We start from the raw sequence: 72,089 nt of genomic DNA, 5'->3' as shown, positions 1-72,089 counted from the left end.
AAGGGAGATAAAGGACCCAAAACTGCTCGCATCACAGATTGGGCAAGATGACACACTCGTCCCCTCCGGTACACAGCAATTTGAAAATCTGAAACAACTCCTCTCAGTTTAAAATGACATCTGTCAGAGTGACACCAGAGTAGGATATGTCTTGTGGTAAGTTTGGCTTCTGTTGGCACTGACTTTAGGATGTGTGACTTGGATGAAATACAGCAATGATGAAAGAACACATTAGAACAATTCCTGGGGAGAATCCAGCCTTTATCTTTATTCTTTAATCTTTAGTGTACAAGTGCAAACAGGGCATAAGAGTCCTTGACTTCAAGATGCATGAAGCATTTCTTTAGACTATGTAAATAACTGCGGAAAACACTCTCAAGGTTGCTGTACGTCAACATGGACATTTACAACTGTATCATAAATAATGAAAAAAGGATTCTGAGGGACATTTTGTAAAGCTCCCAGGGCCAAATTCAGATTCATCCTCAGAGAATTTAAAGGGGTTGTCAGCTCACAGATAGCCATGAAAAATCACAGATGAAAATGCATCCAACAGCTCCACGCAGCTTTAAACTCAAAGCAGCACATGCAAATACTCAATCACATGCCAGGTTCTGAGGGGGAATTTGAGATCAAATTCCTGCAATTATTATAACACTATAAAGATAGAAGCAGGCTACAACATAGTTAACTACCTACTCTATACTGGGAGCGGAGTTCAATGATCTGAAACTGTTTGAAGCACTTTGGGTCAGTTTCAAATAGCTGCTTTAAACATACAATTCTCATCCCTCCCTCTGACCAAACTTTCATGACTGATTGAGTGATGTTACGACAACATGTAAATGGCTCTGTAATACAATCATTGCACCAATGCTTCATCTGACAGGGAAAGTGAACTTGAGAAACTGGTTCATTCACAGAACTCGCCAGCAGCTCTCCCTGTACAGAATTGAAGCAAGCTGCAGAGAGTTGTAAAATTAGTCAGCTCCATCATGGGCACTAGCCTCCGTAGTATCCAGGACATCTTCAAGGGGCGGCCCCTCAGAAAAGCGGCGTCCATCGTTAAGGATGCCTACCACCCAGGACATGCCCCCTTCTCATCGCTGCCTTCAGGAAGGAGGTACAGAAGCCTGAAGTCACACACTCAATGATTCAGGAACAGCTTCTTTACATAACCATATAACCATATAACAATTACAGCATGGAAACAGGCCATCTCGGCCCTTCTAGTCCGTGCCGAACTCTTACTCTATCCTATTCCCACTGACCTGCACTCAGCCCATAACCGTCCATTCCTTTCCTGTCCATATATCTATCCAATTTAACTTTAAACGACAACATCGAACCTGCCTCAACCACTTCTGCTGGAAGCTCATTCCACACAGCTACCACTCTCTGAGTGAAAAAGTTCCCCCTCATGTTACCCCTAAACTTTTGTCCTCTTACTCTCAACCCATGTCCTCTCGGTTGAATCTTCCCCACTCTCAATGGAAAAGGTCTAACCACGTCAACTCTATCAATCCCCCTCATAATTTTAAACACCTCTATCAAGGCTCCCCTCAACCTTCTACGCTCCAAAGAATAAAGACCCAACTTGTTCAACCTTTCTCTGTAACTTAGGAGATGAAACCCGGGCAACATTTTAGTACACCTCCTCTGTACTCTCTCAATTTTATTCACATCCTTCCTATAATTCGGTGAGCAGAACTGTACATAATACTCCAGATATTAAGATATATTTCCCTCCGCCGTCCGATTTCTGAACGGACATTGAACCCATGAATACTACCAACCTACTTTTTAATTTCATATTTTTGCATTATTTATTTAACTGTAATGTTACAGTTATAATAATATAATTTTAGCAAGTGATATTAAACCTGATTTTGATTCTGATTCTGATTCTGTCTCTGTTGATAGCTCCGGCAGAATCCAGAGCCTGTCTGAATGGTGCCAACTATTGCTCCCGAACAGAGCGCAGTCAGAAATTGATGTGATTGTCCCCCCCCCCCCCCGCCCCGGGAGAACTGAACACAAAATATATCAAGGATTGAGGGAGTATAACTGTACTGGGAAAAAAGCAAGATGTCCCAGCCCACAGGTTATCATTGCCTCTTCACGTCTGTATCACGCAATCGGTGATTGGTTTGCCTCAGATAAAAGCAGAAAATGCCATGATAATCTGCATCCGTGGGAAGAGAAACTGAGTTAATAATTCAAGCTGAAGAGTGGCTTCAGGGATTGCCTATAATTAGGCTGTATCCAAATGAACTTCATGGACGAGGAAGTATGGAGTGAAGTATGACATGAACGCAGGTACTTTTCCCTTCTGGAGGTAGTGCGGTAACTCCCAGATGCTGACAGTAAGGTGCCACTGTTCTACCTGTGCTGTGTCGTGAATTATCAGGCATTGCTCCTCCAACAGTGTGTCATCGCCTAAACTACCTCGAATCATCATTCCAACATGAAAAGCACAACATAAATGCAAATATTATTAATTATAAATATAACGTGAGTGTTTTATTTCAACAAGTAATAACAGGGATTACAGGATTATTAGGAAAGGGAGCCAATCAGTTATAAATGCTCTAATAGCAACGTGATCTCATTTCTTCTCTCAAAGGAATACGCGTAACCACTGTCAGGCCTCACTGCACTAATAATGTCACGTAATGTCATCTTGTGAATGTGACTGAATCCGATTTTCATCAGCAGCAAAGGAATCAGGTGGTGGTGCAGTCTGAATAGTAATTATTTCAGGTAGTGTGTAAATGACAGCTTGACTTTTTCCCTCCATGTACTACAGAACACGCAATCGTGCGGCATAGTGTTAACATCACTCTTACATGACTAATGAGATATCTTACCAATGACTAAAACAGAATGCTTGTAACTTTACCCTGTACACTGTCTATTAATGCAGAGTAAATAGAAGCGATAAAGCTGGCATGAAAGCACTGTCATTAATGTGTCTGTAAAATAATATAGGATTTCATTAACAGAGAGGTGTAAATCTAAGCTGGTCCCACTTGCCTGTGGTTCACTCATATCACCCTAAACCTTTTCTATCCATGTACCTGTCCAAGTGCATTTTAAATATCGTTATTGTGCCTGCCTCAGCTATCTTCTCCAGCGGCTCATGCCATCTGTTTATCCCCCCCCCGCCCCCCCAAGTTCATTGTTAAACCTCTCACACTAAACCCATGCCTTCAGTTCTTGATTCCCCAGCACTGGGAAAAGGACTGTGTACACTCGCCCGATCTTTGCCTTATCTAAGTGTCTAGGTTTACGGGGATGTACAATGACCAAACCGTCATGTGATACCGTGGGCCACTGACAATGGGGTTGGAAAAAAATCACAAGCAGGAGAAAATCTGCCGACGCTGGAAATCCGAGCAACACACACAAAATGCTGGAGGAACTCAGCAGGCCAGTGGAAAAAAGTACAGTCGACGTTTTGGGCCAACACCCTTCATTAGAAGCCTTCAGGTTTTTGTGTGTGTTGAAAAACTCAGGTGTGATTGAATGATGGAGCAGATCCAATGGGCTGATTAGCCTAATTCCACTCCAAGATCTTATGATTTGCACAGTTATTCAGTGGGCAGCAACTCTTCTGTAAAAATGAGATGTTAGACAATTTGATTAGCTTTATTTGTCACAGGTACATTGAAACATACAGTGAAAGATGTCGCCTTTGCATCAGATCAGATCAATGAGATTTGTGCTGAGCAGCCCAGAACTGTGACCGAACTTCCAGTGTCATCTTTGCATGCCCACAACTCAATGACCCTAACCGTACATCTCAGGAATTTGGGAGGAAACTGGAGCTCACAGGGGATACCCACGTGATTACAGGAAGAACATACAAACGTCTTACAGGCAGCAACGGGAATCGAACCCCTGATCTCACAGCTTTTCAGGTAAAGCATTATACTGCTGTGTCAAGCCAAAATACAACACCTGAACTGGGACTTGAACCCTTGACCCTCAGATTAAAAGTGTGATTCACTGCCAAATGAGCTATCCAGTTTCTGACACATGTACAGCATCCCCATCAGTGGTTTAATTATTCTGTTTCAATTATTATTTTGTGAAACGTATACTAAGCTGAAAAATTGGCAAGACGGACCAACGATGACAGATATTAGTTACACCTGTTAGATTTGGATAGATCACAGCAAAGCAAACCTCTGCAATTCTCCTCTTGCTTTCCATTTGATGACTGGGAGTTACCCTGTTTCTTACACAAGCTGCACATGTGCTCTGCATTCTCTCTGCTGGTGTAAACTGAGGCACTCTCCAGGCATGTACTGAGCAACTCTGACGTGTGACACTCAGCCGACTGCACCTGCAACTGACTGAGAAGTCAGTTAAACCAGTTCTCCTGTTTCAAGTGTAAAAAATACTCTCCAGACCAAAGTGATTGCAGCTTGCATTTGCTGGTTTGTGGAGTGGGGATGACTTTTCAAGTGGGGTAGATGTCAAGGCTGTGGAGAATAAACCCCTTGGGACGGGAGTCCTGAGGAGGGATGGGTTTTCATGTTTCAACAAACCTGATTGTACGAGCAACCTAACACCGTGCTAAAATAGGAAAAAGGAAATGTTCCTTTTGCTTAGTGAGTTAGGCATCATATGTGGAGAAGCAGAGTTAAATTTTCAGATGATACTGTTACATCAAAACTTACAACTGGGTGGATATTAATATTCTACTGATTAACTTTCACTATACTTTGGCGGTACAAGCTGAGGAAATATTTTATTCTCAACCAGACCAGAAAAGCTCTCTGTATTAGACAAGCTCCTTCATAGCATTGACCAAACATTGGAAAAATACACAAGTTACAAGCAAAATGCTTTGCACAGTAAGTACCCATAATATGCTTCCTGTGATAAGCTTTGAAATCACAACTGCGATTGGACCTATATGCCTGTGATAATTAAATATATTTTCGATGCCGGATCCCATGTTTCCAGCTGGCAACTCTTCCTCCTTGTAAATCAGATCTACTCAGACTAGAAAGGTTATACAGTATCTTTGGCCAAGGGTCTGTACTCTCAGCTCAAAGATTATAATAACATAATACATTTTTTTGCATGGTTGGATTGGGAAGGGTGGAAAAACATTAAATAGAATCTCTCGTATAACACACAAATGCTGGATGACTCAGTGGGTCAGGCAGCTTCTCTGGAGAGGAAGAGACCCTTCATCAGGACTGGAAAGGAAGGGGATTATTCTAGCTTCTTCCTCTTTCCTTTCCCGTCCTGAAGGGTCTCGGCCCAGAACATCGACTCTTTGTTCCTCTCCATAGCTGCTGCCCGACCCACTGAGTTCCTACAGCATTTTGTGTGTGCATTCTGGATTTCCACCAAACACAAAATATTTTGTGTTTGTGAAAAAGAATCTTTACTTTCAACCACAATCCAGCAAGAAAGAGCACTGACATTCAGTGGCCACTTTATTAGGTACCTCTTCTACCCAAGTAAGAGGCCACTGAGTATATGTTTGTGGTCTTCTGACCTAGTAATCCATCCACTTCAAGGTTTGACATGTTGTGCATACAGAGATGTTCTTCTGCACACCATTTTTGTAATACATGGTTATTTGAGTTACTGTCGCCTTCCTGTCATCTTGAATCAGTCTGGACATTCTCCTCTGACCTCTCTCATTAACAGTGTGTTTTTCCCCACAGAACTACTGCTCACTAGATGCTTTTTTTTTTGTTTTTTTCACCACTTTCTGTAAACCCTTGAGACTGTTATGCGTGAAAATCCCAGGAGATCAGCAGTTTCTGAGATACTCAAACGACTCCATCTGGCACCAACAATCATTCCATGGTCAAAGTCACTTAGATCACATTTCTTCCACATTCTGATGTTTGGCCTGAACAACAACTGGACCTCCTGACCATGTCTGCGTGCTTTTGTGCCTTGAATTGCTGCCATGTGATTGGCTGATTAGATATTTGCATTAACGAGCAGGTGTACTGAGTGTACATAGAGACCGAGGAACAGTCAGATTGGATTGAACTGAACTGGATGAATTTCTCCATCAGTGATCATACCACTTACTATCTAATGCACAAGCGAAGAGCAATCGCTTAAAAGGTTAATTTTTAAATTTTTCTTGTATTTTATTTTATGTTGACTTGTACAACTTTTGAGGCAATGGATTGGCAATGTTTGCTGCATTAGCATCATTGAGTAATTTCTTGGCAGGACTGTTTTGCTGCATGCTGTTTAAATGATATGCAGTATAGAAGAACGCATGGGTAGAATGATCTGATAAGCTGTAAGGGGTTCTACATTGGCTTTGATCCAACATATTCCTGAGCAGGGATGCCACAATTATCCGGGGGGGGGGGCACTTTTGTGATTCATCCACTGACTGCTCATTCCAATAGCAAAGTCGTCACTGCCAGTTCTTAGCCTCTGATTTCATTCATTTTATTCATTACTGTTGAGTGAGGTGATTAGATGGATGGCTGTTGGCACTTGAGAAGAGCTGTTCTGTCTTGTGGAAAAAGTGCATAAAAGCACTCTGTGTCCATGGATATGTAAAGGCGCAGTTCACATGAATATCCACACAGGTCATCGTCATAATATGTCACTTTTTTTCTTGTTTAGTTTATCCCTTCCGGCTTTGGTTTGTCTTGTCATTGCTGTTCTGCTCCACTGTTTGTGGAATGAGTGAGGGAATTTGGACATCATGGTCCTCAGTATTACTTGGTGAGACTGGAGGAAAACACACAGAGGATGCAGAGGGGGATCACAAAGGCGAGGAAAGAGGACCGGGTGGAGACAACAGAGACTTATGGAGAAGAGTTGTTCGGTGGGTAATAAAATGGACGAGTTCATGGCGCTAGCCAGGCGTCGGAGAATATTTCGGGAGTGCAGTGTTATGTGCTTTACTGGAACGGGGCTGCACGAGGACATACCCGATCAAATCTTTTCCATGGACGTCTTCCAGACCGTTTGGGCTGACCGGAAGTGCACTGAGAGCAGTAAGCGTAAAGGAGTTGGGTGCTTACTGTTCTGGTTAACAACGGATGGTGCAATCCGGGTCATATTACGATCGAGGAACGTGTTTGTAGACCGGATATTGAACTTTTTGCTGATGGACCCCGGCCATATTCCATTGAGATGCAACACTGGGCGTCACGGGAGGTTGTTCCTGCCTGTGGCCTTCGAACTTTGCAGCTCCTCCCGTGGAGGGTCAGACACCCTGAGCCAAAAGACTGGTCCCGGACTTATTTCCATCTGGCATAGTTTGCATATTGTTGTTTGATTGTTTGTGGTTTTTTGTATTGCTACGTTTATGCTCTATTCTTGGTTGGTGCGGCTGTAATGAAACCCAATTTCCCTCGGGATCAATAAAATATATCTATCTATCTATCTGAGACACAAGCCCTTGATGGATATGATTGTTCTGGCAACTTTTTCTCTCCTGCTTCGCTCCCCCACTGCGACAAGTTGCCCCACTCCACAATGCCACCCACCACCCAGACCGGTAGCGTAATGGTTAGTGCACAATGCTTCACAGTACCAGCAGCCCAGGTTCAATACCTACCACTGCCAGGAGGGAGCTTGCCCATTCTCCTCGTGTCTTCCTTGTTTCCCTCCAGGTACCCCGGTTTCCTCATGCAGACCAAAGACGAATGAGTTGGTAAGCTGGTAAGTCATTGTAAATTGCCCCGTGATTAGGCTAGGGTTAAACCAGGGGTGGCACGGCTCAAAAGGCCAAAAAGGCCTTCTCCAGGGTGTATCTCAATAAAATAAAAAAACTAAATCTACTGCCAGGACCCAGTTGTGGAAGCTGATCGAAGTTGCCCAGAGACTATGGCCAAAGTAGGCTGAAAATAAAATAGCCCTCTGTTAGAGTACTGAACATCATTAACATGTAAAGTAATCTTCAAAAGGCTATGCCTCAAACAGGCACCATCCATCATTAAGGACTCCCACTATCCAAGACATGCCCTCTTCTCATTACATCCATCAGGGAGGAGGTATCGGAGCAGATTGCTCTTTGGAAATTTGTTATTACATGTTTATTTTGAAGTGATTTAGTGATTCATCAATAAATTAGACAGACCAATTTAAAAGATCAACAAATGGTGATGTATATAACACTGCTATAAATTATTGAAAGATTCTCCACAAATGATGCGATCTTTTAAAATATTTGTAGATGCCAGCATTTCTAGAGGAGCGGGTGATCAAAGCAAGTGAATAGGATTTTGATGGTGTCTCCAACTTTGTGTATTTTTCTGTATAGGATGTGCCTGCGTAATATGAAAATTCACCGGAAATACAATCACTTTGAACCGCGAGCATTCAAGCATTCCCAGAGCTACAGTGTGTATATTTGACGGCATTTCCTCTGGGATCATTTGCTGCAGCTGGAATCTATGTGGACCCCAATAACAGAACGTAGAATATTAAAGCACAGAACAGGCCATTTGGTTCACAATGTTGTGCCGATCTTACAACCCACTCTGTGATCAAATTCTCCCTTCCTTCCCACATAACCCTCCATTTTTCTTTCATCCATTTGTCTGCCTAAGAGTCACATAAATGTCTCGAGTGTACCTGCCTCTGCCACCACCTGTGGCAGTGCCTTCCACATGCCCATCACTTTAAACCTGCTGCCGATATCCCACCCTATACTTCCCCCCAATCACCTGAAAGTCATGTCCCCTCATATTAGTTACCCGAGCTTGGTTTACAGCTATGTCTCACTCATGTCCAACAACAGTTGGATTGTCGTATCATTCATAACTCAATAATAACAGATTGGTCTGGTTTTTACTCTCGGCAGTCAGCACTTTGACCTGAAATTGTTAAGAATCTGAAAAGAGAAACAAACCTTTCGACAGAGGTTCAGCAAGTTTCGTGGGTACAGCAAGTTACAGTGTGCTGAACCTGGAAATGTCTATCAGAATGTTTAAGTGATTATAATTCATTTGGAAAAAAATGAAATGAAGAGAGAAAAAGGAGGTTCAAATCAAAAGAGAAATGCAAGAGTTGTGGAGAATGTTTGTAAAGAACATCTTTAAATATTGCTAATAATTATTAAAAGCCAGAAGGAAAGCCAGGTCAATCTTTTCATTACTGTATTTATGGTTCATGTGCATGAAGCTTCTTGAGTTTATTTCCATTTAATAAGGAGAGGATAGCTCCCTTTTAGTCATGAAGAGTATATTTTGCTTCCTGTTTTATTTGTTACAAGCACTCATTATCTTTTCAGGAATGTTCCTTTCTGAAATCGTACATTTGGGGACAATTTTGCTGAGCACCTTCACTCTGTCGGCCACAAGATGCGGGGATCCCCTTCCTGGTGGCCACCGTTTTCAATTTCCCTTTCCAATCCCATTCCGATATGTCGGCCCATGACCTCCTCCCCTGCCACGACAAGGCTATCCCCCGGTTGGGGGAGCAAAATCTCATTTTCCATCTGGGTAGCCTCTAATCTGACGGCATGAACATTGATTTCTCTAACTTCTGGTAATTTCGTCTTCCGTCTGTCACTCCTGCCCTTCTCTCTGTTTCCATTTCCCGTTCTGGCTTCCTTCTCTTCTCTTCACCCACCCCTCTGGAGCCCCTCCTCCGTCCCTTTCTCCCACGCTCCACTGTTGGCTCCTGTCGGATTCCTTCTTCTTCAGCCCTTTACCTCTTCCATCTGTCACCTTCCAGCTTCTTACTTTCTCTCCCTCCCCCGCCCAGCCACCTTTCCCCTCACCGATCACCTGCCTGCATATACTCCTTCCCCTCCGCCGCACTTCTTCTGGTCTCTTCCCCCTTCCTCTCCAGTCCTGCTGAAGGTTCTTGGTTTGAAACATTCACTGTTTATTCCCCTCCATTGATGCTGCCCGGCCTGCTGAGTTCCTCCAGCATGTTGTGTGTGTTCCTTTCACAACTGACTGCGCCTATTGTTAACGTGACAGATTGCTGATCAACAGAGCTCCTGCTTTGTGGCTCTGATGAGCTCGGTTCTGTGAGGAGCAGAACTCACAGGAAAAGGCTTCTGCTTCTGAATGCCGATGAAATACCATCCTTGTGGCTGTAAGTATGTGTGAATGATGACATTCACTAAAAGAGAAACTCAGAGTCGAGCTTCAGAAGATGCTTGACTGTGCAAAATATATGAAATTCTCAGCTGTTGAGATTTTGTAGCTCATTTTCAGATATGAGCTGTCAATTTTATACAGATCTTAGGATGGTGATTGGAAAAGTATGGTAATTTGGGGGAAAAAGAACAACATTTCAGTCAATAGAATACGAAAGCAACCATGTGTTGTATTCTGCAGGAGAATACCTTTACATCATGATTTCAATAAAAATAGCTGAACACAAAAGCCCTGAAAATCAGTCGGGTGACATAAATCTTTGATATTGATTTAGATCCACCATTTGCTCCATTAAGCAGCATTTGATCAGCATGACTAGGGGTGACCCACTTCTGAATTCAGATTTAAAGCAGCGTGCATTTATGTAGCATCTGAAATGATTTGAAAAAGAGAAAGACCAATGCTTTAAAGTCACAGCAGTATCGCGAGACTGAGGAGCAATGTCTGAAGTTTAAATCTGCCTTAAAAAGTTGCTCATATCACAGGACACTGGCACAAAACAGATTTTGATGGATAAATCTTAACCCACAGCACTAGTCCGAGAATGACACAAATTCAGTCCAAATCTGCAGGTCCACGATGTTCAGAAAATGTTATAACATCTCAAGTGAAAGAAAAGAACTAGAGTCAGGATTATGCAGAGCTGATCGCTCACATGTCAGCCTGGAGCTGGAGGTTGACTTCTCCAAATAAGGCTATCACCACGACTAAAGGACTTGCCAGTTCCTTCAACTTGATAAGCAGACTAGGGTTCTGGTGCAACCACAACAACTTGGAACTGAATGCCCTCAAAACTGTGGAGATGCATTTCAACTCCAGTAGAAATATGTCTCTTCTCCACCCGCTCGTCACCAACAACTCTACAGTCAGCACCATTTCAACATTCTGGTTCTTGGGCATCGTTATCTCACAGGACCTCATGTGGGAGAAACCGTATCTCCTTCACTAACAAAAAGGCTCATTAGAGGATGAACCTTGCAGCAGCTGGCAAAATTCTATCTTCCCCAGATCATACTGGTGCATTTCTACACTGCCATCACAGAGAGCATCCTCACTTCAGCCCTCACTGTGTGGTTTAGTGCTGCATTCTCTCACGGTATATAAAAAAACTCCAGCGAACTGTTAGGACAGCAGAAAGGACATTAGCTGCAGTCTCCCATGACTTCAGGACTTGTATGTGCCCAGGACAAAAAAAGCAGGCAGGAAAGACCATTGTGGACATGACCTACCCTTTTCAAAAAGCTCCCTTCTGGAAAGTGTGATAGAGTTATGAAATCCAAAACTTCACACCATCTTAAAATTTCTTCCCCAGGCAGTTAAAACAATGAACTGTTCTAATTAGCCCTCCTACCCTTCTCTATCTATTTCCTCAGTCACGGCACTGGACTATAAACACTTTAAGCCTCTTTTTATAATGCTGTTTATACTGTAAATTATGGTATTTATGTATTAATGCACATTTTATTCCATATCCATACTTCTAATCACAAACAAGAGAAGATCTGTAGATGTGTCTTGCCCAGTATTTCTAACTTTATTTTTATATAATTCTTTATTCTTTACATTTGTTGAATGTTGCCTTTAGTTGCAAATTGCACCAACACACCACCATAAATTCCTGATACTTGGTCCTTCATAGTAACTCCATTAATCCAAATCCAATCAAGAATCATCTGTATAGCCAGCAAAATACATTGCAGGAAGAGATGAGGATTTATTGTCTGACCCACCCTCATTTAAAATATGCCAATTCCCAAAAAAAAAGAAGTTGGAAGCAATGAAGCCAATGTGACCTAGCAAGGAATAAACCTTCCTTAGAACTTTAGCACCACAGAAAACAGGTTACTAGGCCTTAAGTTTGTCTAACATTGTTTTTTCGCATCCTTTCTTCCTCTGCAGTTCCATTTCAAAACCACTTCACTGACTGTGAAACCATCAGGGTAGTCTGCGGACTCAGAGAAGCCAGTGCACCCTTCATCCAAATTTGTGTGTTGGCGATATAGGATGGGAGAGGGGATAGAATTGCTTCTCTTTTTCCCAGATCTGACTTCTGCACAGGGTTATCTGTAGATGGAACATTTCTAAAATAAAGCCCGGGTAGTCAAATATTTTGGAGAACCTTTCAAGCGTGACTCTCAGAGAGTGAGAACTAAACATGATTACAGCCATTCAACATTAGTCTTTGTATCGCGTTCAGTTTCCGAAATGCTGTGGTTAATATAAACGGTTGTTGTTCCTGCAGTTTTATTTGTTTAGTAATGGAAAAAATATATCTGAAACACTGAATCTTCCTCCAACATACTGAATAAAAGATGTCTCCCCAAATTTTGCAAGAATCTATCTAAATTTATATTTTTAAAAAATCTCCTTAGACTTTTTCACATCTGGATATCATGATTGCCGTTTTGTTCTTTCTGCATGTGCAGAAGATAAGGCACCTTTTTCACAGCCAGTTATCTGGCAGAATCCATATCTGTTATACTAAGGTTACTGGAACAAGCCAGCACATTTTGCTTAGACATAAGAAAGTGTTGTTTCAGTCAATTAAATCATTCCAGGTGGATAAATACTCTAACAATAACTTCTAAAGTTTTTTTTGATGTCCTGTTCAATAAATCTGTCTCTGGGCCTGTCAGTCCCCGGAAGGGGAAATATACCCTGAAGGTCTAAATCGAATCTCTTGTTCAAAATTGTATCAGGTATTGGTGAAATGTTTATTAACTGAAGAAAAGTTCTCCTCTGCAGACCAGATCTCTCAGTTTGCACATGGACATTTAGTGAACCTTGAACAGAAGGAAATGTTTCCAAAATTTCAGCCGTTGTTTTTTTTAAGTCTTATCACATCGTCAGGTCTTAGAGTGCAGTTCATTACATAAAACACAGTGTCCCACGCCCGTTGTGCAGGTCAACAGGGCAAGCAAATTCCACGTAAGATATCACAAGCTGTAAGTACAATTAGCAGCCAGCTGTCGAAAACAGGATCGAAGCAGGCAGGAGAAGAGTCAGAAATGAGCTAGAGTTCAAAGGATTTGAAGAGTAGCAAATGAAAGTGAGGGTGGGTGGGAGTTAGGGTGAAGGATTATGAAAGATGTGTTAAAGTGGCACTGACTGGTGGCTGACATCTGTTCTGCGTGAGGCTCACAGACAGCAAACTTCTACCACACAAGGCCAAAGCGTCTTCCGCAGCAGAACAGCAGAACAGCCTTTATGGAGCAAACCTCACATTAAACCCGTTTTGGAGTTTACAGAAGAGATTGGGTGGGCCACAGAGTGGATTGTAGGCAGGCAACAAGAGTTGACTGCTTACCTGACATTTTAAAAATTTAAATCCCCATTAACCCTCTTGTAAATTTACATCGGAAAAACGCAGAGAAATTCCAACTGTCTTGAGATAGTATTTCCAATACTCTGGCGAGTGATAAGAGCCGAGATTCTCTCTGCATATTTATTACTAAACTGCTGATGATTTAATTAAATCACATGATATACGTCATGATTACATGGGAAGGTCAACACCATTATCTGTGCGTGTGTGTGTGTGTGTGTGTGTGTGTGTGTGTGTTTGTATGAATATAGTTCAGAAGTCATTAAGTTCTCTGCTTAGTTTTCGTCAGACCACATATGACAAGCTGTTCTACCTGTTTAGCAGTGGTTGTTGTCTACTGGCACAGGAATCAGATTGCAGGTTTTTGTGTGAAGTTTATTTTTGGTAAGTGGTAAGTCATAAATTATTAATGGATTTAGACAAAGTATTGGACTCTCAAACAGACTGGGCTGAGTCTTGTGCCAGTAATATTCTGACTGTGTTGATGACTCCTAAAATTGGGTACGTGTCTTGGTGTGGGGAAATGCTTTACAACCAATAAGGACACAGAGGAGCTCAGCATATGTGGATGCAATTTCCCTTCATGCCATCTGTGCAAAGTGGAAAAAAAGTTATTTGCATACATTAGATTGCTCTGCATTGGCACTAAAGTAGCACCTGTCCATTATAGCTCCCAGTTTCTAATTGACACCTTCTTTTGAAATCTGATGCAAAACCCTCACCTTCTCCACAGTCATTTGTGCTTTGTCCTGTGGTTGAATCTTCCTGCCCCCTCCCCCACCCAAAGCTGCTGTAAAATCCAGAATGAACACCTTCACTCGCAACTTGGAGAACTCACAGTAAAATTTCACTCGGTCATCTCTATCTGATGTAAAGAATATGAGAAGTTTTTTTTTAGAAACACACCACCCACACTCTTCCTGCACCCAACTCCATCTAGTGGGTCATCCTCAGTGAAATGTGATAAGCCATTGATATGGAGAGCACCACACAGTTCTGATTCCCACAAACTTAAGTACAGTACTCATTCTGACCTCGCTGAACTGTGAGTGGGAGTATGGGTTCCTGGACTGCTTGCCACAACCACGTCTCCTCCACTTCCATCCCATCTGGCAGAGCTCACTCGCATGACTGGAGTCATCCTCAACTCCAAGGGGCACCCTGATATGTTACGGGAAACAAGGCCCTCACTTCCTTACAGGGAATGAACACATTTTGACAGGTTTCTGGAAGTTCATTGTGCAATCCGGATGAAGGAACAGTTTTGCAGTATATCATTTTTTTTATGTGTGTGGTTTCATGCAAATTAGTATTATTTGTGTAAACTGTTAAATTCAGAGCAGGGTTCAGAACGTACAGGAATAAATAGAACAACTGTTGAGACATCTGTCTTCAATGTGGCTAACCATAAACCTTGATGGCGCTTGCGGAGAATACACGATAAAGCCCAATACTCACATCTGGGGTATGACACACTGAGTGTGTAGCCGGCTCCAGATGTCCAAAGTCTCCTTCCGCAATGCAATCATTACTAAAGACAGGACCCCATCATCATTTTCCACTGGATGTCTGCATTTTTGCTTATGTTTTGATTAGAAACAAAATACTGTTAACTGCCTCTTAACATTTTCAAGGAAGTTAGATACATTGTGGGTTGTAAAATAATCATTTCATTGGAAAAAGCACTTCAGATGAGGATGCCACGAACCAATCTAATGGATGAGTGGAATGCTTGCGGATTTTGCAGGTTTCATGGTATGAGATTAGAGTTAAAATGAATAAAAATATTTTCAAAGTTTAAAATTCAAAGTGAATTTATTATCAAAGTACATACATGTCACCATATACTTACCTTAAGTAAGTATAAGAGGGAGAAAAAGTGTCTTCTATCATTTTGGATCTCCCCCTCCCCCTCCCACTTTCAAACCTCTTCTTTCAGTTAGTCCTGACGAAGGGTCTCGGCCCGAAACGTCGACTGTACCTCTTCCTAGAGATGCTGCCTGGCCTGCTGCGTTCACCAGCAACTTTGATGTGTGTTACTTACCTCAAGATCCACTTTCTTGCTGGCATTTACAGGAAAATAAAGGAATATAAAACTATACATAAGCAAGGACTGACAAACAGCCAACGTGCAAAAGAAGATAAATCGTGCAAATAATTTTAAAAAGTAAATAAATAATACTGAGAACATGAGTTGTATAGTATTTGAAATTGAGTGTCTTGGTTGAGGAGTTAGTTCAGTGTTGAGGTGAGTGAAGTTATGCATGCTGGTCCAGGAGCCTGATGGTCGTAGGGTAAAACTGTTCCTGAACCTGGTGGTGTGGGACCTAAGGCTTCCGTAACTCCTCACCAAAGGAACACAGTGAGAAAAGAGAGAAAGAATACTGGATTCCTCTGCTTTCCCAGCAGTGTGAAGTGTCTTTCAAGGGATCTCTTGGCTTCGAGTCTGCATCAGAAATTTGGGATTATGGATTTCTGACAATTCATTAAAAATCCATGCCATCAAAACATGAGGTTCCAAAATGCACTGGCAAGTAGCTGGAGGATGGAAGAATTACTTCAAAGTCTTCCTTTTTCCTCAGTTTTTTTTTGCCATTTAAAGCGAAAGAGTGGTTTCGTTAACGGTACCCCTGAGTGACTGGGTACAGCAGCAGGGCTCAACTAAAAATGACTGATGAGGGGAAAAGATGGAGGTAAATCCTCTCTTCTCAGAGTGACAAGAAAAGTGGGCGACGATGGGTTTTTGTCAGGTGGTGACAGCATCTGCTAGTTGGTCACTGGGTGGTTCTGTGTGAGCGGAAGGGAGACCAGTAGTAGGTGAGCTGATTGACTGATGATTCAAACAACTATGTTAGCAGTGGCTCACTAGTCTTACCCTTTTGTCTGTGTCAAAGGGCTGTGAATTCACGTCATACTCCAGAGATCTGACCAGAAGGCAGCTGATTCTGCATTGTCAAAACTGTTCTTCAGTGGAGAATTCAGACTTCGGCACGATCTGCCTTCTTTAGTAAAAGATTCCATTACAATTTTTTGATGAAGAATAGGGGAATTACCCTATGATCTGCTCTTTACTTATCCTCCAGTCAACATCACTAAAGCAGATGATTAAATCTGTGATCTTATTTCTTTTTGCTGGGCCTTGCTTTGTACAATGCCTGCTGCATTTCTGACGTTACAACACTAACTCCATTTCAAATATCTTAAAATTGCCTGGGGCACCTGGGGCCAGGAAAGGTGCTTTATAAATGTAAGACGTTCTTCTTACTAATAACAAGCTGTTCAGGAGCCAAGAATTTGATGATTCAGAGAAAGGGAGCCCATATAACTGAGATCAGCACTCATTTTATTTCTCCTGTTTATTGGCCCAAATCCATTCAAACTATCAATTAGTTGGTGAACTTCTTCTGCCTTCAGAGTGAGATTCATAACTTTTATAACATTTACCTCATTAAAAGCATAACTATTGAGGAACAGGAGTGGGATTTGTGCATTGGGAAGTAATAAAAAAAAATCCATGGAGCAGTAACTCAATATCCATAGTTCTCAGAGTGAATGATGAGAACCGGTTTAAATTCCCAATCCACATGCAGGTAATTGTAATGTTAAACAGAATCGTTTGCTCTTTATTAGCACAAAGACTGTGCCCCATGAACAATGCTCACTTCCAAGCTCGCAAACACAATGCTCGGTAAAACTAAGCCAGCTTTGAAGCCACACCTAATCATCAGTGTCATTAATAAAGTTTGTGGATGGAAAGAGTGCCCAGGTACATTTTGCATTAAGTGGACATTTGAGTCTCTCCCTGTGAAGGGAGTTGGATTTATTGTATAAATCCAGAAGCCAGTCTCCCACAATCCAAAGTAAAACTAAAGCAAAACATAAATCTGATTTACAAGAGCCTTATTTTACATGGGTATATTGGGAGCTGTGCTTATGACTTCACCGGTGGAGAGAACACCTCGCTACCTATACTTATAACAGGAAATAGTGTGAACACATCCCATGGCTTTCCCTCCATTAAATTTTGCACATGAAAAGTCACGGATACATGTGACTGCAGACCAGATTGCTGGTGGTAATGTGAATTTAGTAAACTAACACCACTGTGTATGTCACGTTTTTATTCAGAAGCACATTTTGTCTCCCATGTAAATCGATCACTACAGGGCTCCAATTACTCACCTCAAAATAAATGAGTTTGAAAAGTGTCAGCGTTGCATGGCTCTGAATTGCACTCACAACATTAGGTGCAAATCAAAAGAAAAACGGCTGGAAATCTGGAATTTTAAAAAAATGCTGGACATACGCAGCATATTAGGTGCATCTGTGGAAAGAGAAATAAAATTCATCTTTAGTTGAAAGACCTTTTATCAGACCTTGGTATTTTCTGTTTCACAACAGTTCAGACTCGGTTCTGCATCATCTGTTTTGAAACTACCTTGGACACAATAGCTATTTAAGTATGATCAGATCAAGTTAAAAAGACATCCATCAGAGCCTTCATTGCCACACTAGTTTTGTACCATATAGAAGAATTAGATTTAATAAATTACCGTTTTAACATCTGGAAAAGAGGTTTGCAGCATTTCATGACCTTGCAAAGTTTATGCCCTTATGAATGCACTTACAGTGTTTGGTTTCAGAATCAGAATCAGGTTTAATAAAAGAACGTAAGAAATAGGAGGAGGAGTAGGCCATCTGGCCCGTTGACCCTGCTCCGCCATTCAATAAGATCATGGCTGATCTGGCCATGGACTCATCTCCACCTACCTGCCTTTTCCCCATAACCCTTAATTCCCCTACTGTGCAAAAATTCCCCTGGTCTTACTGGCATATGTTGTAAAGTTTGCTGCTTTGCAGCTGCAGTACTTTGCAATACATAATAATTATAAAAATCTAGAAATTACAATAAGAAATATGTACATATATATTATTAAATTGAGTAAGTAGTCCAAAGAGAGAACAAACAAAAGTTATAAGTTCATTGTCCATTCAGAAATCTGATGGCAGAGGGGAAGAAGCTGTTTCTGAAATATTGAGTGTGTGTCTCCTCCTTGATGGTAGCAATGAGAAGAGGGCATGTCCTGGGTAATGGGATGGACAACGATGGATGCCACCTTCTTGAGACATTGCATTTTGACGATGTCCTCGCTGCTGGGGAGACTGGTGGCCATGATGGAACTTTACAACTTTCTGCAGCCTTTTCCCAACCTGTGCAGTGGCCCCTCCGTACCAGATGGTGACGCAGGCAGGTAGAATGATCACCACCACCCACTCATGCTCAATGGCTCAGATACATTATGTCCTGCTTAGACCTTGAAAAGATTCATTATTTACTTCTTAATTTGGACATAAAGTTCCAAAAGGTGTGGGGACTTTTTCTTGAATATTTTCATAATTCCCGTTTAGATTAAGGGTTTATCCCTCCTTTTTTTTTTGCATTTAAATCCCTTACTTCCAGCTTCTTTCGGTTAAGACTTGAGGCTTTTTTTTGATGTGTAAACACATTATAGCTCAGGTAGTAGGCTTCTTTTTATAATACAGCTCTATGGTGATAAAAGTTCTGATCAATTTTTCTATATATAGTAAGGTTGGCTTAGAGTTAGGTAGTGGGAGGGTAGGGTGGTAACTAACTTTATACGATTCTACTGTGGGTGCTTTTCCTTAACTGTTATGAACTGTACGTTTGATATGTTTGTTTTTGCACTGTGTAAACCTCTTTATTTTACTGTTTTTTGTTGTTGCATTGTAGAAACTTATAAAAAAATTAATTTTAAAAGAAGAATGATCTCCACAGTACACCTGTAGAAATTTGCAAGAGTCTTTGGCGACATAGCAAGTCTCCTTAAACACCTAATGAAATATAGCCACTGTCATGCCTTCTTTGTAAATGCACCAATATATTGGGCAATTCCAATCTGAGATTAATTACTTGATCAACAATAAATGAAAAGAAAAGGCAAAGGGAAAATGATGGAAATCTGGGGAATCAGAAACTGCCAGAAATACTCTGCAGATCAGGCTGCATCTGCAGGGATGGAAAAACTGAGTTAACATTTCAGGTTGAAGAAACTTCTTTGAGCTGAAATGTTAACCCTGTTTCTCCCTCCACAGATGCGCCTGATTTACTTAGTACTTCCAGCATTTTCTATTTATATTACTCAGAGAAGGTGGCGGGGTGTAGATATGTCTCTACCAATGGAGGTGTAAAGCGCTGCTTCCCTCCGCTAGCCTACAGGTCACCCTTGGGCAAGGTGTAGCACCTGATTAGCCCCCTGATCAGTGCCTTGTGAAGTCATATCACAAGTCCCTGGTTAGGTGACCACTGATGTCAGGCAGACAATTTCTGAAGAGCACTGATAACGTCTGGGGTCACCCATTTGGTGACCACTGATGTCAGGCAGACAATTTCTGAAGAGCACTGATAACGTCTGGGGTCACCCATTTTGTAAAGACACTGCCCTGAAGAAGGCAATGGCAAATCACTTCTGTGGAAAAACTCGCCAAGCTCAATCGTGGTCAAGACCATGATCAACCTCGTCTTATGTCACAGCACATAATGATGATGATGGTTGCTCAGGGAACAGTCAATAATGTCTACCGATTTGGTAAATTTGTTAGTCCTCCATGAACACTCTAATTGGAAAGTTATTGGAGACAACAGCAATGCTCCAATTCTGCCATGTGAACATACGTTATTTAACTTCTCTATCACCGGCAATCCTGCATTTTAAGTTTTGGAATTCTCCTTGCCTCTCTTCCTTTCACCCTTCCTGTAACGTGTGCTTTAAAACACATATCCTAATCAAACTTTTTCTTATTTGCCTTAATGATTTTAGGTGTGGTTCAGTCTTAGATTGTAATTATGAATGTCCTGGGAATGATGTTATCCCTTATAGGTGCTTTACATGTGTGATACATTGTTGATAGGTTTCTCAGTATCCCTATGGTTGAGAATCATTTGAGCACTAACAGCTTTTCTCATCAGTGGGTTAACACCACCGCCATTTGGCTTTACACTGATCTCTGACTTCGTATGCCCAGGGCATGGCTTCTGTGAGTTTTGTGAACCTCTTTATCCCCAGCCTGCTTACAGACAGGGTCAACATGATGAGGATCTCTGGGGCATGCTGACAGATAAGGAAACAGAAGGTTGTCCAGAATGGTATCAAGCTTGAGTCAGTGGAAAATAAAGTGGGACAATGGAGCAGAAGAAGAGTTGGGTTACGAATTTCCTGGGGCACAGGACCTAAGAGGGGAGTAAGGAAAGAAAGAGCAGGGATCTAAAAGTGGGAGGCAAAATATCCCAGTGTTTCTCATAGATGCTATATTGTCTGCAGAAGCTTGCTCAACTACTCTGAAATTGATTTTACTCAGCCTAGTGAAGCCAGCCTAACTCATAGGTGATGTGTCTGTGCACAACTACATATCAATTAAATAAAAGCGCACACAACTACATATCAATTAAATAAAAGCGGGAGGTGGCTTTGACTGGTGTATTAACATTGCAGCGCGATAGAGATAGAAAAAGAGAGGGGGGGTGGAACAGTGCTCATGCACAGACAGCAGATCAATACATTGTGCTAATGGGGGGAGGGGGTCTAAAAGAACTAAAGGAAATAGATCCATACATTACACTTCCTCCCCCTTTAGACTAATGCAACATAAAACTGTACATGTACAAAACGTTCGATTTCCTTTTCATTAACCCATACTCCAAATAAACATACTTTCACAATAACAGCCCATAGCTAACTTCACAGTTTTAAAGGTTCAGTCTTTTGGGTGGCGGTCTGTTTCTTTCAGGATAGCGCCTCTGGGCCTGTGGAGTGGCATCAGCTTTGGCAGGTGTTTTTGTCCAAGAAAATGTTCTCGCTTGCCGCTAGTCACGTTGCTGTCAAGTGACATGATCATCACTGAGAGGTAAGTCCAGAGGCTGCAACATGTTCTGTCTTGTTAGATGCAGTTGAGTCAGCTGTGTCTTTTGGTTGAGCATCCAGTATCTGGTCCATATGATGTCTCCATGTCTGATCTCCAACATCCACCAGGTACATCAGTGATCCAGTTCTTGTAGCTATCCTATCAGGTGTCCACTTGTCTTCTTGGTAATCATGCACTAGGACTTCCTGTTCAATCTCGAAGCTCCTTACTGCTTCACTTGGCAACAGGCTGAAATATTTACTCTGCACTTCCCTCAGTAGATCTGGTTTCTGGAGGTCTATACGAGATCTCAAATTCCTGCTCATGAACAGCATTGGAGGTATTTTCTTTGTTATCGCATGAACAGAGTTCTGATACAAAAAAAAAGGCAGTTGTCCACCCTATGCTGTAGAGAAATGACTTGCTTGTCCATTGCTTTAATGGACCTTGAAGGTTTAGATAAACCTTTCAGCTAACCCATTCATTGCTGGGTGGTGAGGAGCTGACTTGAAATGCTTGGTGTCATTTTCCTTCTTGAACAGTCAGATTAATTCTGACGTGTCTTGTGGTCCATTGTTGCTCTCAATTTGCTCTGGTAAGTTGTTTCTGGTGAAGGTAGACCTCAGAGCATAGAAAGTCTTTGCTGAGTTGGATGACTTCATTGGTATAACCTCTGGCCACTTTGAATGAGCATCTACAGCAATCAGAAACATGGAGTCCATGAATGACCCAGCAATGTCAATACAAACTCTTCGCTATGGTGAAGACAGCCACTCCCATGAGTGTAATGGTGCTTGTGGGGTGTGCCAAACAGCTTTTGTCAAGTCATCGATCTGGTTATTTATTCCCTTCACAAATACCTTCTGATTAGCATTATACAGCTGTGACAGTTAGTGCTACCATTTGGGCTGCAGTTGACTGTTGATGCTAAACTGAGAGCCTTGACTGAGTGTCAGTCTAGTTGGGTTTTTCTCATCCATTCACATCCAAAAAGTGCTGGCCCTCCACTTTTCAATACATAAAGCTCTAACTGCTGTGTTTGGCCTCCAGACGTCACATTTACTTTCAATTTGCCTTTGGGAGACGCTTCATCACCTGTATAAGTCTTCAGCATCACGGCAGACTGTATCTGTTGTAGTCAGCCTCTGGAATTATGGACAAAGCTGGCCCTGTATCCAGCTCCATTTCCAGCTTTACACCAGACACATCTATTGTGATCAAAATGGTTTTGTGATCTGCTTCAGTTCTAGGCATGACAGTTCACCTTTGTCAGTCTCTGTGTTGTCTGATTCTGTTTTACATTCAGTAACTTTATGCACTTGCTTAGTTTTGTGTGTAAAACTCTTCACTTGGTGTTGTTTTTCTCTGACTTGCACACTCTCTCCATGTGAACTTGTCTGTGACAGGTTTTGCAGACTTTTTCTTTGAACCAATAGTCTATTGTATCACGGGAGGATTTGCCGCATCAATAATATTTTTAGCTTTTTATACCATTCAGGGACATTTTGTGCATTTCACATTCTAACCTCCTTTTCTGTAGTTCTGCTGCATCCTTTGCCGCAATCTCTAACGATATTGCAATGGTCAATGCCTGTTCTAAGTTGGCCTCTATTGAGTGCCTTGACTAAATATGCCACATACAAGCATATCCCTTAATGCATCAGAAAGTCCATCTTTAAAGTCACAACTCTGGGAAAGTTTGCACAGTTCTGCAATGTATTCGGAAATGCTTTCACCTTTTGAGTAGTTCCGTTTGTAAAATCTAAATCTCTCAGTTATTACCAGTGGTTTAGGGCTCAAGTGATTTTGTAAAGTTGTAACAATTTTGTCGACCATCTTGCTTGCAGGCTTTCCAGGGGTTAGTAAGTTGCATAAGAAATGTACATTCTTGATCCCATTAAGCTGAGAAGCATGTGGGCTTTCTTCTGTTCCTCCATGTTGTTTGCGTTACGATACAGTTCCACCCTCTCAATATATGGCTCCCAGTCTACAGTAGTGCAATCAAATTCATCAGCTTTCCAGACCGAAGCCATCGGCATGTTATTTTCACTTTAAATTCAACGCGTCTTTCACTGTTACTCATGCCTTTGTCAGTGTCTGTGATGGCTTTCTCATGCTGTCTAGCTCTGGCTGTTTCATCCCGTAACCGTCGGTGCCATTTGTGATATTTTCTGACATTCAGGTTCGTACTCGTTGCCAATTTGTTGAGTCTGTGCACAACTACATAGCCATGAAATAAAAGCAGGCGCGCGGGAAGATGGCTTTAACTGGTGTATTCACATTGCAGAGAGAGAGGCAGAGCAACGTGCATGCGTGAACAACAGTGCATGTGCAGACAACAGATCAAAACATAGTGCTAAGAGGGGGCGAGGTCATTGCTCTGATAGAAATAGATCTGTACGTTACAAACACATTACATTCAAAGCATGAAGTCCCATAGCAAATTCATAAAAGTCGTAGCCGGTAAGAGGTGTCTTATCGTAGGCCCCTTATACATTGTTATAGTAAGCTGTGGCTCAGTATTGGAGGAACTGAATCAGAATATTATAGATTCATACTCCACTTTAGATAGCATGAAAATCTAAGAGTAAGAAAATGCAGTCAGGAATGTTGGCTTTTAAGATGAAATATTAAACAGAAGCCCCTCCTGTTTGGCCCAATGGATCTCTTGGTCCTTTATGAGAAAGAGTGGGAATTATCCCGATGTCCTTACCAACATACACTACTCAACCAAATATCCACAACAATTGCAATCATTTGGTCCTTATCACATTGCTGCTTGCAGATTGGCTGGTACACTTCAACAACGACTGTATTTAAATATACCTACTGCAATGCTTTGTTGCATGCTGAGATCACAGAAGGCAGACATTAAATGCAGGCCTCAGCAAATCCAGCCAATTCACTTCAATAACACACAGAAAGTGCTGGAGGAACTCAGCAAGCCAGACGTTCTCTATGGAGAGGAACATAAACAGTCAAAGATTTCCCTTCCATAGATGCTGCCTGATACGCTGACTTCCTTCTGCACTTTGTGCGTATTGCTCAAGATTTTCAGCATCTGCAGAATCCCTTGTGTTTACAGTTCACTTCAACGTTACTGGCAATAGGCAAAGAGGCAGTCACTCGGACCAGATAATGTCTCATCTCCTCCAACCTGTCACTCTCTGTCATATCATGATAATTGTTTCATGTTTATCATTTAACTGCTGAACCATAACTCCCTGATGTTGCCATGTCCTGCACTGCAAACTCTGACCTTTCAGTTCCATTTCAACAATATAAAAATATAATTGACATAAAATGCTAGTGATGTTACCTTCTGAAACTGTTTGTGGCAATTTCCTTGACTAAGAGTGATCAATTCTATATAAAGGGAAACCGAAGAGCTGCTTACCAGAAAGGAGAAGTGAGCCCTGTATGCCCATGTCCTCATTTTAAGTTTCAAGTTTAAGTTTATTGTCATGGGCAGATGCCCTCAGTGGCCACTCCATGGGGTACCTCCTGTACCTACTAAAGTGGCCACTGAGTGTATGTTTAGGGTCTTCTGCTGCTGTGGCCCATCCACATCAAGGTTCGACGCATTGTGCACTCACAGATGCTCTTCTGCACACCACTGCTGTAATACATGGTTACTTGATTGACTGTTGCTTACTATCAGCTTGTACTAGTCTACCCATTCTCCTCTGACACCTCTCATTAACAAGGCGTTTTCACCCACAGAACTGCAGCTTACTGGACTTTTTTTTTGTTTCTCACACCATTCCATGTATACTTTAGAGACTGCTGCAGCTGAAAATCCCAGGGGGATGTGCAGTTTCTGAGATACTCAAACCACCCCTTCTGGCACCAACAATCATTCCATGGTTAAAGTCACTTTGATCAAATTACTTCCCAATTCTGATGTTTGGTCTGAATAACAACTGAACGCCTTGACCATGTCTGCATGCTTTTATGCACTGAGTTGCTGCCATATGATTGGCTGATTAGATATTTGCATTACCGAGCAGGTGTATGGGTGTACCTATTAAAGTGTCCATTAAGTGTATAATCAGGACATAAATGTCATGAAAGTCAGCTCTTCACAGCAGTAACACAACTCATTACAAAGATGACAAACATACGTTAGCATAAATTATACATACTATTATATGGTATATTACACTGCTTTCTTTAAAAAAAAATCACTGAGCCTGTCATTGCTGGCATTGTTCGCAAACGGGCCAACTTCAGACAGCACGCTTGGCAGAATGGTTTTGATTTCACAAGAATATCTTAACCTGCCTAATTTGTTTTCAGAGACAGATTGGACCAGCGTGTATGCAGATTTTTCTCTTTTCGCTTTGGCCTGAAGAAATTCTGCCCTCTGTGCCCCACACAGTGTGTCAGTGTTGTATACGTTGGCTCCTGCCCTGCAGAGGACAGATGGAAGATGCAGCTGGACTGCCAGGCTGATGTGATGCAAGAAGACTGTGCAGCTGCAAGGAATGTTCACATTCTTATTATCTATAATCATGTTTTCATAAACTGATTGGACACTGCTTCTCAAGGACACTTAGCAGTAGCCAAGGCTGATGGGTGACAGAGTGCAGAAACCTTTTGCCTCCGTCTCTCAAGGGACCAGGTATTGTCCATACTCTTTGAAACATCTTTTACTCAGCTGTTGGAGTTGCTGAAAATCTGCTAGAATTATTCAAGTTGTTTTCAAAAGAGTTGAAAGTAGTTCTGGAATAAAATGAGTTTCTACCTGCTGAAAATTGTGTTAAAAATGATAAAGCTCATAATCAGGTAAGTGTGGCAAATACAAGGTAGATATATCCTACTCAGAACAAGTTTACCTTCCCACACTATGCAAGTATTATTGAGGGTTGTCCTTACCTCCAGTGCATATACCTCAACATTTTCTCCCACCTTTTGACTTCAACACATCAAGATAGTAAAGTTGAGTGTCTTGGGAACAGCAAGGTATTGGCAGAAGGCTGTCAAATTCTGTTCTGTTTGTTGCCTTCCTACATTAGCCTAACATTTAAGCTTCCACCCAAGGATTGTTGGAAAGCCTTTGGAAATCTTGTTCTTTTCTTAAAACCCCTTGTCCCTGCCTTCTGCTATTCCTCCACCCTTTCTGCAATTTTCTTCCAATAATCTCCCTTGCTGTTGCCATTTCCAGTATACTTAATTACCTCAACTTGGACAGTTACCTCAGAAGCATTTATAAAGAATACACATCGTCCAAAATTCAGCAAGAAGTATTTTGTGCTGTCCTAATAAAATTTGTTGGCCAAAGGCAAAATCTAGTATTTTAAAAATAGCAAATAACAAGACTGGTCAAAAAGAGCCTATATAAAAATCTTGAATGACAACTCAAGATTATTCTCTCATTACAATTAGTTAAATCCATGTACTTTAACATATTTAATTAGTACTAATAATAATGACCATTAAAATACCAAATTGGTGCAAAAATATCTATGTAACTAACATTCTGTTACATACTGTTGTGTGAATGAAGTAACCGGAGAAAGGCTCTGGTAGATACGGAGCAGCTTCTTCACTCGACAAAACGATGTACAGCAGGCATCACGGTACATTTGGTTGAAAGGTCTGGCTGGCCCAATGTGGGGCTCAATATTTTATGTGCTAAATGTCAAAGGACAATTGCATATTTACAATGTATCGACAATGCTTTCTTTGAAACTACACACAAGCTTTACGCCTCTTGATTCACACCCACACCACAGACATCCAAATGAATTTTAATCAGCATTGTCTGGTCTGGGATTCACAGCTTTTAGGAACCCACTGTTCAGAGCTGCTCTTCAAATTAAATCCACAGTACATATTCAGATGTGAAGACTGGTAGCCGAAGTAATTTGCTAAATGTAAACGTGCTAAACCCAAAAATTGCTCAAACACATACAGCGTCTCTACTGGCTCTGCTTTCTTTTCTGAATTCAACCCACAACTATGTGGTTGACTCTCTACAGTACTCTGAAATGGGAAAGCAAAACACCTGGATGCATCAAATTACTCACAGACCGCAGCAGTGAATAAGAAAGATCACTATCACCCCTTCTCACCTGGGTGACACAGTGGTGCAGCTAGGAGAGCTGCTGCCTCCAAGCTGCAGTGACCCAAGTATACTGCTGACTCTTGGTGCTGTCTGTGTGGAATTTATATGCCCTCCCTGTGACTGAGGGAGTCTTCCCCAAAGATGGAATACTGGAAGGCAGGCACACTTAAGTGCTTTTAACCTAACTCCTTAAATTGTAAAACTGTAATTAGTTGAAACTTGTCTCTCTCGCTTGCAGCTGTTCCATTCTATTGAAGTGAACAGTATTACTGAGCCTGCATCAGGTTTAACTTGGCTCAGGTTCAGCAGGCAGGCTGTGCAGTGTCACTTCAGGAGCAGGGTGAAAGATTGCCCTCCATTGCTGGACAATATGAGCCCACTCTTGGATTGCAGTGAGCTTGATGACGATGATCAGCTGTGCAGATGTTTGGGATGCACCACCAAATGTCTGGGCGCTTTTTGCGGAAGTATTGCTCCAATTCTGTACTATGACCCCAAAAAAAGCATTCTTAAAGAGGCATGCCTCACTGATAAGTCATCAACCTTATTTTGTTGGTTGCAGTGACACAAGAAACATATGGTCAGAATCTTGATATGTAACATGATCTTAACAGATGTGACATCTTGCTGAACAGGAATTTCTTCCTTCCCTAAATAATGAAGGCTTCCATTTGCTCTATCACACTACTAGTCACCAGCATATTAGCAGCTGGCAATTCTGAGAGGGAATGTTGATGAGTCAGCATTAAATATTATGTATAATAGTCGCTGCTAGAAATAAATCTTCTCCCTGCACAACATGTTGGAGGAACTCCAGTATTTAGTGCATTGCTTTGGATATCCAGCAACTGCAGAATTTCTTGTGTTTTTAATCTTCTAACTGACTATTTTTCTCACTAAGGCGCTGTTAATGTGGAATAAGTGAAGTTATGAAGGAAACTATGAATATGCAAATTAGGAGCAGGAGTCAGCCACCGAACTCATTGAGTTCAAGTCAATGTTCTTGACTGATCTGATTATAATCTCAACATATTTCTACTATTCTTGGGATCCTTTCACTTTTTTAAATCAAGTATCTAGTTACCTCACCTTTTTTAATGGGGCCATGGTTTCTTTGGCAATATTGTTAAGTGGGCTGGCACAGTGGTGTAGCACAATGCTTTGTAGGGCCAGAGACCCAGGTTCAATTCTCACTGCTGCCTGTAAGGAGTTTGTACATTCTCTCCACGACTGTGTGGGTTTCCTCCAGGTGCTATGGTTTCCTCCCACAGTCTAAAGACGTAGCGGTTGGTCAGTTTACTGGTCAGTATAAATTGTCCTATGACTAGGCTCGGGTTGCGGGGCAATGTGGCTTGAATAGCCGCAAGGGTCTATTCCGCGCTGTATCTCAATAAGTACACTCAGAAGTTACATGAGGAAGGTAAACTTGCAAGTGGAGCTATTGCTTCTGATTGTAAACCGAAATTAGAATGGTGGAATGAGAATATGTACCCAATGAACAAGCAGCACTTTGGTGACGAATGCACCCGGGAGAAGATCAGTGAAAATTTGTTGTCTGGTTTTCCTCGTGGGCTTTTAGCTAATCCTCAAGCAAAACATCTTCTTCCTGTAAGATCTGCATTTGCAATCAAAGCTCATGTGGTTTCTGCAGCAGGAATTTGGGATCTATTTCTGCAGCAGTGAAATGGGACGGGTATTGCTCAAAGACTATTGTCATTCCTGTGTGTGTGCTTCACCCATGTAAGACTGCAGCAATTTAATTTCACAGATGTTCGCATGCAATTGCTCATCGCACTTTGTGATTGATTTTGTTCTTTAAATCGAACACGTGACATGTAAAAAACATTGGCAGTACTATTGAATCGGTGGGCCTATATCCTATCTGGTGCACAAACTTAACATTACATCAATTGGGTTTCTAGATAATACCTAGGAAGAGATTAAATATTAACTGAAAGCTCAAAGGCAGCAGTTACTTAGAGGAGTTCAGAGCAGCGGGGAGCGCTGAGTGATTTGCCCCAGGGATCAGTGTTGGGATCCCTATTGTTTCTAATTTATATTAATGACCTGGATTTTGGAGATCAATGCAAATTGGTTAAATATGCAAGCTGAACCCAACGAGGAGTGACAGGCAAAAGCAAAGCTTTGGAAGTAGCTCTGTGAGGAGTCTTAACAGTAGCAGACAAATATAAAGTGTTGCATCTAGGAAGAAAATCATAAGCAGAAGAACCTTATTAAAAAGAACCGAGGAAGAAATTGAAAGAGAGTGAGTTTTGGGAATTAAGGGTCACCTCACTGCTCACTTTTCCTCCATCCACAAGTGATGCTGTTTCTTAAGAAACTCCAGAAGAGTTCGATTCTAGCCTGCTGGTTCATTCTCGCGCAGATGATCCTCAACATTTCTAGAGAAGTAATCAAAAGCAAATAGAGCCGTCCGCCACTGAGTGCAAGTCATCAAATTTAGGATCAAGGATCACGGATCAACTTGATGTGGCAGCTGTGTAGGTATGGCACACAAGGGAAAAATAGCTTTCAGTATAAAGAATTATGTAAAAAATAAACTTTGAGGTTTAAGTACATATATGGAATAAAATGTACTATACATTAAATACCAGCATGTATTTACAGTGCAAAAAGCATTATAAAAAGTAGTTTAAACTTACTGTTGAAAGATAAGGGAACGGCTAAACAGTGAAGTCAGGTTTATTGAATAAATACAACAGTTCCAGAATGTCTGTGAACTGAGGGGAAAATGAAATATAGGAAAAGTATGGTCCTTTCATTTCATAAGAGATGATTGAGAAATATGAGTAATAATAACTCACATAAAAAAGTTTGAACTGGTATATGCTTTGAATTAGAGAAGACTGTTCAACAACTGGGTACAGATTCAAACTAAATGAAAGTTAAATACAGGACATTCATCAGAAATATTTCCTTTGTAAAAAAGAACTCATCTGGATATACAGTGGCCTGCTGGGCAATGCAATCGAGACAAAGAAATACTTGGTTAGTTTAGGAAGGTAAAAAAATGTTGAAGCCGCGCAATGCTAATGGGTATTGAATGGTGTGTGTTGGCAGGAAGTTTGCACTCACAATCATCTGGCCTGAATGGTTTTCATAGACATTGAATAATACAGCAGGGAAAAGGCCCATCACCCAACTTGGCCGTGTTGATCAATATGACCATCTATATTAATCCTATTTGCTCCTGTTTGAGCCAAATCCCTCTTGTGTTATGTATCTGGGGATACATTACCTAATTGGTGGTTTTCCTCTTTTAGGGCAATTCATTGGGTTCAAGCAACATTCACAAAATGTTGGAGGAACTCAGCAGGTCAGGCAACATCTAAGGAGGGAAATTGAACAGCCAATCTTTTGGACGAAGATCAAGATTTCCAACATCTGCAAAATTCCCTCTGCTTCCTTGGAATGGAGGATGACTTGCTTCTGGTGGGTTTGGTGAGTTCTAAACAATTAAGGCGTGAACTGCAAACCCTTCCACAGGTGACCATATAGTGGCAAGTGTGCGGGTAGATCTTGAGGTGGCCAACTTGTTCTGTCATACTGCATGGTCTCCAGATTCTTCATGCCATCCCAAATGTTCCATCTCCTTAAGTAGTCTTGAGGTAGAGATTCTTAGAGTCAGTGGGGATGTTGCATTTTTTCGTGGAAGATGTCAAAAATCTCAGTCCCCTGGTAATTTTCTCCTTTGATAAAGTTTGGAATAGATGTATGTTTTAGGAGTCTGGTTCTGGTTATGCAAATAAAATATGCCACCACATATACACTGCATGTACTCTGGAGTAATATATACTACATGCATGAAAATTTTTCTGTAATGTTGAAACATATTTCATAACATGTACAAAATGGCTTTCTAGATTTCCAAATGCGCAAGAGGCTCCATTTTCCAAACTGATAAACAGAAATACAGAAGCTGACTTTGAAAGATAATCTGATAGTTTTGCTTCTTTCGCAAACATGACAAATGCTCTGCAAAATAATAATTTTCTTCACCTGGTTGATGCAGCAATCTGATCCAAATCCAATTTATATTCAAAGCCAGCAAAAAGTGTGGGCTGTTTCTATTAAAATTAAACTGAAGATAAATCTTACATTGGAGAGATCACAAGGGTTCAGATTTCTAGAGGATCTAGAGAAACAGATGACCAGGGAAATTTTGCAAAACAAAAACTGACAGTAAAATCAAGTTCTATTTAAGCTATTTTTAAACAGCTTTGTAAACATATTTATCCACAATGATTCTCTCATTATCTGATTGATAGAGTCTTAGGATTTGAATTACAACAACAGCAAGTTGCATTTACATATAGTTTTGATAATGGCAAGAATGTCACAGGACACACCTTTATTTATTGGTACACCTTAGCAAGAGAGAGAAGACCAGTACAGTGCAAAAATAGTATAAAATGTTCTTTTGTTATGATACATCAAAAATAGAAATGAAGTAAAAATTACATAATCACACTGCACAGTGAGACTCTGTCTCTCTCGTGCCTTTGTCCTCTGAAAATTCTGGCAGTTAATTGTGATGGTGGATAATCGGAGTGCAAATAATGGAGGTGGCACTGCTAATTATCAGATTACATTGTTTTGTAAATTGGTACATAGCATATTGGGAAGAAGTCAGTGAAAGGCCAGCAAACTACTAAACTGTACAGTGTACTATCCGGGCCTGGAAAGCAAACGCAACAGATAAGCCGTCTTATCAAGCTTCTTACATAAACATAGACATCATATCATTGTGCACATTTCTTTAGCTTGAAAGGCTTCAGCTTCGTAACTGGTTCCTTTCCTTCATGTCAATTATAATGCATCTTATCAAAATAACGAGAGATATTATTCAGCAGTTTCCAGTGTTTTATCTGCAGTACCAGTGGTAGCAATATACGTATTCATTCTGGATTTCTACCTTAACAGGTAAAAAGAATGTTATTTGACGACTACTAAACTGCTGAGCTGCTAATTGAATAGTAGAAGGGAGTTTAATAGTTCAGATCATTTATTTTATTACAGAGATTCATCTGGTGTTAAAACATAGAATGCAGCTGAAGTTTCTAGCACCCAGTCTCTGGAGATGCCTATCGTTACACTATTGTTTATAGCTGTGACCCTAGGATAAATGAACAGACTCTAAATGACTAAGCCTATTTAGTATGCAGAGTTTAATCCAATTCAATTCTAATCACTGTAATAATTGTGTGTGGTGAATGGCTCCAAATCCAATAGATATGCATCATAATCAAAGGGATGATAATTAAAATGTTATGTTGCGTTAAGAATGAGCAGTAAACAATAAGTTTATTAAAAACAAGATTTTTGATCAATTCTTGAAAAGGAAGTGGTTTTGGAAATAGAGGTTTATGTATTTCGACTTTTTTGTATGCAACTCTAAAGGCCGCGCTACAAAATACTGCCTCTTGGCCCAGTGAGGCCTCGAGGGAGTTGTATGCATACCACCGTCAAAGTGCTTAGGAACCAGACTCACATTCACCACAAGATCTATCAGGAGACGTGGACAGAGTCCCACTAGGAGTCAGGGACAGCCGATGAATATCCACTAAATTGCCACATTTAAAAAATCCACGCTTTTAGACCATGAGAAACACAATAATGAAAATAAAATTTTAAAAAAAGTTTTTCCTTGTTAGAGGTGCTGGTAACATTCTTTTGAGACTTGTACGTGTAGAGAATTGAGCAATGAGTTAAGTTTGATTATCTCATTCCCTCTTTCGGGCCTCCCTTCAACTCAGCACATACCTCCATGCTGATAGATGTTTCTCCAAACCTCAGTCCCTGGTATGCATTCTGAGAGCAGCATTTCATTATCATGAACATTAAAAGTTAAAAAAAGAAATACTCAAAATTAAACTACATCAGACAGTACACTGAACATCTGTACTTCAATCAAATCAAACTCTACATCCACTTTAGTTTATGTCATATAGTTTGATCCTAGGAGACAGCTTTTGGTTTGTGTTATGATACTAGTGAGAGTCAATAAGACTCCAGTCGTCTGTACTGTGCATGGTTTTACAAGAAAAGTGAAAATCGTACAGGATGTACAAACCAATGCTTTGAAATTACTGATATGCTCTATGTTCTTGTTGCCTGAAATCTTCTGCCTGCCTGGAACACGGACTTACATATTTTTATCCTGTTTTTCAAGGAACTCAAGCTAGAATTTCAAGCACAAGAACAATGAATTGGACTTTAGCTTTCAGAGTTTGCAGTGGGGTGCTTTGACCAGTTTGGTATGTATTAATCCAGTTTGCTTATCATTCAAATCAGTCTACTAATGATGCCATAATCTCTGCCCTCCACTCCATCCTGCCCATCTGGAAAATGGTGCCTCATTTGTAAGGCTATTGTTTATCGACTTTGGCTCCATGTTTAATACGAATTTTCCTCAGAAGCTAGTGGGTAAACAGGTCTCGTTGGGACTCCCTCTCTGTGACTGGATCTTGGACTTCTTGACAGAAAGACCACTGTGAGTCTGTGTCTACAAGCAACATCTCCAGCTCCAGCATGCTGGCCAGTGACGACCCCCCCCCCCAGGGCCGTGTGCTGATGCACGACTGCCCAGTTCAAACTGAATCTTCAGGCTCACTGATGACAAAGCAGTGACTGGCCTCATCAGCAATAATAATGAGCTGGCGGACAAAGAGCAGGTAAAGTCTCAACGTGGACAAGACTAAAGAGATGATTGTGGACTTTACAAAGGTCCAGGCTGACCATCCCTCGGTGCAGAAGTGGCTCATTCATAAAGGAGTTAGGAGAAGCGAGTTTCTGGAAGTGCACATAACAGATGGTCTCACCTGGTCCCTCAACATCATCCCTTTAGTGAAGGAAGCACAGCAGTAACTCCAGTTCTTGAGGAGATTGAGGTAAATGAGGCTCTTCCCTTCCACCCCACTCCCACCCCATTCTAACCAATTTTTACGGAAGCACTATTGAGAGTGTCCTGACCAACTGCACCACCATCTGCTACAGGAATTGTGAGGCACCTGACCGATAGACCCTACAAAAGATTGTGAGTACTGCCCAGAGGATCACTGTGGTCTCTCTTAGACAAATGCCAGAAACGCTGCTTTCATCAGTCCCCAACAATTAATTTTACAACTCTCTGCAGTTCACTTCGGTCCTGTGCAGTAGCACTGCCCCCCATGCCAGACAGTAATGCAGCCAGTCAGAATGCTCTCCATGGTACATCTGTAGAAATTATCCATATTTGTCCAAGTTGGCTGAGATTGGATGACCACAATATGTATTTTCACATTTTATTCTTAGAATTGATTATTATAATTTGCATGACCCTCTTTTGAACCAAAACCGTGTTGATGGTGGACTAGATTATTTGCTCCTTTAATTGCTTTGTCTGAGAATCTCAAAGTGAAAAAGTCCATTCTCAAAGATATCTCTGAATGTGCATCTGCTGGCTAACTCTCCAATACTGATTGTAACTTAATCACTTAAGTTAAGGCATAAGATGTCTGGTGAGGCAAATTGAAAAATGAGCATAAATGGAATAATAATTTGCAGTACACCATAAGCATATTGGGATACAAAGCTGATACTGTTAGGGAACTTTTGGAAAGATCTGGGAAATTTGGCTGATAAATTTTTGAATGCACGAGGCTATGAAGAAATGAGAAATCAATAGGATTTAATGATGGCAACCAGAAGGATTCTTATCATTGATCAGAATAGAGGTAGTTGCAGTCTACATTTGGTTGGATTGTATATGATGTTCAAGTACCTTGTGTTAACATTAGAAACCCAAAATTGAAAATTGGTTCATTCCATTAGCAAAAGAAATCCCAAAAAAAAGACCTTTCATCTTTATATTTTCTGTTGTGTCATCTCAATCCATTTTCAGACAGACATGACAGAATTTGGCATTCTAACACAAAAAGGCCATGAGGCTGATATGGGAGTGTCACATTTGTACAGTGGTCTATGATCCTTGATGTACCTGACCCAGGAATGCCCGATACTGCCAAACCTATAATTTTTAATCTTTTTTTTCCTTCTGAGGACATTTTAATAAAGCAGTTTTATATTTTCAACAACATTAATTAATTAATCTCCATTTATTCGATCATAATTGCAACACAGAGAAGAACTATTCTTTTCACTTCTCGCTCCAAAAGCAGTGGGATATTATGCTTTTGTACAAACCCTAGCTTTTGGCAAAACAGATCAGGCTAAAAATATGCAAATTTTATGACAGAATTAGGACAACAGAGAGTGAGTGTTCCCAAATTGTCAGTCACTTGTGAATTCATAATTGTTATATAGTGCCTACCAGAAAATCTTAGACTGTCAAATAAAGTATTAGATTGTCACAGCAGGAATAAAATTACCACAAAATATGGAACATATTTTAACTCCACTTAACAAAAAGCAACATATTTTAATTCTACTTAATAGTTCGATAGATTTTAGTCATGTGTCTGCATTATGGCAATCAATGTCCCTCAAAAGTAATTAATTACATGAAGTGCTTTGAGACATTCTGATGTGACGTGGTACAAAAACCAAGCAACATATTACTGTATGTGTATGGAAGCATATAATCTAACTAATGTATTCAGGAGATGAGTTAACTGTCAGTGCTTATACCTCATAGATGGAAATCCGTATGCTTTCCTTCTACTTCAACAGAGTCAAAGAGATTGCCTTAAACATTGCCACTCTATTGGGTGATGTGTCTTCCTTCAATTTTGCTGCAAGGCTTTGTTACGTGGCAGAGTGCATTGACAACTGGAGCCAAGCAGGTGATAGCAGACATAAGATGATTGGGAAGGAAATTGTTGCTTTACTGAGATGGGTCATTATGAATGGATTCACAGACATGTGGATTTATAGATCTTCCATCCAGGTCTCTTTTCTGTCTTTCCTGAAAGTGTCCTTGTATCATTGGACAGCATCAGCCGTAGCAGTGCGATCTCTTGAGTCAAGAATGATGTTTTCCTAAGTGGTTGCTCCTTTAATGGTGAACATCTGTGCATGACTTTGTTTAACATGGGGAGGCTGATGCATGGGCAACTACCAGATGGTCTTTGACAGATCAGGGTCATGGTCCAGTGAGTTGGAATGCAAGACGACTGGGGATCCTACGCTGCTGCAGCCTTCCTTTGCCTTCACTGCCGTTGTACCATGTCATTATCTTCTGACAGCTCCACCGTTGAGATCTTGGTTGGGTCATCCTTTATTTGGAACCTTCCCCTTGACCTTACCACCATGGATGACCCTACCAGGAGCAAAGCTCCAGACAGTATCGCTCTTGGGATCTCAGAACTCACAAGCCTCTCCACCATGACAAGAGGACGATCCGCTGAGGATTAGCGGATAACTCATCAAGCACGGATTATATTTCTGGAGCATATAGTAACAGAAGGACACTTACATATTCTTGTTTTTATTTGTTCTGTCTTAATTTGGAATGTTTTCATGAAAAAAATCAATGTAATACTAAATAGGAACTCAAAATACAAATAGCAATTTTTTATTCATAGGTTTCACAAAGGTGTTTGATGGGACACAGTACTATTATTATGATTATTATGATTATGAGGACACGCAGTCCCTTTTTATTGTCATTTAGTAATGCATGCATTAAGAAATGATAAAATGTTTTTCCAGAATGATATCACGAAAACACATGACAAACCGACTTAAAAACTAACAAAAACAACATAATTATAACATATAGTTACAACAGTGCAAAGCAATACCGTAATTTGATAAGAACAGACCATAGCACAGTAAAAGTCTCAAAGTCTCTCGAAAGTCCTGTCATCTCACACAGACGGTGAACCTCCAGCGCCGCCAACTTGCCGATGCAGCATCCTGGAAGCATCCGACCACAGTCCGAATCCGAGTCTGCCCGAAAACTCCGAGCTTCCGACCACCTCTTCGACACTGAGCACCGAGCACCATCTCTGCCGAGCACTTCAATCCTGGCCCTCGCAACAGGTGATATGCAAAGACGAGGATTTGGGGCCTTTGTCTCCGGAGATTCTAAATCGCACAGTAGCAGCAGCAGCGAAGCGGGCATTTGAGAAGTTACTCCAGGTGTTCCTCCATGCTTCTCACGGCTGTCTCCATCAAATCCAGATTGTGCACGGCCCCCTAGTTACACATAAGTGATATTCATTCGGAGCAGCCGCACGCGCTACGTCGCACCGCCATCTTCTCCTCCCTCCATCAATCCATTAATATATGTAAAGATATTATTCATTAACATGACACCACCAAAGAAAGTTAAATTACTTGTATATTATCAATATCTTATCAATTTAAAAGTGTTGTGCAAATTTATTCTTGTGCTAGTGTATAAACGCCATGAAAATTAGTTTTTATTAGTATAGCTCATAATAACATGAGGAAAAGCTTGTTAACATAGATTAACATAAAATAGTTAATTTAATAGTTAAATTAAATTGTATAGCTTTTTCAGCATATCATTCGGTTTATATTTCAGAACAATCCTAGATTTACCTAACATTTTGCACCCTTATTATATTCTGTTTTATTTATTTCTATCTTGAGTAAAATTGAGCATAAAACTGCACCAGCCATTCTCTGGTTAGAAATGACGTAATACTTATTACGATTTTGTGCTATATATTTGCCGATGTTACTACGTTTACAGTTTTGCCGTGTGCTAGTAGTAACTAAGAATTCAGTTACAGAGGGTGCGTAACCATTTTATATAATTCTTCAGATGTCACTACACTGGATCACTTGGCGAACTTCACTGCAGATAGGAAACAGTGGATTAAACACAAATCCCCGATTTGTATTTTAGATCTAACATCAAAGCAAATGCATAAAGAATAGGTGCAACTTGCTAATGATAATGGCTCCCAATACACACTTCTCTTGATGTTGGCACATGTTCAGATAAGTTATTGGATCCTGGGGTAACATAATTAACTGCATCAGTGAGAAAGACAGCATGATTTTGTAAGGAAAAGGAAACAGCTATGGAGTAATAAGGTGGAGGAGCATGTGTGCGAAGAAGACTTTGAGCCAGGTTGTGATCTGAATGAACAAACAACCTGCTTGGGAACAGTGAATAAAAAAACATTGTGTGAACAAGAATCAGCAAGGCAGCACTTCATTCTCTCCCCACCGTGACCCCCTTTGGATTGCAACAAAAATGAATGTGCAAACAAAGTGCATTGTGAATAGAATAAAATCATAATCTGTGTGCGGAACTGGAGACCAGCGCAATAAAATCAGTTACAGATACTCTATCCCAGCATAAACCATGCTGCTACTCCCATTATAATCATTAGAAGTTAAATGGAATCCGTTTCAATTAGTTTTCAGAAGGTAGCAATTCAGAAGCTCATTAAGAACAAGGGTGGTACACCTTTCAATCTGCTGATTTCGTTGCCGCTATTGCTCCAGCCATATTTGAGAAAACCGCAGAGGCAATTCTGAGCAGGTTGTCAAAGCACTCAAAGCATCTTGGATAATCTCCGGGTTTCTGGAAGATGATCTGCAACATCGCAAGACAGTTCTGAGCCCAAATGTTCAGCTTTACAAGGCTCCATGGTGTGTTTTCTTTCCACTGTTAACACGTTTGCCGTTCAGCCGTTTGAAGAAGGTGCATTAAATGATCTCTGTGTATGCTCCAGTGGATATAGAACTGTAGGCATTTCTGGATCTAGTCACTGACGATGACGGCTTTGTTCCAACAGGTTGAGAATCATGTACCTGTTCAGTAGAGTTCTTCATAATTATGTGAAACTGGTGTGTACAGTGATTAATGTGAGTTTTAAAGAACCTTAAAAATTCAGGCACTGTTAAGGCGTTACAATCCTAATGTGTCAATTACCATTTGACCAACTATTAGGTAGGTGTAGAAGCTGTGACTGAATGAGAATTATCCTTTGCTTCCCGTTGCCAAATTTCCTGCAACACTAAACATTAACAGATTGGTTCGTCCTAGTTATAAAGGAATCCATGCATAATCATCTGTATTTTATATTTTTCTGAATGATGATTATAGTCCTTCAGCTTTTATATTTATAGAAAAATCAAGGAGCACTTTTAATTAGCTCTGATGAAAATTCAAATGTCAGCTTATCAGCTCAACATGAAGTTAGAACAACAAGATTAATTTACACTGCAAACTCTTTGGCCTCCTTTACGGACTTCGGGTTTGTAAACTGTTGAAATTAAAGTCTATTTTACTTACTTGGAACCATCAGTCGAAGTGGCTAAAAAGGTGTCAATGCCAGTCAGAGATCGGCTGCTGCTTGAGGTTTCAGGATGTTTGATTCACTACAGGGCGATCGGTTTCCATTCGAGCCAGCTCTGACTGTGGAGCATCTCTTTAATTGAAGAATCTTTCTCAGTGCTTGAAAGAAAGTGGTGGCACATACAGTACAGTACAGGCCCTTCAGCCCACAGTGTTGTTCTGACCTTTTAATCTACTCTAAGGTCAATCTGCAGAGCCCTCCATTCTTTTATCATACATTTTTCTACAATTATGTCACATATTACTAGCTTAGTCAGTTATCTGCAACCAAACAGGCAGAAACTAAGAGTGCTGGTTGCACACTCAGAGATTCTCGAAATAGAATGATGGTGTTACAAGTCAAAATGTAACTATATTCCATGTGAGGCATTGCACTCTACTGCATGTATTTACAAGATCTGCAAGTGTCCTCCTTGAAAGAAAGTGTGATATGTTTAAAGGGCTTGCTGAGAGAATCAGGCCTGTAGTCCTCGGAGTCGCCTGATGCCAGTGGCCGGAGATGGGGATGTCGTAAGCGGTGTGCGAGGAAGCGGAAGCGAGGCGTGCGGGCAGGAGTCCGTGCCAGGAAAAAAAGCAAGCCCTAGCCAGCCTGCTCTCCCGTCCATTCTGCTCTCCAATGGACATTTAATTGGACTACATCCGACTCCAATGAAATACTCGTCGGGTGTCCAGAAACGGATGGAATCCCGGACGCCGCCATTCAGCTGTTTATTTATGTAACAGTTTTTCCCCCAAGCCATCGGACCACCAACCTACTGCCCTCTACTGTGCCTATTGTCTTGTTTATTATTTATTGTATGCCTGCACTGTTTTGCGTACTTTATGCAGTCCTGGGTAGGTCTGTAGTCTAGCGTATTTTTTGTGTTGTTTTACATAGTTCAGTGTAGATTTTGTATTGTTTCATGTAGCACCATGGTCCTGAAAAACGTTCTCTCATTTTTACTGTGTGCTGTACCAGCAGTTATGGTTGAAATGACAATAAAAAGTGACTTGACTTGACTTGACTTGATGAGAAGCTTCACAATGGTGGGTGGCAGGAAAATTTGTGTATGGCTCCAAATTTTTGGGAAAGTAATGATGTGCCACATTGGTGTAGTTGAAGCAGAAGGTTAGAGAAGTTATGATTTTCCCTTAGTACGTGGTTTACGGTGACTGTGACAGAGTCTCTGGAATTGCATATACTGCGCCCTTTGGTATTTTGTGTTGCAATTGTACAAAACATTGGTGAGACCGCACTTGGAGTATCATGCATAGTTTTGGTCAACACACACAAAATGCTGGAGGAACTCAGCAGGCCAGACAACATCCATGGAAAAGAGTACAGTCGACGTTTTGGCCTGAGACTGTTCATCAGGACTGGAGAGAAAAAGACGAGGACTCAGAGTTAAAGTTAGAAGGTGGTGGGTGGGTGGGGGGGGTGGGGGGTCACCCTGTTTTAGAAAAGACATCATTAAAACGGAAAGAGTGCAGAGAAGATTTACAAGGATGCTGCCAGAGCTCAGGGGCCTGAGTTACAGGGAGAAGCTGCATAGCCTAGAATTTTATCCCTTTGGTGTGCAGGAGATTGGGGGTTGACTTTATAGAGATGTATAAAATCAGGAAGGGTACAGACAAGCTGAATGCTTATAGTCCTTTGTCCAGCTAAGGGGAACCAAAAAATAGAGGGCATAGGCTGAAGGTGAGAGGTCAATTTCATTACACAGGGGGCTGTCTGCATAGGGAATGAGATGCCAGAGGAAATGGTTAAGACAGGTCCAAGAATAACATTTAAAAGACATTCAGGTAAGTGCACAGATTGAAGGATGCGGGCAAAATATAGACAAATGGGACTATCCTGGTGGATCTGGTGGTTGGATCGACTTATTGTGCTGAAGGGTCTGTTTTCATGTTGTATTACTCTATCGCTCTGTGACTATCTCATATGGTGGCATTGTATGTGACCCAAGAATAACAGCACTTCCAGCCGCTATTGTGGTTGCATCTATCTGAATAGTTAATGAAATAGGAACTATCAGGTGTAATGTAATTGCAAAGAAAGCACGACAGCGCCTCTACTTCCTTAGCAGTCTGCGGAGATTCAGCATGACACAAAACCCTTGACAAATTTGTGTAGATGTGTGGTGGAAAGAGTATTGACTGGCATTACAGCCTGGTATGGGAACACCAATGCCTTTGAATGGAAAATCCTACAAAAGGTAGTGGATTCAGCCCAGTACTACACAGGTAAAGTCCTCCCAAGCATTGAGCACATCTACATGAAATGTTGTTGTACAAAAGTAGTATCCATCATCAAAAATCCTCAGCACCCTGGCCATGCTCTTTTCTCGCTGCTGACATCAGGTAGAAGGTACAAGAGCCTCAGGACTCGCACCACCAGGTTCAAGAACAGTTATTATTTCTCAACCACCAGGCTCTTGAACAAAAGAGCATAACTACACTCACTCTATTTCTGGTGTTCCCGCAACCAAAGATCTCACTTTAAGGACACGTTATCTTGTTATTGCATGCTCTCGTTATTGATTGCCGTTTATTTATATTTGCACTTGCACAGTTTGATGTCTTCTATGCTTTTGCTCTTTCATTGATCCTGTTTACAGTTGCTCTTCTATAGTTTTGCTTAGTATGCCTGCAAGAAAAAGAACCTCATGGTTGTATGTATGTACTCTGATAATAAAGTTACTTTGAACTTTGAACTTTGGACTTTAATACTGGCAGAGTTCACCAGGAAAGTCTCCAAACTATGTAAATCCTGATAGCAGTGAAACCAAAGATTGGGAATTGCAATCTATTGTCCAAGCTACATCTTTGCAAAGGATATCTTCAGAGGTCAGAAATACCTCTGAATCATTTGGACTTGTGGTTGGAATAGTTTCCACTGTGGTTCTCGATTTAACATAAAGCCACCTCCCTTCTGGCATTGCAGAGAAGGTATGTGCATGGGTTTCCTTACACAAATTTGACATGAGGTTAAGTGAACTCTGCCAACCAATACTGGATGTACCAGTACCTGAGAAAATGTAGCATTAGAACCTGTTACAAGACTCTCGCACTGATTGGAGCAAAGGGTCTTTAAAGTTTGTGCTGAGTTTCTTGAAGTCCTTAAGGTTGTTGACCAGCAATCAAAATACTTCCAACTGACTGCAATCTTCCCAGAAGACTGTGGAGAACTCCTTTAGATTTAAAAGTGCAAGACCCTTCAGGTGAACAGCAATATTCCCAAACCATTAGGGTATCCTACAGTAGGAAAGCCTGGTGTGAACACTATGGTCATGCATAACACACATTGTTCAGCAAACGCCCGAAAGGAAAATCATTCATTGCACATGCAAAACACTGCAGATGCTGGAAAACTGAAAAAAGCAGAAAATATTGGAAATTCTCCACAGCTCAGAGAGCATTCGTGGAGAGAAAAAAGCAGAGTTCAGGTTTCATGCTTTAATCGATAAAAGTAAAGGGAGAGAAATGCACATCCATTCTGATATGTGGTTTTTCGGACCTTGCTTCACACAAATTAGCTGCAATTTGAGTCTGCAAAAACAGTCAACTTCACTCAAAAGTAGTTAATTGAATGGGAAGTATTTTGGAATATTTGGCGTGATGCTATATAAATCCAGATTTGTTCTTTTTCATTTTTCCAGAACAGCTACATTGCAAAGTAAATGTACAATTGTATATTTTCCATGGTCTTCGCGCCTGACAAGCCTAATTTATCAAAAAGATGAACTTTTGCTATTTAATTGAATCATTTTGTAGCTCACTAAGAATGAGAAGATATTTAATCAAGATTTTTATCTCCATTAATAGAAATGATTTTCTGTTAAATAAACATGTTCATTAATCCCAATGGAATATAGTGCTTGTTTTGGGATCTATGTACTTTAAAAGCTGAGGATAAATAAAACACAGGTTGATGTTCCTTTGTTTAAACAGCACCAATTGAAAAATCAGAATATTTGCAAGGGATATTAACACAAGATTAGTGTTCATCTGAGCTTAAACTGTAAAGCTATTTGATAGAGCCCTCTGAATGAAAGACCAGCCTGTGTTAATATTTAAATACCAGTGATTTATAAATTCTGTTAGCATTTTATTCCTGTTGTTCCTTCACAGAAGGCTTGTGCTTCTACCAACACAGAAAACTATAAGTGAAAAGTGGAGTATTCCATAGCTGAAATGTAATGAGACTTTGAGAGCAAGTGTGTGCAAAGAAAATTGGAGTTCAGGGAAGCATATGAATATAAGAAAGCAAAGAATGAGAATGGCCCAATAGGAAAAAGAAGAGATCTGTCAATGACAGATTTTTAGAGCAGAGATACATGTTCATAAATACAAAAACATCATCTGTCATGAGTGTCTGTGTATTTCAGAAAACAGCAGTAGGATTTCCCCGGTACTAACAATTTTTGTTTAATTTTAAGGGGCCTGCAGCCTCTTCACAGAAGTTAAAGGGCTTAAAAAGTTGAGGATATAACACATCAATTCAGCTCTGAGTTTGGAGTGTGGCAAATAATTTAGTTTAAGGCAGGGTTGTTGAAAGACACTAAAATTTAACTTGGCCAGAACAAACCACTTCTTCGCTTTTTATAGGTACAAAGTGTAATGAGGTTTCACCAGTGAAATGAAATGGCTATAGATAAAAAACCAGAAAATTTTTATGTGATGATTTTACTGTAACTTCTTGTGGGGATTATTGCACTGTTGAGTAAGATTTGCACTGAAATGGCACACTTCATAATAAAGCACAGTACAGTAAGTGGAGTACTTTCTGAAGTGTAGTCATCGTGGTAATGTCGAGAACATAGCAGCACCACTCAGGCACGGCAAGTTCTCAGTAATAGCAAGCAAATAATGCAAGATTGCTTAGTCCCGTTGATTGAAGGATAAATATTGTCTTGGTCAATAGGGGCAGTATCCCTCTTCATAACTGTGGCATCATTTAATCCCACTTCAGAGATAGCTTGGGCTCAGCTTAATCCCTCAACCTAATGAGGTTTCCTCCAATAGTGTTGCTGTGAGGCACCTTCCTAGATAGAGCTTCAGTTCATGAATATATAGCCACGATCTCGAGAGTTGAACACTAGTGCATGAACTTCTAAATCTAAAGGAGGTGTATTTCCAGATGTGTCACAGTGGACTCCTATGCTGTATTAACTAAACACAAGCTATTTACACCAAAAGTACTGATCCTGATATTGTTGGAATGAGAGCCGTGGGTTCTATAAGTAATGGGGAAAACTCCTATGCCAAGAGAAAACAGATCATCCCCATGTGATAAACTTTATTTCCAAAGTATTTGCACGTGTCTTAAATAGATTTTGAAAATGTCTACCTATTGTACATTCTCAACAAAAAAAATTGTCCATATGACCATAAGGCATAGGCCATTGAGTCTGCTCCACCATTTCATCACGGCTGATTTATTCTCCCTCTCAACCCCATTCTCCTGTCTCCATCCCCACAACTTTCGACATCCTGACTAATCAAGAACCTATCAACCTTCACTTTAAATATACTCAATAACTTAGCATCCACAGCCACCTGGGTCAATGAATTCCACAGATTCACTTCCCCTCTGGCTGAAGAAGTTCCTCCTCATCTCTATTCCAAAGAGTGTCACTGAGTTCTGAGGGTGCTTCATCTGGTCTTAGACTCCCCACTGTAAGAGACATCCTGTTCACGTTCACTTTGTCCCGGCCTTTCAATATTCGGTAGGTTTCAATGGTATGGGGATGGGCTCCTGCACAGGAATGGAAGAAGCTGCAGAGGGTCATAAGTTTAGTTGGCTCCACCTTGGGTGCTAGCCTACAAAGTACCCAGGACATCTTTAGGGAGCGGTGTCTCAGAAAGGAAGCTTCCATCATTAAGGTCCCCCAGCACCCAGGCATGCCCTTTTCTCATTGTTACCATCAGGTAGGAGGTAGAGAGCCTGCAGGCACACACTTAGCGATCAGGAACAGCTTCCAATTCCTAAATGGACATTGAACCTATGAACTCTATCTCACTTCTTTAATATATTTTATTTCTGTTTCTGCACAATTTAAAATCTATTCAATATGCATATACTGTAATTGATTTACTTATTTTTTCTTACATATTATGTATTGCATTGAAACTGCTGCTGCTAAGTTAACAAATTTCATGACACATGCCGGTGACAATAAACCTGATTCTGGTTTTGATTCTCCTAAACTCCCATGAGTACAGTTCCAGAGCAATCAAACACTCCTCATACGTTGTCACATTGTTAAATTTCAACATTTTGCTTCTTGTATTTTCTGTATCAAAATTAGTCTTGTTTAATTGTTTAAATCACAGACATGTTTTACTGCTTGAACATGGGTTGTACAAATACACTTAAAGGGTCTCCTCAGCTGCGGCCAGCAGGCAGATGCACAGTCCATGTGTACAGTATAAAAGGGTCTGGGAGACTGGTGGGATGGACTTGCTGGCTTCTGCCATGTGGGAGCAGTTCATGGCCGCATTTCTGACTGCAAACTGTTTGTTTTGCAACTTGGGAATGATCTGTGTATTGTTACATTTCTATGTAAGTATCTGATATTAAATCATTCTGAAAATTGCTCTCTTGGAAAGGAATACTGCTTCATAATATACCAGAGAATATCAAGTAATGAAAGTCACTTAAGGAATCAATTTTAAGTGAATTTGTCATATCTCTGACAAAGATGGCCAATTGCTTCACATGTAATTAATTGCTTAAAAGTGCAAAACTATTGTTCAATAAAGAAACGTAACAACCACTTTGCATACAAAAAGATCCAACTGACCACAGTGAGATCAATAAGGAATAGAATTATTTTCTTTCCCAGGGAGATTGCTGAACAAAAGGGCCAGAAGTTCATTTTCAAACTAAATACACAAAAATATACTGGCCATATGTTGTTTGTCTAAAATTTGGTTTCCGCAGAACTGAATTTCAACAAGGTTAACAACACGCAGTCATTAATTTATTTGTTGTTAAATGCTATTAATGGTAGACAAATTTCTACCTCATTGAATATCCACCTCAACAGGCTGAGGGATGCTTTTTTTCAAAAATAGGATTAGCATCAGTGCTGCTATTTGTCTCAGCCTTGTATCTGTGCCTGGTGGTTGTAGGCTAATGTTCCATGAATGAATCTGAGGCAATATCTGACTCAGCTAGATTCTGCCTCAGATTCTTAGGTGGGGTTTCAATCTACAGCTCTCTCATACTGATACAAGAGCCAACAGAGGCAGGTGGCAGCAGCATTATTAACAGCAAAGCGGATGTTTTAACATAGGCTGTGGATCAAGCAGGATCTAGTGGAGAGAAATTTCCGGAGAGGGAAAGGAAAGGAGGCGCAGAAGGGGTAGAGAACCATTAGAAACGGTGATCAATACAGAGAGCACCATACTTCAATAAGACCAGAATTTAAGAATTGCAGCAAATGATACATGATCTGTTGCATGATCTGTTTGCATAATGAGCAATACAAGAAGAATTAAAGCAAATTATATCAGTAGCTTGAGGAATAAGTTTAATTGCATGTCTAGCTACTGTTTAGTAGACAAAAACTGTCCAAGAAAAAAATATATAATTTTTTCAATATAATCTTTTCTTACAGAGAGAGCAGAAAGCAAATGCTCTTTCCCCTCACCAACAGGACGATGACCTCCTTGACTGCTTCATGCAGTTAGAGCAAGTCTCTTTTCAGCTGAACTGGACATGATGTTTCGGATTGATTTGCCTTGCCCTGAAATGAGAAGGTAAACTTCGAGTGTCACTGTGGAACAGAGCCTGCCTCTCTCCCAACCGTCTAATTCAAAGTTGCTCACTGATTGATCTGACTGTGAGGAGTACTTCCACTCACATTCAAGCTATACAATGGCCTCAGTGAATGGAGCATAAGGTGAATCAAACATATCTGGGACAACTGTATATTTGTAACATTTGGTCCCAGGTATTTAAATACCTCAAGACTGGAGCGGAAGCAACAGTTAAGTTTGAGTTTGTACACCATCAGAGCAATGGGGGAATTTAAAGTTTAGCTGTCAAGCTGGAAAAGTAAAATGGAGATATCTGCCATTCTTAAACTCGTCTGCCTTACAAGTGACTACAGAACAAAAGCAATGTGGTGACTCTTATAGTCCAGCTAGCCACGCATTTGTACATTACTGTTATACTGGAATAAAACTTGATGGACCAGCAAGCTTTAAACAAGTGCCAAGAAGGATTAGTACAATAGGTGTGTGGGAGCACCACTGACTGCATGTGGCCCTCCTACCGCTTGCCATCCTGACTTAGAAGTATAGGGCTGGCCCTTCATCGTCAGTAGATTTAAATCATTGGAACTCTGTGCCAATAGCACTATGGGAGAGCCTTAACCAGAAGGACTGCAGTATTCAAGAAGGTGACCCAACTCCTGAACATGAATTCAGGGAAATGCCATTGTGAAATATTCCCAAGTGGGGTGGATCAATAAATCCCACTGTGATTAGCCCAACAAAGGCAACAATTCAAGACTAAATAGAGCAAGGACTTTGGACCTACTGAAGAATGCTGCCTCCTATCTCACAAGGTATCCCAGGTTACTTTACCCAGTCTTCCCATTCGAATTCATATTGTAAAGTACTGGGGAAGTCCAAAGAAAAAGATAAATTATCACTACTTAAGGGGGTGTGATATTGACTTAATCACTCAATAGCCATTCTCAATAAAACTATGCTTTAACCAATAAATACTTCCAAAACCAAGGAAGAACCAACGTACTTGGACCAATCTATCACCACTCTGGCGTGAGTTTGTTTAATCACAGCCTCTATGTGTCTACTCATCAGGATTACAACAGGATGGGGAGAAATAACTAGAGGATTTTAGGCCCTGAGGGAGGTGCCTACAGTTGTAACATTAAATTGGGTTATGAGGAACACTGTTTGTTAATGTGCGATAGGAAGGCTTGAGGTCCAGAATGCATCTGTGAATATTCAAGGATCTAGAAAGCAGATGAGGCTGGCACAAGGAGAAGCAGAAGCTCTGATTCAATCTGGGCTGTGTTGATTTTTAAGCTGAACCCACATGCTAAGAAGAAATTGGCTTTTCATTTAGTGTCCTCAGTGAAGGGCAGGGAAAAAAAATAGCCCAGATTCTCAGTTCTGATGACTTCTCAGTAAACCAACTAGAATCAATGTTTGGTTGAAGAAGTGTAGGGCTTGAATGAAAGGCCCTCATGTGGGGGAATAGCCGGCCAATTCATATGCAGAGACCAGCAATTTGCTTGACAGGAGCAGAAAAGGTGACACAAAGAAGGAAAGGAAACCAAATAAACCTTACATAGTTCCCAGACATGTTAACACAAGCTCCACATTTTAGTTATTTCAGTGGCTCATTTCACGCCACTGTAAATCAAGCCACAAGATGAAAATGCTGGGAATTCTTACTAAGTCTAGAAATAAAAACAGAGCCACTACTACAAATCAATGACCTTTCATCAGAATTGAGGAACCTTAGAAAACAAATGGTTCAAAAAACAAACACTAAAAAGCAAGTTGCAAACATGTTTGATGTCTAAGGTTTCTCCGTTTTGAATTATGATCATTGACCTGAAACATTATCTATTTCTCTCTCTAAGGGTACTACCCGACCTGTTAACCCCCAGCATTTTGCCTTTTAATTCCAGATTTCCAACACCTACAGTTGAGTTTTTTTTCCCACATTGCTAATCTAATCCTGACGCAGCGCAGTGGGAGGGGCAGGTAATGTTGGGCGACTGGGGGGGGGGGGGGGTTTTGGCTCCCTACCTTGAAAATATGAACCATACTCGAAGAGACCAAGACTGAAAGGCTGGAGGCTACAAAAGCAAGCTGCTCATGGTGGTCACCTGTGGGAACATGATTGCCTGCAGGCTGTTCTGAGCACCTAGAGGCAAGAGTTTCATTTCTGGCAATATGTTTCTTTCCTCCCTGGAAATGAATTAGCAGCCACTAATGAAACAGCTTTTCAGTAGATAACTACCATCTGGCTAACCACTCTTAACACTGCAGCCTAAAGGTTCTTAATAATAATCATTATTTGAAGGTAGCCTAATCCTCATATATATTAAGCCTTTGTATATTAAATTTAATTCAGATAAAGCAACAAGAGACCCTTGCATGCACACTTCAAGGTTTGATATACCAGAAGCTAGGCTGATAATTTTGTGTCCACTGAGACAGCAGATCACTCGGGAATGCTGTTAACAAACTGGAGGAAGTACCGGTGCCACATCAACAACTCAGTCTGCAGGTTTTTGTCAGCACATAGAGCACATAAGAACTCAGACGAGCATGGATGAGCAGCCTCCGAGTCCCTCAAGCATCCGTTCCTTGGTGCCCCTCAGTAAACGATTGAGAACTGACAAACTCATAATGTAAACTGATTGCAGTGCAACCCTGTGTGAGTGGGACTCTCAGTAACAAGCGTGGCAAGGATTTTGCAGCTCAGCCTTAATTCTTTCTTAAGCACGACTGGAACAGAATTGACAATTGTCGGTAGAATTATGTAAAGATTCTTGTGAGCACAGCACAAGCTGAGGGGCAGTGCCTTTTCCTTTATTGGAACATTACATGGAGTATGATGGATGAGTTGCTGTCATTGGCTGTTTATTATAATGCAACCAATCAATTACAGTTTTATAATGCATGCTGTCCCAGAGGAAATTTTCAGTCTTCTTGCAAACTAACGCTAAAATGGGATATAATTTGCCAAATGTCCTTGCCTCGCTGCAGTCTGGTTATTGGGGCTTGTAGAGTACCATGTTCCTTTATAACATATAACAATATTGTCATTTACTTCACAGACAAATTTGGGTATTGCATTATTTATTTTTCTGCAGTTACCGCCATCCATGAGGTGTAGACTAAGAAGTGTTCTGTCATTATGTTCCCATATTTGCAGGTGATTATTATCCATTGATAACTATATTTTATATGCTTCAGTTGTTATTTATTTACGATAATTTTTTTTGAATCAGACTCTACAATCGGCATTATGAACCCAGCCATGCGATATGATAAACAACATGCCATAAGGTTACAGTGTGAAAGGACCTAAGAAGCCACTGTAAATTTGACAGATTATTCTTCTGCTTAATAGCTTGTGGCGCATCAGGATATATAAAAAAAAGGCACAAAACAATCTAGAGGACGTAGCTGGAGCAGCACATCCCCTGCCTTCAAACAATTCATCACAAGCTTGACCATAGACAGCACAACTATTTGCTCTGTTAATCATAGCAACTGCACAGCAGGGACATTGACTTCAACATGCTAGGGAGGCTCTGCTGACACCATTGCGACATATTCACAAAGAAAAAGCCAGCGATATAACCAGTACCAGAGCAACTAATGTAATATATAATCAATGAAAGGGAACTAGCGCGTGCAAACTCTTGGAAACCCGAAAGGAGCGCTCTTTTTCTTAAAAAAAAATCTAATTAACTAATTGCATAAAAATGAAATCAAATACAAATGAAACAAACCTTTTGAGAAAGCTTGTTGCAAGTAAATCACCAAAGCTCTGCAAAGTGCCAAACACTCTTAATTAGGTATACAAATATATATTCAGAGCCTGATTTGCCTCATGCCCATGTGTTAATTTGGATGCAATAAATGGTGCACAAAATCGGCTTTAAAATATCTATTTACATTGGCAGTTGTTTGCATGAGCCAATCAATACACACACACACACACACACACACACACACACACACACACACACACACACACACAGCTCTTAAGTGCATACATCTAAAGGGCTGACACAATGGCTTAAATTATGTGATCAGTAATTTTATGCCAACTGAAGAATCATACTGAATGATAGAACCACAAAAGAGAACATTGAGCAGGATGGATACAGCACTGAAAATCTGGTTGTGGATTTATTCATTAAGGTAGTCCTTCCTCAGCTAACAACAGGCCTCAGGGAAAAAGAGAAAAAAAAGACTTGGTTAAAATTGCTAATAAAACAATTCAATTAATTTTCTGGCCCAGTGAGATTGAGAGAAGCTTTTACTGATGTCCTTATCTAATTCAAAAAAAAGGAAGACACTATTAAGTGTTCCACAGACCTGCTTGAGGAAAAAGAAGACTAAATAATTAGTACAGACAATGTAGAAAGATGCAGGTTGGGATCTAAAAACTTAAAAAAAAGAGCACTTTGGTTATAAATAATTGATACACCATTTAACACTTCTTGAGCAGACAATTATGTTTGTCTCTACTTTGGAAACGATGTTCAGTTAAACATTCATTCTCTGTTTACGTATAAGTGACCGACAATCATCTTTACCAAGGTGCTATCCGGAATGAGACCAAAGTTTGCGAGTCAGGGTTCAAACCATTTGATTTGCGATGATCGACTACATGGGAAAACAGAATGAATCAAGAGGTGATTCATAAAAATTCTGCTCCTTTTGTTACCACTACTGCTAATACTTGCCAGTTCCAAAGATAATAATTACACAACTGTTTGAAAGGAGAAGCTATAACTACCTATCATACAAATCTGTCAATCATTCAGTGTTATCTAGTTGGTATGATGTACATTACAACCACCACACTATAAAGTGCGTCACGTTGCACGACAATGGGCATTTTTTTGTTCTAATTGTGCTCGCATAATTTTATATAGCTTATGTTTAATTTATACTTGTGAATGTTGTGTCTCCAATGCCATGTGCTTGTGATTTTGCTGTAAGGTTTTCATTACACTAGCGTATACGTGTACGTACTTGTTCATGGAGGAGGAGAAGATGGCGGCGCAACGCAGCTCGCAGCAGCCACTCCGGTGGTGATGTCTGTTATTTGTCAAGTAGGGTGCCGTGCACAATCCTGATTTGATGGAGACGGACGTGAGAGCACGGAGGAACACTTGGTGAAACTTCTTTGATGCCTGCTTCGCTGCTGTTGCTACTGTGTGGTCCAGAATCTCCGGAGGAGAAGGCCCCGAGTCCTCGACTTTGCTTGTTGCTCGGCGGCTGGGGTGGGGTCGAAGCGCTTGGCAGAGGATGGTACTCGGAGAGGTTGTGTCGGGGGGGCTGGTCGGAAGCTTGAAGTTTTTGGACGGATTCAGCGTCCTCTGTGGTCGGGTGCTTCCAATGGTACTGCATTGGCAAGTTTGTGGCGCTTGGAGGTTCATGGCAGGGAGAGTTTCTCCTTTCTGCCGCCCGCGTGAGATGATGAGGCTATCGGGACTTTGAGACTTTTTTTTTTACCGTGCCCATGGTCTGCTCTTTATCAAATTATGGTATTGCTTTGCACTGTTGTAACTATATGTTATAATTATGTGGTTTTGTCAGTTTTAGTCTTGGTTTGTTCTGTGTTTTCTTGTGATATCATTCTGGAGGAAAGCTGTATCATTTTTTTAATGCATGCATTTCTAAATGACAATAAACGAGGACTGAGTGTCCTCATAATCTAATCTAATCTAATATGACAATAAACTCAAATTTGACTGTGACTTTAACTTTGAAGCCAGGCCAGAGTGGGAAGTGGGGCCCAAAGACTGACAGCAAATACATCATCATTCACGTGTCCCTAAAAGTTACTGCAGTTGGAAAAGAATAGGTAGTTAAATAACTTTCATTGTACTGCCTTGTGGAAGTCAATGCATTGCAAAATACTCTCACCAATCTAGAGAGGGCAAATTGTTTCAACAATGCAATAGGCAGAGAAAGATGGGAGAAGTCAGCATTTTTGAAATCACCAATGAAGCTTAACAAGGTGAACAGCATTCGAATGAATAAATTCCTAAAATCCAATTAAACTGGTTATTGATTGAACTATATTAAAATATTTTTACTTGAAGCAGTTTTGCACATAATACAAGCTTATATTAAATTACATCTACTGTCATTAGCATATATTTACATTCCCCCACTAGCTTCTTCGACCTCATTGAAATGTTGCAGCCTGCTTGCTCTTTCACTTCTCTTGAGGGTATGTACTGTTGTTGTAATTAATGCAGTCCTGTTTTTTTTTAAATCTTAAATTCATTCCTATTATTCACTTGCAAACATTTGAATCAGTCCCTGCCTATGTCAGGGAGATTGATCATTAGTACATCTGTCATTTGTTTCAGTTCCATCTCAACTTGCTCCCTTTGCCCATTTGTAGTGCTGCTGATTGCTTTGGTGTGCAGGCAGTCAGTCAGGAGACCCTGCACATTATAATACGTCTTGCTACAAGCTGAACTCTTCGTTGTAACCTTTTCATATAATACACTTAGAGCTGTGTGCTCTGTGAAGATGTTTCTTATTTCAACCCAACAGAAGGACGTTAGACTGTGAGTAGTATTGAGCTTGCTTATTTATTTATGAAATGAATTCCAAATTCTATCTGCAGAATTTCCCACCAATTAGTAAAGGAGATAACACCGAGATACAGGCAGTTAATAGTCATAGCCTGCAACCCTCTTCCAGAACTTACTCATTACTGAGAATGGACAGAAAGCATAATGCATCAAAATGAGAGTCAACAGCAACCTGCCCTACAGAGAATGTAATAGAAATGACAAAAGAGATTCTTCGGTGCAGTCCACTCTGTGGTAAAAGGAGACTCTATGATACAACAGCTTGTACTTCTCTCATTCATTTCCAGGCAGGTTTGCAGCTAGGGGCCTGGCAAAAGATCTGCATTGTAAAATACTTAAGCAATGACAACAGTAGATATAATATTTGGACAAGAACTCAAAATGTATTTGCCGTGGTAATGCATTAACCAGGTAATAATTTTGCTTTATATACAAATACAATGCCTTGATTGAACTTCTGAACTTCTGGTCTTTGTCTTATAGATAGATAGATAGATAGACATACTTTATTGATCCCAAGGGAAATTGGTTTTCGTTACAATCGCACCAACCAAGAATAGAGTATAAATATAGCAATATAAAATCATAAATAATTAAACAATAATATGTAAATTATGCCAGATGGAAATAAGTCCAGGACCAGACTATTGGCTCAGGGTGTCTGACCCTCCAAGGGAGGAGTTGTAAAGTTTGATGGCCACAGGCAGGAATGACTTCCTACGACGCTCAGTGTTGCATCTCGGTGGAATGAGTCTCTGGTTGAATGTACTCCTGTGCCCACCCGGTACATTATGTAGTGGATAGGAGACATTGTCCATGATGGCATCTTGTCTTCTGGGTTGGAAGAAAGAGACTATGCCAGAGTGATTGTCTGATGTGCTGAGAACAGATATACTGTACTGCGAAGGAAATTAAGCAAACAGTGTTGCAGGTTGTCAGTGAAACAAGTTTGATGGCAAATTTGTAAGGAAGCTTAATAGAGGATACTGAAGGGACTGGGATTTGGGAAGGTAGTGCTGTGTGGGTGGTAATGGTGAAGGGAAATAAACAGAGGCAGTTTGTTCAACTGAGGAAGTAGAAGGTGTAGCAAGATTGATAATGTTGTCATGAATATGGGTGCAGAATAAGACAGATTGATGATAGGATAGAAAGATTAGGAAACACTGGGACGTGGAGGGTTAGTCTTGTTGAAGTTGCCTTCCAGAAGAACTCCTGATGTAAAACCTAAGGGAGGATTTCCTAGATAAAATTTGTAGACAGAATGGAAAGCACAGTGTAACTTCAGGAGCTACATGAGAGGAAAGATGAAGGAAAAGAGATTTAGAAATAAATCCTCCAATGATCTGACGTCCAATACTCTCAAAGCATTTTCTTAAATCACAGACTTGTGTTATCTGGAGTTATCCTATCTCTAATTGACAAACTGAAGATGTATCAGCTCGGACAACATATGTTCTTCTGTGTTTCAGATTTCATTGGTGGCGTTAATAGTGTAGCCAGAAAAAATATCTCGAACAATAATTGAATCATGTCTGTATTGAGAACAGCAAGTATGTTGGTCTAATAGGTGTATTAATTGGAAACATCCAGAAAATTTGATTATTCTTAATGCATTGACCACACCATGGGAAATTAGTCCAGAACATTACAAGATAAATTGTTATCAGTTTAATATATGACAGGAAGAGACAAACTACTATTGTCTTTTGATTTTTGTTCAACTTCGGTCAGCCTTGGCCTAAGGTTTAGGTTTTGGATTTCTGTGATCAACAGATGGGCAATTGAAAACAAAATGCTATCCAACAAGGCTCCCTATAAAGGAATTTATTTTGTATTAGAGTTATATTCCTGGAACTTGCGACAACTTGGACAGTGCAACGACTGATTTATACAAGAGTATGTTCAATCTCCCAAAAAGACTCATCCTTGGTTCCTGGCAACAGCTGTTTCTTAACTTAAGTAAACATGCATTGCTCAGGCATTCCTAGGAAACAGTTCTGATTGTTTTTATTAACTATTTTTTCACTGTTTGCATGTATTAAGACCAAGCGAAGCTATATTTTTAGCACTGCTAGAGTCAAATAGAATTTGAAGAAAGATATCTCATGTAGTTTTGTTGATTGAAACACCACTCCTAATGAATATCACTGCAATTTATATCGGATGGTATTAAATGTACTGACACAAATAGGATGATTGGGGCATCCTAGCACTATAACCTTCAATGTGTAAATGCAACGGTTCCCAAGGCTGGGACGAACTATTTTCAGTCGGCACAAACAACCAGGATTTTTCTGCACCGCAACAATTTGAATTTTAAGCTTGAAAATTTTAAAAAAAGTTTAGAAGCATGGTCCTCCAAATAATCCTCAGAAGAAATATAATCAAAAAAGCACATATACTGAAGGAATGTACACCAAGTTGAGAGAGGAGCTTGCAGGATTGTCCAACACACTTCTGATCTGATCCTTGTAGGTTGATGAAAAATATGAATTCTTTAGCAGCATTGTGAGTGAGGTCTGCTTTGCGCTTTTAGAGACAGTAAATGCAACAGAAATAAAGGGGTCTCCAGTGACAACTTAAATGAAAGAACAAGGTAGCATATGGAATTCAGCTTCACTGGCTGACTGATGTCATGTACTAGTCATACACAGTCTGCATGACAAGCTCGCCAGGAGTCTGCCAATTCAACTCAGTGAAGCATTCCGACACAAGATGAAGACAAGCAGCCTGCCTGCCTCTTCCTGTTTTCTGAAGCATGTAATTTCTCCTGTGGAACAGGCCCAGGACAGACATGTGGCTCTGCAAAAGTTATCAAAGCACTCCATCCCCCCCCGCCCCCCCTGCTTTGTGTACTTTGGCCTGTTCTAAGAAAAACAACAGGGCTGATGGACGATGTCATGGAACAAAGCCAGCGTGTGTAATCTGAGTGCAGAAGACTGTGTTTACCCCAGCTGCAGTTTATTTATTAGCCAGTTCTCACAAAAGAAACTGACCGCAAACCGATGGCTGTGAGGGTCTTGGTTTTGCTTTTGCACTTGTATATTTTAGTGCCTGCATAGTTCACCTGTGGGCTAACTGAATGCCTCTTTCCAGTCAAACTGCATTCTTAAAAATGCAATAAACAAATTGTGCAGATTTTGATAAAGCTGCTGCTCCGATCAGGGTGCAGTCAAATGCTGAGTCAGACAGAGAAAGCAGGAACAGAGATAATAGCTGATTAATAACTTTGCAAAAACCACAGAACCACACACTGTACAACCTGATAGAGTTGTTTTCCTCTCGTGGATTTTGGAAACTATAAAATACTTCTGATCCCACTGTTCAATTCTTGGATTAGACTGTTTAATTGTTATTTTCTTTGCAGTTTAGCAATTCATTATCTTCTATTTTAAGTAGTTCTTATATGTATATGCAAATTTAATATGCCTCGAGTGACTATACAAAGTATAATTAGGGAAATCTCTGGAAGCTTCTTTGTTCTGCTTAAATACATGCTTTCTCATTGGTTAGTTTGCTATTGTGTATTCGAATGAGTACTTTCGAATTGGTTAATTCTTATCTATAGATTTGAATGGAATTTTTCTTATCTCTGTGGTATAAAAACTGTTGTTCTATGTTGCTGCCACCTTTAATCTTAGCTTTCTCTTCACTAGTAGACCCTGTCATTGTTCTGTTCCTGTTTCCCCTCTTCTATCATCTTTTAATAAAATGATTATGAAGCAACAAGTTTGATGCCTCTTTCCTGATTCCTAAAAGAACCTTGGATTTAAACACCAGAATCCAAGAATTTGAAATCAGGATATTCCAAAGTTTAGAACTTGGAACAATTGGAGACAAAAATGGAATTTTTAGCACACAACAAAAGGGGTAAGAACTTTCTCAGATCCTCTGTTGACATGTTTTTGCAAAAGTCAAAGTATAACAAGGCATTGCTAATTTTTATCGCAACTCAGCACATTTCTGCTATCTGCAAATCTTTGGTTGGTGTGGCAAAACCCCATCATCCACAAAGGTTGACTATAAATTAGTATTACTGGAAAATTATTTTATCTTAAAGTTTTCCTTTCTGATGAAAAAATTGTTGATCGGCAACACTGAGTAGATTATTCTGGTTCTGGCCCATTGCCTGAACTTATCACCTGTGATAATTGCTCACCATAATAATCTGATCTGGATCTAGAGGACTCTTATATTCGAAATTCCATACACAAAGTGGAGTAAGTCAAGATGAGACAGATGACCAAGCTTCCGGTATCGAAACTTAGAAATTCACATCTCAGAACACCCTGATCAGCTTTTGACAACTCTTTGCCATCAAATATCTTGAAACTGCGAGAGGAGAGAGAAGCAGCGAGCCGCGCGTGCGCAGCCCTCCGGTGAAAAATGATATCATATCCATTAAATAGGGGCCGTGGACAATTCTGATTTGATGGAGATGGACTTGAAAGCACAGAGGAACATCTGGAGAAAATTCTGAAACCCTCGTTCGCTGCTGTCGTTACTACGCGGTTGGGAATCTTTCGGAGGGAAGGCCTAAAATCCCTGGCTTTGCCTGCTGTTAGCGACCAAGATGGAGGTCAAATCGTTCGGATAGAGATGGCGCTCAGTACTCGATGTCGGAGAGCTGATCAGAGCTCAAAGTTTTCAAATGACTCAGAGTCAGACCGTGGTCGGGTATGGCAGGGAGAGTTTTTCTTCCTTCTCCCGTCTGCGTGAGATGTGGGACATTTGAGAGACTTTGAATTTTTACTGTGCTCATGGACTTCTTCATCAAGTTATGGTATTGTTGCACTGTTGTAACTATATGTTATAATTATGTGGTTTTGTTAGTTTTTTTCAATCTTGGTCTGTCCTGTGTTTTGTGATATCACACTGGAGGAAATATTGTATCATTTCTTAAAGCATGCATTACTAAATGACAATAAAAGAGGACTGCGTGACTTCATAATCTAAATGTCTCTACTATTTGGAGACATAAAAAAGGCAGTTTGCTTTGATTTAAAAAATTGAAAATGAGTATTGAAAGTTAGATGAAAGACATCTTGAAGTTCTGGAAATTAGATAAATACATTAATGAAATAGCAGGTGTGAAGGACATTGAAGCCCTCTGCTCGGTACCCTTGCTCCTTTACTGGACTCAGTGTGAATCCTGAGGTGGAGTGGCAAGTTGGATACACTGAAAGCTCCTCTTTCGTCTACATATTTCACTACACAAGTATGAAAGTGACAGACAGATTGAGAGCAAGTGTCAGGTCGACAGAAATTTGCCACTGAACCATTGGCCAGAGGTAAGAAAGATCTAGCACCATTATCCGTGCCTCTCGCACCGCTGGTACTACCCCCCTTCCCCCATGCCGCGTATTTCCGGCTCTCTCTGTCTTTAAAACTCACTTAGAGGAATATCGTATGAAGAACAAAATTTTTACTATTTTCAATTTAAAAATGAAACAGTTTTCACTCTAAACCAGCTGAGATTCTTAGTCTAAATGTTTTTGGATCATTTATTGCTATGTGCAACCAGCAATAATTTTAAATATAAAGTGATTTTCTCTTGACGTCTTTCAAAGTTCTGCTGATGTTACCTTGGTAAGATAAGCAAAAATAATAGTCCAGTAAGTGGTGTTGATGGGGCATGATTTTGTGCATTAGAGTTTTTCATTGAAGAGTATATTTACAGCACAGTTTCTTATAAGTTTGTCTGTCTGTCTCATATGAATTACTCTTATGTGTTAGCTCCTTTTTCTTCAATGTTATTGGCTATAATAAGCATGTTTGAAGTGTGCAGAATCCATTAGCGCTTCTTAACCATTTAGATCAGCTTCCTTTCATCTCCTGCAATTGTGGGAAATAAGCACCTTGAAAAATCCTTTTCAGTGATGACTAATTGAATTTATGTTACCTTCTGAAGCTTACGAAGCATTGACTCACACAGATCTAATCAGACTGACAAACAAAAAGATATAAAGTACTTGCATAAAGCTGAAGTTTATTTGCTGTGAGGAATTTTGTGTTATACTCTCATCAGTAACCAAAGCCTGATTATACAGGTACTTTAAAATTCCTTTTCATGGCACTGCACCATCAAGCTGTGAGACTCAGCCTGGTCTTTTATGGTGTCACCCATTCATCCAACAGTTGGTCTGGGAACATACCCGGTTGAAGAAAGTTTAACTTTAACTCACTTAAACTCGTCTTATCATTAGCAAAATACAAAATAAGCTTGTGGTCACTTCTTGCACTGAGGTTAGAAAGGTCATGCTGTGCCATAATTCTAAAGTCAAAAGGGAAAGTGTTCCAAAGACTGAATGCTCATATTATTTTTGCACAAGAGACTCATGTAAGGAAAGAGGACAATCAACGTTTCTTTAAGTTTTGGAGAGACCAACAATACCACTCAAATGCTCAGGCCAAAATTAAAGGCGTTTCAATTTTTATTGATCCTTCAATTACATTTATTCATCAAGACATTATTTCAGATCCTAATGGCAGATTTCTGTTAATTACTGGGGTACATTTTAATAAAAAGGTCGCTATGGTTAATGTTTACACTCTGAATGTGGATTATCCTGAATTTTTTAAACACTTATTCATTTCCTTTCCTAACTTAAACGAGTATATGTTGATAATGGGTGGTGATTTTAATTTATGTTTGAATCCCATGTTGGACAGATCCATAGCTAGTCCGGCTTTACCGAATAAGTCGGCTACTATTATTAACTCTTTTATTTTGGATTCTGGGATTTCAGAAATTTGGAGATTTCTACATCCAAATGATAAGGAATTCTCCTTTTTTTCACATGTTCATTGTTCTTTTTCTCGAATTGATTATTTCTTGATTGACTTTCGTTTGATTCCATATGTAGTTGATTGTAATTATGACAGTATTGTTATTTCAGATCATGCTCCAATGAAACTTTCCATCAAGTTAATGGACACCTCTTGTACTAGCCGACAATGGCGATTTAACCTTATCTTGCTTCAAGATCAGGACTTTGTCAAATTTATAAAGGAGCAGATTGATTTCTTCTTTTCAACTAATACTACGGAAGAAGTTTCCAATGGAATTGTTTGGGACGCCTTTAAAGCTTATATCCGTGGTCAGATTATTTCTTATTCGGCTGGTTGAAGTCGATAAAAAATATGCTATTTCTCCCAGTAAGGAACTGTACAAACACAGAGTTGAACTCCAATTGGAACATAGCTTATTATTAACATCCTCGATCAAAAATCAATTAATGAGAACTAGAAGTGATTTTTATATTCATAGCGATAAATTGGGTAAATTACTCGCCAACCAATTGAAATTTGATTCGGTTAAACGTCAAATTACTAAGATTCGTAAAGAGGATGATACTGTTACAGTTGATCATGTTGGGATAAATCAAACCTTTCAAGAATTTTATACCTCTCTATATCACTCTGATTTTCCTCATGATTCTAATTTCATGCATGATTTTTTAGGTAAATTGAGTTTTCTGAAATTATCAACCGAAGAGTCCCTATCATTAGAAACTTCCATTTCAGAGGAAGAAATAATAACTGCAATCTCATCATTGAATTCCGGTAAAGCACCCGGTCCGGATGGGTTTACAGTGGAATTTAAAAAATTTTTTTCCTCCATTCTTTCTTCTAAGTTGTCTAGAATATCTAAGGAAGCAATCAGTTTCGGTAAATTACCGCAATCATTTTACGAAGCCTCTATTTCCTTAATTCTTAAAAAGAATAAAGATCCTACTGATTGTGCATCATACAGACCGATATCTCTTCTGAATGTAGACTCTAAAATTTTTTCCAAAATTCTAGCAACTAGATTGGAGAAGGTGTTACCTCAAATTATTTCTATGGATCAAACCGGATTTATTAAAAATCGCTATTCATCCTTTAATATTAGGAGGTTAATGAATATTGTTTATACCCCCTCATTTACTACCCGGAATGTATTATCTCTTTAGATGCTGAGAAAGCCTTTGAAAGAGTTGAATGGCCTTATTTATTTAATGTTCTTGAGAAATTTAATTTTAATTTGACATTTATATCTTGGATTAAATTGTTATATTACTCCCCGGTAGCCTCGGTTTGTACAAATAATTATAGATCTCCTTTTTTTCGTCTTTTTCATGGCACTAGGCAAGGTTGCTCTCTTAGTCCTTTACTATTCAATATTGCTCTTGAACCTTTAGCAATTGCTATTCGTGACTCGCCAAATATTGTTGGTATTACCCGTGGAAACAAAATACATAAATTATCATTATATGCAGATGATTTGTTGTTATACATCTCTAACCTGGAGAAGTCAATTCCTGCTATCTTAGATCTGTTAGCTCAATTTAGTAACTTCTCTGGTTACAAATTGAATCTTAATAAGAGTGAATTATTCCCTTTAAATAAACATGTACCTACTTATGGACGTTTACCATTTAAATTGGTTACTGATTCATTTATATATTTAGGGATAACAATTACAAAAAAAATAAAGATTTATTTAAAGCTAATTTTTTACCTTTAATTGATCAGATGAAACTTTTATTTACCAAATGGTCGCCAATCTCTTTGTCTTTGATTGGTCGGATTAATGCTATTAAGATGATCATTTTGCCCAAATTTTTGTATATATTCCAATCGGTTCCAATTTTCATCCCAAAATCTTTTTTTGATAACGTAGATTCAAAAATTTCCTCATATATTTGGCAGAATAAAAATCCTAGGTTAGGAAAAAGGTATCTACAGAAATCTAAAAAGGTGGGGTGGGCTTGCCCTCCCGAATTTTAGATTTTATAACTGGGCAATTAATATTCGATATTTAAGATTTTGGTTACGAGATTTGGACGTATCCTTAAACCCTCATTGGGTAAATCTTGAATCTAATTCATTACAAGGGTTTTCCTTGGGTACAATTTTAGGAACTTCACTTCCTTTTACTTCTTTTAAATTATATAAACAAATGAATAACCCAATAGTTAAGCATACTTTACGTATATGGTTTCAATTCCAAAGATTTTTTGGGTTTAATCAAGTTATTCTATCAAGTCCCATTATATCAAATTTTCTTTTTCAACCTTCCACGATGGATCAAGCTTACTTTGATTGGAAAACCAAAGGTATAATATCTTTTCGCGATTTATTTTTGGATAATTGTTTTATGTCTTTTGATCAACTCTCTAATAAATATAATTTACCCAAATCTCACTTTTTTAGATATTTACAGATTAGAAACTTTTAAATTACTGTTTCCCCTAATTTTCCACACCCATATCCAATGGACATTTTGGAAAAAATCTTAGATTTAAATCTCTCTCAGAAAAGTGTAGTAGCAATTATATATAATATAATTATGAATTTATGTCCTGATGCTTCTAATAAAATTAAAGCTGACTGGGAAAGAGAACTTGAGATTAATATACCGACTGAAAAATGGGAAAAAATTCTTCAGTTGGTGAATTCATCCTCTATGTGTGCTAAGCATAGGTTGATACAGTTTAAAGTAGTGCACAGGACTCATATGTCCAAAGATAAACTATCTCGTTATTACTCTTATATTAATCCAATATGTGACAGATGTCATTCCGAGATAGCTTCTTTAACCCACATGTTTTGGTTATGTCCTTTGTTGGAGAAATATTGGAAAGATATTTTTGATATTATTTCAACGGTCCTAAACATAGACTTACAACCTCATCCAATTACTGCTATCTTTGGACTACCAATGATAGACTTAAATAATTTAACCTCTTCATCACGAAGGATGATTGCATTTCTTACTTTACTGGCTAGAAGGTCCATTTTGTTGAATTGGAAAGAGATTAACCCTCCTAATGTATTTCATTGGTTTTCACAAACTATGTTGTGTTTGAATTTGGAGAAAATTAGAAGTGCAGTTTATGACCCTTCCATTAAGTTTGAAAAAACTTGGAGGCAATTCATTCAGCATTTTCACTTGATGTAATTTGATCATTTCCAAACTTGTTTTATCTCTCTGTACTGTTGTTGGAGGGGAATGGAGTCCTTGACACTAAGGTTTTCTTCTTTTCCATTTTTAAGTTGTTAGTTTTGCCCAAGTCTTTTAGTTTAGTTGATTAATTCTGCTTTTCTTTGGGGATGGGGTTTTTTTTTGGTTTTGTTTTTTTTCTTTTTCATGATTTTTTTTTCCAGTTTTTTTTGATTTGTATTATCCGTTGTCAGTTCTACATGACTGGGAGCTTTGTTAACTTACACTATTTGATTTTACAATTACTTTTCCTAAGTGTGACAATATTTCTCCTACTATTTGTATTATTGCTATGTTTTGTTTCTATACTTCGAAATTAATAAAAAGATTGAAAAAGAAAGAAAAGGCAGAGTTTGAAACCTTCCCGTTTACTTCAACCCCTCCCACTCCCCAAGTAGCCACTCTTTGCAACTCAACTTTCCTGACAATGCAGGCGGGTCATTCAACTTTGGAGGCGGAGGAGAGATGTAGGGTGGTGTATCAGATAAAGGAGATAGTTCCTCCTGAGAACTGCACGTGCAGCAGTCCTAGCTGAGGTTGCAGCAATGTAATCAGGAGCATTTTTGGGACCTAAGAGGCAACGGTAATTCATGTGATATTGCTTTGGATTACTTACCGCAAAACTCTGAAATGAACTTAAAACTTCTCGAGCTGGTCAGCGGTTTGCTGCATCTCCCTGCCATGGCTTCCAGTGCAAAAATAAGCCCATAAAATGATTTGCTTTGAAAATATCCTGGAAGTACAAAAGAGATTGATCTGAAAATGCAATATTACCAGATTTGGACAGTGAGAAGGATCGGTAATTTGCAAATAGAAGTGCAAGTCAACTACACAGTCAGTGCTTTGAAAGAAAGCAACCCAGTGGTTACCCTGTACTGGATCATTATTCTAATTATAGATTACATTGGCACAAGATGTGAAGAAAATGCTCAAAAATGCCAGAAGCCAGAGGATATTATTGTAGTTATTAGTAAATGAGCATTTAGCAAATTCATATGCTGTTTCTCTATGCTATTTTAGAGGCAATTTCACACCATTTTAAAGTACCTCAGTTAAATTAGTTTATAGAGGAATGTCATATGATCATATTAAGAATTCAAGCCGTGATATTTCAAGCGGTAATTTCTGGGTTATTACTGTTCGAGGGAGCATTCTTAACACCAATACATCTTTCAAATATCAAACAGTTATACTGATGCTAAGCTTTCCATCTAGAGAGCTATGGAATAATCTAAGCTGAGGCACAGACCAAGGAGAAATAGTTACATGTTTGAAGTAAAGGGAAAGATAGAATTAAAGGAAGGAAGCAGAGCAATGAAGTCATTCTCAAATGTGTGAAGAAGCAGCCAGCACAAACACAATGGAATAAAAGGTCCTCCTTTTACTTTGTACATCTCTTTAATTTACAGAGGTGGACTAGCTTGGGATAACTAATGTAGGGCACTCTCTAGTGATGCGATTTTGTTTTCCGTTCCATTCCAGCAAATTAGTCTCAAAATAGAGGCCGATATTCAAGGGTTGTACGCAGAAGAGGTAAATGGCTGTGGGAAAAGGGGAACCAGTAGATGTACTATATTTATAGAACATAGAACAGTACAGCACAGTACAGACCTATGTGGTTCTGTAATTTGTAATCCATTGTAACATTGTAACCCACAATGTTGTGCCGACCATTAGACCCTGCCTCCTATATAGCCCTCCACCTTAGATTCCTAGATTTAGTTACCTAGAAGGCATTTGATGAGGTGCCATAACAAAACTTTTTGTGGAAAATAAAGGCTTATGGTGTAGGAGTAATACGTTGCCACGGACAAGAGGTTAGTTGGCCAATTGGAAACAGTGAACAGAGATAAACTGGTGTTTTTCTGCTCAGCAAGATGTAGTATAGTAACAGGTGCTGGGGCCTCAACTTTTTGCAATGTATATGAACGGCTTTGACAAAGGTACCATTAATAAATGTCTTGAAGGCATAAAGAAATCCATTGTCAAGAGGACAAATGGAGGATACAGAGAGATAACTCAGCTAATTAGTCAGGAAAATGAAATCGGCAGGATTACTAAAAATGCAGCAAATAGGAACACACACAAAATGCTGCAGGGAACCCATTTAGAATATGGATTTCATATTAGTCTCATCTAAGGATTTAAATGTGTTGGAAGCATTTCAGGGAAAGTTTACTAAACCCACACCTGGAATGGGTGGATGGCCTTATGAGGAGTGTAAGTGACATTAAAGAGAAGGCACAGCAGTGTCTCTACTTTATTAGAAATATGTGCTGATTTGGCATGTCTTCTAGAACTTTGACAATCTTCTAGAGATGCACAGTGGAGATTATCCTGACTGGTTACGTCATGGCCTGGTATGGAAACACCAATGTCCAGGAACAAAAAAGACTACAAAAAGTAAGTTCTACAGAGCAATCCATCGCAGGTAAAGCCATTCCTGCCATTGAGCACATCTACAAGAAGCACAAGAAAGCGGTATCCATCGCCAAGAACCCCCACCATCCAGGCCATGCTATCTCCTTGCTACTGCCATCGGGAAGAGGTACAGGAGCCTTAGGTCTCAAACCACCAGGTTCAGGAACAGCTATTATCCCTTAACCATCAGGTTCTTGAACCAGAATAGTTAACTTCACTCACTTCAATACAGGCTCCGCAACCTATGGACTCGCTTTCAAGGACTCATGTTCTAAATATTACTTATTTTTGTATTTCCATAGGCCGGCTGGTGGCGCAGTGACATCAGCACTGGACTCCGGAACGAAGGTTCCAGAGCTCCAACCCAGTCGGGCCGCTCCCGAGCACGCTCTCCAGCCGTGCTGGGTTGAGCATCGAGCTCGCAAATCAACCTCGTTAAAAAAAAAAAGGACTGCACTGTGAGAAGGATGTGGGGGACCACTCACAGAATCTTTCCTCCAAGACAAACACTTGAAAAAGTGGTCGCCGAGGCTCTGGCAGAGTATGGCACACTAAAAAAAAATAGTTTGTCATCTTTTGCACATTGTTTGTTCGTCCGTCTTTGTTTGCGTGCAGTTCTTCAATGATTTTATTGTGTTTCTTTGTATCTACTCCAAATGCCCGCAAGAAAATGAATCTGAGGGTAACACATATGGTGACATATATGGACTTTGATCTTTGAAAAGCTGGGCATTTATCCACTGGAATCTAGGAGAGTGCAACTTGACTGAGATATATGTGGTCTTGAGGTCTCTTGGTAGGGTCAATGTGGAGAGCATGTTTTTTCTGGCATGGAAACCTAGTAAAAGAGGTCACTGTTTACAAACAACACACATCAAAGTTGCTGGTGAACGCAGCAGGCCAGGCAGCATCTCTAGGAAGAGGTGCAGTCGACGTTTCAGGCCGAGACCCTTCGTCAGGACTAACTAAGGGATTTGAAAGTTGGAGGGGGAGGGGGAGATCCAAAATGATAGGAGAAGACAAGAGGGGGAGGGATGGAGCCAAGAGCTGGACAGGTGATAGGCAAAAGGGATACGAGAGGATCATGGGACAGGAGGTCCGGGAAGAAAGACAAGGTGGGGGGGGGGACCCAGAGGATGGGCAAGGGGTATATTCAGAGGGACAGAGGGAGAAAAAGGAGAGTGAGAGAAAGAATGTGTGTATAAAAATAAGTAACAGATGGGGTACGAGGGGGAGGTGGGGTGTCTGAATATACCCCTTGCCCATCCTCTGGGTCCCCCTCCCCCACTCCTTGTCTTTCTTCCCGGACCTCCTGTCCCATGATCCTCTCATATCCCTTTTGCCTATCACCTGTCCAGCTCTTGGCTCTATCCCTCCCCCTCCTGTCTTCTCCTATCATTTTGGATCTCCCCCTCCCCCTCCAACTTTCAAATCCCTTACTCACTCTTCCTTCAGTTAGTCTTGACCAATGGTCTCGGCCTGAAACGTCGACTGCACCTCTTCCTAGAGATGCTGCCTGGCCTGCTGTGTTCACCAGCAACTTTGATGTGTGTTGCTTGAATTTCCAGCATCTGCAGAATTCCTGTTGTTCACTGTTTACAAAGAGGGGATTACTCATTTTTTTCATATTTTCTTGAAGGAATTCATAGAACACAGAACAAAGAACAATACAACATAGTATAGACCTTCGGTCCACGATGTTGTACCAAACTCCAAGATCAATCTAACCCTTCCCTCCAACACAGCCTTCATTTTTCCTTCAGCTGGCCCATTGCATCTGTACCAACTTAATAAGCTATCAAAACCCATATCCCACTTAGTCCTCCACAATCTATTCCCTCTCAAGTTTATCAGCTCTGCCCTGCAACCACCTATGTATACTAGGGATAATTTATAGTTCTGAGGGGAAAAGATAAATGTTATCTTTATTTGACACAAGTACATTGAAGCATAAAATGAAATACGTCATTTGCGTCAGTGACCAATATAGACTAAAGATGTTCTGTGGGCAGGCCACAAGTTTTGCCATGCTTCTTGCACCAACATAGCATACCCATAACTTACTAACGTTTGCTAATGTATACATCTTTGGAATACAGGAGGAAATCGGAGTACTCAGAGGAAACCTACACAGTCATGCAGAGAAGTACAAACTCCTTACAGACCACAGCAGAAATGTGCCCCACTTACAGGAGTGATATACCAGCTAGTGGAGAGGTGTCACAGCAACAATCTTGCACTCAACATCAGTAAGACGAAAGAACTGATTGTGGACTTCAGGAAGAGTTTAGATGAGGGAACACATACCAATCCTCATAGAGGGATCAGAATTGGACAGAGTGAGCAATTTCAAGTTCTTTGGTGTCAACATCTCTGAGGATCTAACCTGGTCCGATCATATTGATGCAGCTATAAAGGAGGCAAGACAGCGGCTATATTTCATTAGGAGTTTGAGGGGATTCGGCTTGTCATCTAAAACATTCGAAAACTTCTATAGATGTACCGTGGAGAGCATTCAGACAGGCTGCATCACTGTCTGGTATGGGGGACTATTGCAAAGGACTGAAAGAAGCTGCAGAAAGTTGTAAAATTAGTCAGCTCCATCTTGGGTACTAGCCTCCATAGTATCCAAGACATCTTCAAGGAGCAGTGCCTCAGATAAACTGTGTCTATTATTAAGGACCCCCATCACCCAGGACATGCCCTCTTCTCATTGTTACTGCCAGGAACAAGATACAGGAGCCTAAAGGCACACACCCAGTGATTCAGAAACAACTTCTTCCCCTCTGCCACCCGATTTTTGAATGGACATTGAACCCATGAACACTACCTCAATTTTTAATATTATTTCTGTTTTGCACTATTTTTAATCCAGCTATTTATATATATTTACTGTAATTGGTTTGCTTATTCATTTTTTCTTTCTATATTACGTATTGCATTGAACTGCTGCTGCTAAGTTAACAAATTTCACGACACATGCTGGTGATAATAAACCTGATTCTGATTCCGATTCACTTGCTAGCATTGTAAAGCATTACACTAGCTGCCAGGCTTCTCTTGTGCCCTTTGTTGCCATTATAGTTGCCATTTAACCCACATAAAACATAGATCGCAGAGCACAGAATCTACTGTAGAACATAGAACACATAAAGTACAGGCCCTTCGACCCATGTTGTTGTGTTAACTTTTAACCTACTGCAAAACCAATCTAACCCTTCCCTCCCACATAGAGCTCTATTTTTCTCTCATCCAGATGCCTATCTAAATCTCTTATATGCATCAGCCTCTACCGCCACCCCCAGCAGGGCATTGCATGCAGTTACCTCTCTCTGTGTAAAGAAGCCTACCTATGACACCCCCGATATACTTTCATCAAATCCTCTTGAAAATATGTGCTCTTGTTTTAGTCATTGCTGCTCTGGAACAAACCACTGGCTGCCCACTCTATCAATGCCTCATCATCTTATACAGCTCTATCAAGTCACCTCTCATCCTCCTTCACTCCAACTAGAGAAGCCCTAACTTGCTCAGCTTTTCCTCATAAGGCATGCTCTCCAAACTAGGCAGCATCCCGGTAAATCTCCTCTGCACTCTCTCGAAAGCTTCCACATCTTTCTATAACGAGGCAACCAGAAATAAACACTGCTTCAACTCTTTGGGTTCTCCAAACTTGAACACAATGTGTGAGATGATGGGCTATCGGGACTTTGAGACTTTTTTTTACCGTGCCCATGGTCTGCTCTTTATCAAATTACGGCATTGCTTTGCACTGTTGTAACTATATGTTATAATTATGTGGTTTTTGTCAGTTTTAGTCTTGGTCTGTCCTGTGTTTCTGTGATATCATACTGGAGGAACATTGTATCATTTCTTAACGCATGCATTTCTAAATGACAATAAATGAGGACTGAGTGTCCTCATAATCTAATCTAATACTAGCAAGCCTTTGGGAACTAGGAGGAAAGCAAAGAAGCTGGGAGGAAATTTGCAAACTCTACACAGACGGCACAAAAGGGAAGGATTACACCCAGATATCAGGCATCAGCATTAATCATTGAACTATCATTCCACTCTGTTGTGCCTGTCCAACATTGTGACAGAGGAGGCAAATTTATTCCTCCTTGAACAACTAGGTCTTTGCATGTCCTTTCCATAAGGGATGGTAGAAATAGAATTTCACCAATATTCTTATGGCCAATATAGATAGTATCTTCACATAAGAGGTGGCACGGTGTTGTCAGGGTGGTACGGTAGCATTGCAGTGAGCATAATTGCTTTCCAGAGCCAATGATCACCGATCAGGGTTTGATCCCTGTTGCTAACTCCAGGTTTTCCCCACGACCGCGTGGATATCCTCCAGCTGCTCTGGTCTCCGCCCACATTCCAAAGGGGTGCGGTTCAGGCTCGGGTTTAGTGAGGTGTGAGCACTCTACGTTGGCACTGAAAGTATGGTGACACTTGTGGGTTGCCCTCCCCCCCCCCAGCACATTGTAAAAATGATGGTGCAGACAACACATCTCACTGTATGTTTCCATGTACATGTGACAAATAAAGCTTATCTTAAAGCTTAACCTTGAATGAGGGAACGAAAGATACATGGGACTGATAGTCGAGGTAGAAATGGAGCAACATACAAAGGAGGAGCTCATCAGGTCAGGCAACATCTAGGTTTGTAACGATTGATTTAAAATCAGGAACAGGTTCAAAGATCCACATGATCCAGTCCTGCTCCTAAGTTGTACAACACACTGTCGACGGTGCAGTATTTTAGACAGAAGCCCTCACTTACTCTTTCAGCTGCAAGCAAATGTTGTTTTACTTTGAGGAAAAGATGGGAAGTCCTTGCATGGCTAACATTTAGCCCTCATCTGGGAATATGATGGGCCAGATTATCCAATCATTATCATACTGCAATATGTAAGAGTATGCTATTATAATGACACATTGTAATGGTGACAACATGTAAAGACGCATTTAATTGGTTAAGCTGCCATGTAGCCCCAATACTGCCACACAGGAATCAGTAGACAAAAGGGCAGAAGAAAATCCTCCAGCTCTTCCAAGGTGTCTTCTGCTGAAAGGATGGTGAATTTCAGAATAGCATCCTAATGAGGCCCAGAAGTAAATTTATTGATGTTGTCTGTGAGCAAAATTATCTGAAATACACACTCATAGCAGAAATGTCATCTATGAAATAATTTCAACAAATTATATTATATATCTTATATAATATCATATTATATAACAAACTACTATATGATATTACTCAACAGGACAGAAGAAGGATCTTAACCTGAAATGTTAACTGTCAAATTCTATACATGGATGCTGCCTGACCTACTGAGTTCTCCAGCCGTTTTTATTACTCGTTGAACGGTTAATTGACCATATAATGCCACTGAAGTCAGAAAGTTTAACATTAGCAGTTCTCAAATTACTTAACAAGTTAAGTATTTCCATTTACATTGAAATTCTCTGCTGAACATGTTTTTGTAAACACAATGGTTTGAATAATAATGAATTTTAAGTGCCTTCTCCAGAGTTACTAACTCAATGGTCCTGTTGCAATGCATGGCTGGGGCTGAATGTTTCTTGATCCAC

The 72,089-nt window shown here is 40.1% G+C and overlaps 1 long non-coding RNA gene across 1 annotated transcript; it reads left to right on the top strand.

The window, feature by feature from the left end:
- The first annotated feature begins 32,261 nt into the window (after positions 1-32,261).
- LOC134338422 (uncharacterized) lies at positions 32,262-50,657 on the top strand. The gene is made up of 4 exons (XR_010016223.1): positions 32,262-32,386; positions 33,636-33,720; positions 47,351-47,492; positions 50,597-50,657. It is a non-coding gene; the product is annotated as an uncharacterized LOC134338422 (long non-coding RNA).
- Positions 50,658-72,089: the final 21,432 nt, after the last annotated feature.

The sequence above is a fragment of the Mobula hypostoma genome, chromosome 27, assembly GCF_963921235.1.
Source record: "Mobula hypostoma chromosome 27, sMobHyp1.1, whole genome shotgun sequence".
NCBI classification, from domain to species: Eukaryota; Metazoa; Chordata; class Chondrichthyes; order Myliobatiformes; family Myliobatidae; genus Mobula; species Mobula hypostoma.
Note: the sequence above shows the minus strand (reverse complement) of the source record. Positions and strands in the feature narration are given on the sequence as shown.